Here is a 72089-nt window from a genome sequence, read left to right as displayed (position 1 = left end):
AACAAAGTGACAAACAGGGAAAAGACAAAATGGGGAAAAAGGACGAAAAGTGAATAGTGTCGAAAGACGAAAAATGTGAAAATGACTTAGTCCTTAAAGGAAGTTGTCAATCCAGGGGAAAGCATCTCAGAAATCATTTCTGAGCACTCAAGACGACACTAAGTGACGAGAAACCAAACATATAATAGAAAAGATAACGGAAAAAATTTATCCGTAAAATTTTAGGAAAAAAGAAAGGAAGAAAATGACCGGGTCATTGCAGTGCAGATTTTCTATGATGGTCTTTCTGATTCACATAGGAATATGGTTGATGCATCTAGTAATGGAGCCATTCTTCATAAGAGTACAGCTGACGCTTGGGAACTGTTTAAGGCCATAAGTGAAAATTCAATGCAGTACGCTTCTTCCTCTAAGTTTAGGTCTACTCCTGGAATCCATAAGGTTGAAAAACTTTTTGAAGTTGAAAAGTCTAGTGATTTAGCCGCTCAAATAGAAGCATTGAATCATAGGTTTGACCAAGTCTTATCATTTGGCTATGTTCCTGTTGCTAATCCATCTGCTTCTTTGCCAAAGGAAGTATGTTTAATCTGTGCTAATCCATCTCATCTTGCTGATACTTGCCTTTTGATAGGACAATCATCTGAGATCCGTTAGGAGCAAGTAAATGTTGCATTCTCCAGACCAGCCTATAATCTATGTTCTTCTACTTATAATCTTGGCTGCAGAGATCATCCAAATCTATCATGGCGGATGATGCGACCGAGCGTATGCACAAAATAATACACAACACTTTAGGTTTAGAAATAATGTCAAGTGGGCATCATATTTTATAATTTATAAAACTACTAAACATTTATACTATGGAGTATGAAGCGAGTAGGGATCGTCCCAAGAGATCTAAAAAATATTGATTTTTGGAATTGAATTCTACTTTAGTCCTTATATGATTGCTAAGAAGATGTTTATTTTGTAATTAGAACTAATTTTAATCTAAATATTTGCAATAAAATATTAGAGTTTAAAAGATTGGGAAGAGACTTAGGGCTTAGGATTCACCACTAAGTACATTCCCTAACTCACTGACTTTCAACTAATTGGGGAAATAATACTGTGTAATTCAAATGTAGCTAACACTTGCAAAGAAAAGTATAAATCATCAATTTCAAGCTTGAATTGCCTACTTAATGACAATTAAACTAAGTGTAGTGCAATTCATCAATTCAAAGCATGACTCATCAATTCAAGTTACAATTTTAACATACATCAATCAAGAGGGTAATGCAATTGTGACAAAAAGTATGGAATCCAAACACAAGTATGGATGGTCTTCTTACCTAATAACTAAATTACAATTAAACTAATTAAACTTAAATTAAATTAATTAAACATGAACTTAAAACTAATTAGACAATGAATTAACCTAAACGTGTAGTGCTATCCATCAATGAGAAGTATTTTCCATCAAATTGAAACACAAATACAACTAATAAACACCATGCATAGCCATCACAAGATTCAATTCACAAAGAAATCAAGTGTAAAGGTTGATTATCAAGCAAACACACATAAGACAACATAATATTAATATTGATAATCAATTGGAAGAATTTATTCATAAACATTCAAGGCTATACACTAATTACACAAATTCATCCCCAAAAAGTGAAAAGAGATAGAGATTATGATACATGCTTAGGGTTAATCCAACCATAAGTTAAAGAATCAGCCATTCATGGTCGATAGATTCGAAGACAGAAAAATTTCCATCATCTGCTTCATCATCTTTGAGCTTTTTCTTCTTTCCTGTACTTTTTCTCAAAACCTTAGCTTTTTTTTCTCTTTTTCACTTTTCTAGAGAGAATGATATATATCGATTACTGAAAAAATAAAAAATTAATGTAAAATAATAAAAACTAACCCTAAACTAATGGGTCTTTGTTCCCTTAAGTAATAAACCCCTATTAAAGCCCATAAGTTACAAAAATAAGCCCAAAAGACAAAATCCTGCAGCCATCAAAATAGGTCAAACCCGTAACTTAAATTATTGCTAGCAATATGGCATCCAGACGCAGCTTTTGGCATCCTGATGCAGTGTATGGGAAGCTTGCGTCCGGACGCAAGGAATGGCATCCAGACGCAATGCACTCTACTGCATTTTTCTGCTTCTTTCTGAATCTTGTCCCGATGCTCTAGCTTGACTCCAAAAGCCCGTAATAGATTGTTCTTAGCTCATTTTAACTTTATTGCCCTGAAATACACATAAACATAAATTAAGACTAAAATATGAAAGTAAGATAAATGCAATGACTGAAATACCCTAGCTTAGGTGCTGAATTGTGCAACATTTAAGCACTTATCAGCGGAACGAAAGCCAAGGTACCACTGTTCCACAATCACAGGGACAGTACCAAAATTCATTTAATCCTTCACCCCAAAATAATTATTTTAATCAATCTTCCATATATCGTCCACCTCAGTTTAGGAATCAAACCACTCAAGCTCCTAATTTTCCATCTCCTCCTAGAAATTTTGCTTTTAAAGATTAAGAACTCAATGCTCTCACTGATCTTAAAGTGAATACCTAACTTCTTCATTCACATTTATAAGCCATAACAATGCGAGAGGCACAAGTTGGGCAAATAACGAGTACTCTATCTCAAAAAGAGGATGGAAAGCTGCTTAGTCAGCCAGTAGCCAACCCGAAAGGGTAATCTTATATGATTAATGAAACCGATTCTTCAGGTATTCATCATGAGCAAGTACAGGCTATTATTATATTGAGGAGTGGTAAAGTGGTTGATAATCAAGTTGAGAAAGGTCAGGAAGAAAAAGAAAGGCTTAGGATTCCCATTCATCCTATCATTAGTAATTCACATCCCAAAGATGTTCCCTCAAATTCCATTCCACAAAATATCAATGGAGTTGAAGGTGAAGTCACTTTTTCATCTGCTCCGAATCTTGAGACACTTTATGAGTCAAGAGCGCCTTATCCTGAATGTCTCAAGGAAACCTCCTACTTTGGCAAATAAAGGGAGAAAATTCATGATATGATGGAGGTCTTTAAATAGGTCAAAATCAATCTACCTCTTCTTGATGCTATAATGCAAATCCCTGCCTACTCCAAATTTCTAAAGGATTTGTGCACTCAGAAGAGAAAATCAAAAACCCAAGTTCCTAAGAAAATTTGTCTCACTGAGTAAGTCAGCGAATCCCTGCCTACTCCAAATTTCTAAAGGACTTGTGCACTCAAAAGAGAAAATCAAAAACCTAAGTTCCTAAGAAAATTTGTCTCACTGAGTAAGTCAGTGCTATTCTTCAGTACAACACTCCCCTAAGGTTAAAGATCTTGGTGCTCCTATAATTTCTTGCATCATTGGAAACAATGTGATAGAGCGAGCACTTCTTGATCTAGAAGTGAGTATGAATCTTATTCTTTGTTTGGTGTATAATAATCTAGGTTTGGGAGAGTTAAAACCTACGTCGGTTGTTCTACAGTTTGCTGACTATTCTGTCAGGCGATAGCGAGGTATTGTTGAAGATGTACTCATAAAAGTGGATAAGTTATATTTTCTGGTCGATTTCTTAGTTCTTGATACAGAACCGGTTCACGATTCCAAAAAGTATATTCCAGTTATTCTTGGGTGTCTTTTCCTTGCCACAGCAAATGCTTGCATTATCTGTAGGACTGGAGCCATGGATTTATGTTTTGGGAATATGAAAGTCAAACTAAACATCTTTAATACCATTCATCATCCCAACGATGATAGTGAATTCTTCTTCCTTGATGTTATCGATGAGTTTATTGAGGAATCACTCCCGACTATTTTGTCCAAGGATCCTTTAGAAGATTGTCTAAACCACTTCAATTATGAGGACTTCAATATTGAATCCTCAAATTTTGAAGCGAATTCATTACTCAACTCCACTCCTATCACAAATTTTCTCCCATGGAAATCTAGACTTGAGCATCTTCCTCCACTTTCTAATATTCCGCCTATTCCTTCCTCAGAGTCTCCACCTAAGCTTGAGCTTAAGTTACTTCTGGACAAGCTTAAGTATACTTTCTTGGGTTTAAAATGACACCTTCCCGGTGATCATTGCTTCCTTACAAGTTCCTGATAAGCGCTGAAAAGATTGCATTTAAATCCTTAATCTTTAGTATACTAGGACCTTATTCTATCTTATTTCCATGCTTTAGTCTAATTTCATATTTTTCTCTTTTTTAGTTCTTATCCCTAAAATAAGCCAAATCAGCTGAATTAGAGCATTGGAAGAAGCAATCCAAAGTCTAGTGGAAAGAAGAAGCAAAGTGGTGAAAATTTTCTCTTCGATCGATCGAACCATGCTATGATCAATCACACTATTATCGTTCCAACCCTACCTTGATGGATCGAGCCTTTGTGTTAATCCTCAGGAAAATTTCCTATTTGATCGATCTAACCTTTTCTTCGATAGATCGAACCTTTTGATATTATCCTCATAACCACTTTTATCTTTTTCCCTATAAATATCTCAGCCTTTGTCCTTTTCCAAATAATTACGCCGGCACGCTTCGAACGATCGAAGCAACAGTATGATCGATCGAACTGCCTAAAAAATTGTGCAAAACAGATTTCAAACCCAATTGAAGGTGTGCTCGTGGTGCAATCATTAGGAGGTCCTAGTGCACGAGGTTTAACCATTGGGTGTGATTTTTGAGCTACCTATATAAGGAAATTGGGTAATTTTAGTAAGGAGGTTGGTTAGCTAGAAATTCTTGGCTAGAGATTGGAGAGAGAATACACATTTTGGGGATGATTCTTCCAACTTCTAGGGTTCTACCAAGAACACCAAGGGGAGGAAGATGAATTCAACCATGAAGAGTATCCTTGAGAGTTGGATGACGACAACCATGAGTGGCTAGATTATTCTCTTGGGGCTAGAGATGGCCCTAGGCTTGCTTCCTAACCTTTAATATTTTGTAATTAGTGGGGATTTGTATTATAAATATTGTATTGACCTCATGTTTATATAAATCTTGTTTCTACATGATTGGTATGGTTTAAGGCTTCCATTTAATCTTTCAATTCTATTCATATGTCTATGTGTGATGGAATGGATGATTATGAGTTTACACTTGATTCTTTACATTTAATGCATGTCTATGTGTATTAAAATAATAAATCTGGTGTTGGTCAATGCATGGTGCTTAATTGATTACACTTGTATTTTATTTGATGGGTTATACTTATTTCTTAATGGATTGTGCTACCTCATTAGTTTAATTAGTTTAATTTCCTTGTCATTAGTGTAATTGTAGTGTAGTTGCTTTAATTTCCTAGATAAGTAGACAATCCATTCTTGTTGTTTGATGATCCATGCTTATGATTGCAACTAGTATATTTATCTAAATTTTTGTTTGTGAATTAATTGTGGGTTTATTGAATGGTTAATGGCTAAATTTGATAGGTTGTGCTACTCACTAGATTGATTAGACCATGTATGCTTATTTTGCCATCCATGCTTAGTATTTCAATTAATGGCACTCACACTTGATTTACAACATGGAATCCCCCTAAATTGACAAGTATTAGATGTTTAGTGAGGTAAAGCCTAGTGGTGAACTCTATGTCCCAAGACCCCTCACTCATTCTCTACACCTCATTTACTTTAGCTTGTTTTATATTGCATTGTTTTAAATTGAATCATAGCTTAATTCAACCAACAAACCCCTCTCTTTGATCATACGACCTACTAATCCAATTTTGATTCCGTATTATCTTGCAAATCCCTTGGGACGATCCCTTTTCACTCATACTACATAGTATAGTGTTAAATGGTTTTTATAAATTTTAAATGTGGTGGCCACTTCACACACTCACACTTTTTACATCATTTTGAACACAAGCCCATAGACACACCACGTTTTTGGCGCCGTTGCCGGGGATTAGCAATGCATTACTAGGAATTGAATAGGAATTAATACTCTTTTGATCTTTGTTTTGTTTTATTTTATTTTGTTCTTACTTTGTTACTTTTAATTGATAAGGTACTTGGAGCAAAGAGAAGCAAAGCAAATGAACCTCAAAGCAAAGCATAAAAGGCATAAATAAATAAAAATTAAATAAAATTGCAAAAGCAAAGCAAAAAGTTTAAAAAATTCTTGAAGTTGCTTAAGGACCTTTGTGAGCATTTCTAAATTCCTCTTACTTTGTTAAATAATCGGCCCGTGTGGAGGCAATTTTATTTCCTTGTTGGTCATCGGCCCGTGTGGAGGCAACTTAATTTCTTCCATTGCTGAAAAGCATGGGAGTATGGGATCAATGTATGTGGAGGAGTATTGTTGATTGATTTGTGTTGTGAAGGAGAAGTTTATTTGCTATTTGTTGTATTTGTTGTTTGTGTTGATTTGTATTGTGCGTGCATGGTCGTAGGTTTTTAAACCACCCTCTTGGTCCTTTGAATCTTAATCTTGAGTCAATTGTGCGCAATCTATGGGGTATGGGTAATTCAAGTGAATCCATTGCATTAATGGATGATCATATTGAAGACCTTGGTCATGTAGACCAACAAATCATACTTTATCCCAATGTGCAACAACATGATAATGTGCATGTTCCTTTAGGTATGCCTAGATTTCTTGCTCCTCAACCACAAGGCCAAGTTCCACTTGGAATGCCAAGGCCATACTTTGCCCCACCACCTCCACCACCCATTGTCCAAGCTAATAATGGAGTTTATGTAGAGTGATAAGTGCTCAAATGTGATATATTTTAGCACCTAAGATAGGGTATTTTAGTCCAATCATCTATCTTACTTTCATGTTTTAGTACTTATTTGTGTTTTTGTCTATTTCAGGACAATAAGGTTCAAATAGGCTAAAAAGAGCCTTTTAGATCAACGTTGGAGCTAAGGAGAAGATCCAGGAAAAAGTTAAAAAAAATTATACTGAAGTAATTTCGATCGATCGAGATCAAGGCGGTGCCAGCTCAATGGATAAGGTTGCCAGGTGTCAAAAATATCTTGCCACATACCTTCGATCAATCGAAGCAAGTGTTGGATTGATAGAAGACCTGTTCGATCGATCGAAGTGACTACTGGCAGTGTGCTGTCTAATTCTCGAGCGCGCCAGGGCTCTACAAACTTTTGTAGCTGCGAGTTTCCACCAATCAAAAGCCTTATTTCTGACTTGTTGCATACTCAAAGAGCATTGTATTTAAATTAAATGAACCAATTTGTAAAAGGTTCCTTCCTCTAGTTGTTCAATTAGATTTGACCAATTATAGAAATAGTTTTTCTCTCTAGAACTAGGTTTTGGAAGAAAGCAAAGAGGAAGAAGATGGTGCTAACCTTGAAGACAACCCTTGAGGATTCCATGTCCACTACAATGAGTGGCTAAATCCTTCTTTTGGGGCTAGAGATGCCCCTAAGCTTGCTTCCTAAACTTAGCATTTTGTGATTTTTGGGGATTTTAGTTGTAATTGATGTTTTGACCACGAATAAATATAGATCTTGTGTTTTTAAATGATTTGTATGAATTAATGCTTTCAATTGATCATTTAATTCTATCCATATGTCTATGTATGCTAAAATGAATGTTCATGTGCTTATCTCTAGATTTTATGAGTTTGATGCATGTTTATGTGTGTTGGAATTATAAATCTAGTGATCGTCAAGGTATGGTGCTTAATTGATTACTTTTCTGGTTTGTTTGATGGATCATGCTTATTTCTTGATGCATTGTGCTACTTCCTTAGTTTAATTAGTTTAATTTCCTTGTCATTAGTATAATTGAAGTGTAGTTGCTTTAAATTCTTAGATAGGTAGACAATCCATTCTTGTTGTTTGATGATCCATGCTTATGAGTGCAAGTAGTACATTTCTCTAGATTTTTGTGTGTGCATTAATTGTGGTTTCATTGAATGGTTAGTGGCCTTATTTGATAGGTTGTGCTTCTCACTTGATTGATTAGACAATCTATGTTCATTTGCCATCCATACTTAATTTTCAATTAATACACACACACACACACATTTTACAATATAAATTTCCTCTTTAATTTACAATTGCTAGTGTTTGGTGAAGTGAAGCTTAGTGGTGAACTCAACTCTTTTTCTTAATCTCTAGATTGTCATTTAATTTGCATTGTTTTAATTGAATTAGTGTAAATTCAACCAACCAAACCCTATTTGATCATTCGACCTACTAATCCAACATTGATTCTAGAATACCTTGCAAATCCCTTGGGACGATCCCTACTCACTATTGCTACACTAGTAGTTAGTAGTGGTACTGGCTTTTATAAATTCAAACTTGACCTTGGCCACTATAGCATAATCTGAGAGTTCTTCTCAGGATGAGATTCTTAAGTTATGTGCCGAGGTAGCACAGCTTCGGGCTGGGTAAATAGAGCTGTGAGATATACTGACTAAGCAGTGGAGCATTCTTGATGAGCTTCTTCGCCGCACTCCTTCTATTGTTTCTACTTCTGTCGACCTTCCACCATCTTTAACAGATTAGCTGCCTAGGGCTATTTTCTGTTTTATTTTACTGTTGACTTGGGTAGATGATTTTTGGTTGTATTTTATTTTATCTGTTGTACTCCTACCCAAAGTAATTTATTGAAGCATTGTACTGATATTCATCATCTATATACATGATTTTTCTTATTTTACCCTTGTGTTGATGTTATTATCATATATGTTTGTGCTTGCTTGATATACGTCTATTTACTCCATATACTTGATACCTGATGTGTGCTGTGGAGTGTCATTATTTTGCTAGGTACTAAGGACTAAGTTTAGGGGTGAGATGCCTATTTTGCCCTTCTGCGCTATAATTCCTGATCTTTGCTGGTTCTATGTATTTGGTAATATCTTTCTAACTCTAAAATTGTTTTCACACATTGAGAACAATGTGCACACTAAGTTTGGGGGTAAGGCAGTGCTTTTAAAATTTTGATGTTGATATGATATGCACAAGAGGATGCATTTTAACTGTTTTAAGCATGAGTTTAAGTCTGTTGATTGTTATGATGTTCATATGTAGTTTGATATTGGTTAAAAATGGCTTATATGCCGAATTCATGCTAGATAGGGATTTTTGTAATTTTTTGATATCAGTTGGTGGCTGTGGTCCACTTTGTCAGAATAGTTACAATTTGATGATTCTGATTTCTAGAATACTTCACTTTGCACATGTTCACACTTACATGCATTCTATTGTGTAGAAACTTGAAATCTTATTCTGATTTGTAATAAACTGAGAAAAGCAGATGAATTTGATGATTTTGAAAACTAAGGTATAAAAAAAGAGAAAAATGGTATGTTGTAATAAAGATAAAAAAAGCTGTGTCACCAATGTGAAAGGAACAAATATTTGAAAAGAGTTTCTCACCATGAAAAAAAAAGGAAAAAAAAAGAAGAAGAGAGAAACAAAGGGTCTGTACCTAGATTGCTTGAGTAATTAAGTCCTTAGGGATGTTTCAACACCTAATGCCCTAAAACCATCTGGTTTGTGAGTCATTGACTGAAAGTTGGTTACATAAGTGGTTTAAGTTGCCTAGATTACTTGAGCAATTAAGTCCGTAAGGGTTTTTTGATACCTAATGCCCTAAAACCGTCTAGTTTGGGAGTCATTGACTGAAAACTCGTTATATGAGTGATTTATAAAGCTAAATAGACCTAAGCATTGCATAGTACCCTTTTGAAGAAAAAAAAAGTTCAAAAATGAGTTATGAATGAAATAAATGCATATGTAATGACTCGGTCATTTTCCTTCCTTTCCTTTGTCTCAGATTTTTACGGATATTTTTTTCTGTTGTTCTTTTCCTTTCTGAGTTCAGTTTCTTGTCACTTAGTGTCGTATCGAGTGCTCTGTGATCGACGGATCGATTACCAATTATAAATCAACCCGTTTTATAATAGCACAAATCACTGTAAAATAGGGCTATTGGTCGGGTAAGTCGAACCACTGGGACTACTAGTTTATGACAACTTAGGTATTTAGGATCATCTTTTAGAATGATAAGGGAGTTTATAAAGGATTTGTTGGATTGTCACTAAAACTAAAATGTGAGGTTCATAAAATAAAGCTTGCGAGAATTAAAGCGAGATAAAATACGAGTAAAGACAACTAGGGAAGTGAATCTGCCTCCATCCCTTTACACATGCTAGATATAGAACTAATTTAGGGGATAAACAATATATAATGGTCAAGAATTATATAGCGACACATAGTTGCCATATAATTAACAAGAAGTACATTAAGCCTTAAACAAGCATAATCCATCAAAGGTGAATGTATTTAAACTACTTAAACTAGGATGCAACTTAAACACACTTACTTGGATGAAAGATTATCAAGTTCTTGACAAAAATGATGAAGCACGTGAAGGTAGAGATTAAGCATACACCATCAAAGGAATTTCCTAAGCAATGATCTATCAAAGTCACCCATCAACATGCCATTAAAACATTTCATAACCTTATTTCCATTGTCACCATGAAAACATAAGCAATATGATTAATGTAAGACATTACCTAGAGCAAGATAATCAACTTAGAAAAATCATTCATATAAATATCAACATCCATTACAACCAATGAAGTGCTCTTGGTCATGAAAAGACCATAGAAAATACATTGTAATCCCCAAAATAGAATTATACTAGAACATGCTTACAAGAGGGAGGGGCTTCATCACCTCCCTAGAGGAAGAATTAGTTACACATGGATACCCTAGAGGAAGGAAGAAGCTTTCCTTCAACCTCCATTTTCGAGCTTCCTCTTTGTAGCCACAAAAACTCTATCTTCTCCCTCCTTTCTCTCTCCACAAATCTTGCAAAATGAAATATGATGATGATCCAAGCTCCACCTTTCTTTTTGTAGACACGAAGCCTACCAAACCACCTCAAAACAAGGCTCTACTCCCTCCAAAAGACATCTCCAACCAACTCATAAAAGAGGCAAATCCGAAGTTGGAGGATTCAAGACACAAGTGGGCCAAAAATGTTTCTTTGAGCGCTCGAAGAAGAGTCTTCGAGCCTCGAAGGTCCTTCTTCGAGCGCTCGAAGATGTAACAGATTGTATTCTTCTACTTGTTCTACTCTGAGCTACTTTGGTAAAAAGGCCATAACTCCCCATTCCGAACTCCAAATGACAAACCATTTGATGATTTGGAAAGCTAACTCAAAGCTCTAAGTATGTCATGTTTTGATGGAAGTCCAGTTCTTAAGTTTGGTGGGTCAAAACTGACGAGCAAACCGAACTCCACTGCTGCCAGGCTGTAAACTTCAGCATTGCACACTTTGATATTCAAGAACTCATCAAAACATCATTTTTATTCCTTTTTGGGAAACAAACCTGAAAATATATAAAAATATGCAAATGAAAATAATCTTCATAAAATAATCAAATAATGGACTTAACTAATGTAACTAAGGGTGCTTGAATATGCAATATTCGGCACTTATCACACCCCCAAACTTACATTTTGCTAGTCCCTTAGCAAAACTAGAATGAAAACACTTAATGAAATGACAACAAATCTCTTCTTTCATAAGAGCGACGGTTGCATTTAGCATATGCAACAAGCCTTTTAAACCCCTAGACGTTCGTAGAGGACGAGTGAAGTCTCGTGAGGGTTTAATAGGAATGTCACCCATAAACATCAAACATGGTGCATGAAGATGCACAAAGCTCATTTTCAAACTTGGAACATAGAGAACATTGGAGATGGAATCATTATGAAGACTACCTTGTGTATATGAAGCATTGATAGAACAAAATGGCTAATCATCTTTCAATTCTCAAGTATCAACATCATAGTCTATATAAATACTTCAGTTGTCATATCTATAATAGAAATCATCTCAAGCTTCATTGAAAGTGAATCGGATTCCCAATATGTGGCTTTTATCTTATTTTTTCAATTTCAAAAAATAAGTCTTCAAATCATTGACTTTCCCTTTTAAATAAGGTCTCTAAGGCATGATTTATTCAAAATACACATTTTTTTTTTACATACATATTATGGTTGTGCAATGCCGAAGTCCCTTAAGCTTTTTAACCGACCCATGTAACAAGTGTTAGGCCAACAACTCCCAAACCAGATGGTTTTAGGGTGCTAAGTGTAAGGACACTCCATGGGCTTAATAACTCGAGTTGGCAAGGCTACGAACTCTAACGAACCATATTTATATATATTTTTTATTTCGTGAATGACCGTGCAATGCCTAAGTCCATTAAGTTTTCTAACTAACCTATGTAGCAAGTGTTAGGCTAGCAACTCCTAAACCAGATGGCTTTAGGGTGCTAAGTGTAAAAACACTCAAAGGGCTTAATAACTCAAGTCAGCAAGGCTACAAACTTAAACTGGTCATTATCATTATTTATTTCAACTTTTTTTTTTTTTTTTTTAAAGTTCATGCCAAAGATATCCATTCATTAGGGTCATCAATTCAAATCAACTAGGTCATGGTCAAGGTCATTCAGGTTGCATGCCTCACAATTGAGTTTTTGGTATGCATTTGTGTAGTGTGAAGTATAGAAGAGTATGATACTCGAAGATAATCTAATTGAAGCATTTATACAAACCTTTTTGAATCCATATGTTCAATAGATTTTTCTCAATTCAAAACTATCATTTACATCTATACACAAAGTATTCAACACATACTTCAATCTCCAACAAATTCCAAAATTCCAAAATCGTTGTTTCCATTTTTTTAAAATTTTCAGTTTTATACAAATCTATTTGAACAAAATAGCAAATGCAAACACTCTACAATACAAAATACCATACACTATACCCCCAAACTTGAATGGCACATTGTCCTCAATATGTGAGACAAAGATGTATAAATAAAGAGCAAAGGGGATAAAAGGAACAATAATACCAAGTGATTGAGGCAACCCCGGCATTGTGACCGCATGCAATCCCGTGAAGAGATGCCAAGATGTTCTTCCCCCAAACTTGGACATAAGAACCTATCAAAACAACACTAAAGCACACAAGTATAAAAGCATAGGCACACAAAAACAAACTGAAATTGGGCAAAGGAAACTAAACTATGCATATCCACAAGTTCATGAAATCAAATAAAAAATTATCTAGTAAAATCAAAACATCTAAAAATTAAAATGAAATAAGATAAAATCTAAAATAAAATAAAATAAAATCTAACTACGAATCTCAAAGTAGGTTTTACCCTACACCAAGTCTCTCTAGAGAGTTATCCTTCCCCAAATAAGAAAGTTCTTTTAAAAGTGGAGGAAAAAGAGCTTGAAGATAAGATTTGAAAAGAGGTAACGGAAAGACCTTAACCCACTCTTCATCCTCAATGAAGAACTTTGGACTATGGGGCTACTTTGGATTATAAGAAGGTAGATCAAGTGAGGGCACATTAAGTAAAAAGTTGTGAAGGGTCATATTTAGCGCGGGAATTTCCGAAAAAATATCCTTCACACTTTCAACATCCTCCTTACACTTATCCGGTGGTTCGGGCTCAACAGTTTGTGATAACTCAAGAGAGGGAATGGGAGGAGATGTAAGCTCCTAAGAAAGAGATACATTTGATATTGCCCAAGGAAGAAAGTGAATGGGGGAAGGAATATCAAGCAAAGAATTTACCTCCCAAATAGAATTGTCAACATCAAAATCCTCACAATTGAAATGAGCCAAGCAAGTTTTTAGAGGATCTTCCGTTAAAGGAGGTGTATCACGCGAAGGATTCTTTAGGGGCTGTTTTGGATTTTTAAAGGAGACAATATCTTCATCATTATTTTCCTCATTTTGAACCACAAATTCTTCAATTTTTTGTGCGGCAACAATTTGATTTTCAACCACAATTTCTTCATTTTCACATGTGGTAACCATTTGATCATTCTCATGATGAAAGTTACTAGGAGTAATCTCATCATTCATAGAATTTTCTTTTGGATTGGTCACAAGTTCAATGGGAAATTCTTCTTCCTTTTCATGATTTAGAGCATTAACCATTTGTTGAATTTGAGCAATTTGGTCATCTAACTCAACTCTAGATTGGGAATGAGAATAGATGGTGGATTGCATGCTAACAGTGTCATCCAACATTTGCTTGTTGGAATCCATCATTTGCTTATCGATAGACTCTATCATTTGTTTGTTGGCAGCAATGAACTCATCTAATTAAGATGGTGGAAAAAGAGAAGAGGGCTGCAAATAATGATCATTGGGTTGAAAATTGGTGTGAAAATGTTGCCCATGAGATTGTGGGGTTGAATTTCCCATGTCATGCCACAAGAAATTTTGATGATCTCCCCAACCCGAGTCATAACCATTGAAATATGGATCATTATCCGGTTCAAAGAAATTTACATTTGGTTACTCTAGATTAAAATCTAAAAATTATCCCGGTGGAGGACAATCTCTTGTATGATGGGTATGACTAGAACAAACTGCACAAAACTCATGTGGTGTGTAAAATTGAGTTGAAGGAAAATTACCCTCCATTTAGGACTAATTCAACCTCTTGTTGAGATACATAAAAAAAAAAAATTCACACAACATATATACAACACAAACAAGATACACAACAACCCTTCACCAAAACATCCACATACAATGATCCCTTTCTCCTCAATTATCAACAAGATAGAAAATAAATGGCAACGACAAGGACTGATGCTTTGCAAAATAGTAAAACAGGAATAGCCTCGATAAGGGCTACACAACTTAACTATTGCTAAATTTAACACATGCACGATATTAACAATTTCGAAACTAGAAGGTCGAGAGACTTACCAGCGAGCATCAAGTCCCTAGTATCTTACAAACAACATATACACAAAGATGGTCAAAACCACACAAGAAATATTCACAAATCACAATATTAACAATCAACCCAAAGTTAACCCTAGAACTTCGGTTGCTAAACCGTTTGCAGTCCCCGGCAACGGCACCAAAAATTGATCGACGGATCGATTATCAATTATAAATCAACCCGTTTTGCAATAGCATAAATCACTGTAAAATAGGGCTATTGGTCGGGTAAGTCGAACCACTGGGACTGCTAGTTTATGACAACTTAGGTATCTAGGATCATCTTTTAGAATGATAAGGGAGTTTATAAAGGATTTGTTGGATTGTCACTAAAACTAAAATGTGAGGTTCATAAAATAAAGCTTGCAAGAATTAAAGCGAGATAAAATACGAGTAAAGATAACTAAGGAAGTGAATCTGCCTCCATCCCTCTACACACGCTAGATATAGAACTAATTTAGGGGATAAACAATATATAATGGTCAAGAATTATATAGCGACACATTGTTGCCTTATAATTAACAAGAAGTACATTAAGCCTTAAACAAGCATAATCCATCAAAGGTGAATGTATTTAAACTACTTAAACTAGGATGCAACTTAAACACACTTACTTGGATGAAAGATTATCAAGTTCTTGACAAAAATGATGAAGCACGTGAAGGTAGAGATTAAGCATACACCATTAAAGGATTTTCCTAAGCAATGATCTATCAAAGTCACCTATCAACATGCCATTAAACCATTTCATAACCTTATTTCCATTGTCACCATGAAAACATAAGCAATATGATTAATGTAAGACATTACCTAGAGCAGGATAATCAACTTAGAAAAATCATTCATATAAATATCAACATCCATTACAACCAATGAAGTGCTCTTGGTCATGAAAAGACCATAGAAAATACATTGTAATCCCCAAAATAGAACTATACTAGAACATGCTTACAAGGGGGATGGGCTTCATCACCTCCCTAGAGGAAGAATTAGTTACACATGGATACCCTAGAGGAAGGAAGAAGCTTTCCTTCAACCTTCATTTTCGAGCTTCCTCTTTGTAGCCATAAAAACTCTATCTTCTCCCTCCTTTCTCTCTCCACAAATCTTGCAAAATGAAATATGATGATGATCCAAGCTCCACCTTTCTTTTTTTAGACAAGAAGCCTACCAAACTGCCTCAAAACAAGGCTCTACTCCCTCTAAAAGACATCTCCAACCAACTCATAAAAGAGGCAAATCCGAAGTTGGAGGATTCAAGACACAAGTGGGCCAAACATGTTCCTTCGAGCGCTCGAAGATGCAACAGATTGTATTCTTCTACTTGTTCTACTCTGAGTTACTTTGGTAAAAAGGCCATAACTCCCCGCTCTGAACTCCAAATGACGAACCATTTGATGATTTGGAAAGCTAACTCAAATCTCTAAGTACATCATTTTTTGATAGAAGTTTAGTTCTCAAGTTTGGTGGGTCGAAACTGACGAGCAAACTGAACTCCACTGCTGCCAGGCTGTAAACTTCAGCATTGCACACTTTGATATTCAAGAACTCATCAAAACATCATTTTTATTCCTTTTTGGGAAACAAACCTGAAAATATATAAAAACATGCAAATGAAGATAATCTACATAAAATAATCAAATAATGGACTTAACTAATGTAACTAAGGGCACTTGCATATGCAATATTTGGCGCTTATCACTCTGGAATGATTTCTGAGACTCTTTTACTTGAATTGACAACTTCCTTTGAGGACCGCGTCATTTCCACATTTTCATTTTTTGGACACTATTCAATTTTTGTCCTTTTCCCTATTTTGTCTTTTCCCTATTTGTCACTTTGTTGGCATAACCACACTTTTTGTGTTTGGAGTTGGTTTTTGACTTCACGGATCTTCATTCTAAGTGGTTTCCACGAAATACGTATCATTACTTTGGCAGAAAAGTACTCTAGTTGCTCCCGGTGTCCATAGGGGCATAGATGCACAGTTCTTCAGAAACTTTTTCTTTTCTTGGGGTGTTTTTCATAAATATATTTTATTTCAGGGGTTTCTAAGAAAATATTTTTGGAAGATATTTTCATTCGGGTCATTAATGCAATTAATGAAAGTTACTGCTAAATGCCTTGTTTTGAGCCTGGATCTTCGTACGGGATTCATTTTCACTTTTCGTCAGGTCGCGTACTCTTAGAATTTCCTTCTGGTTGTTTTTCTCCAGCTTCAAGGTTTTTGGCCCCGGTTGCCGCCGAACTTGTTCAGGCCATATCTCTCTGCTCGGGACTCAGTTTTTGATGTCGTTTCTTCTAGTGTTCATATTTTCTCATTACGGTTCTTTTTCATTCATGGAGTTTTGCTGTTGGAGTGCGTCTACTTGAATTCCACTTTTCTAGACCCGGTAGGGCCCGTTCGGGGCACTTTTTGAGTTTTTCTATAAATAGGGGGTTTTTAAGTGAAAAATCATATTTATCTCTCTCTCTCCCCTCTCTTGGCCGGATTCCATGGCAGCCATGGCTGCCACATTCTCTCTCCTCTTTTGAGCTTCTTCTCCTTAGTGAAACACTGTAATGCCTTAGTGTTTTATGTTCGTCTTGGCGAGGCCTTCAATTCCGCCGATTGGAATCTCGTTTTGACCATTTCTTGAGTTCGGGTTGGAAGTAAAGTTGTGATTTTGATGGGGCTTCTTTGGAATTATTGTTCACCGTGTTGTCCCCGACAAAACCTAAGAGTTTCATTGGATTCAGAGCGGTTTCATTTTGGTGGCTTTTGAGATTTTCATTTCAAATCGAGGTAGGGGATGTTTTAGGATTTTGTATGTGTTGTATTGTGTGTTTTTCATGATTATACAACTTGTTTGCATGCCTTGTATCAAATCTAGAATATTAGTAATATTTATTTCTTTGCATGAGATTTAATTTACAAGGATGTATATATCTTAGAATTGAATTGTGGCATGATGATAAATTATGCTTTGATATGTTAGTTAACATATATTAAATTGGAATTATTTGAATAAGAATTGTACTTTTTATTTAATAATTATCTTTTGTGAAAATTTAATTCTCATGGATATACCTTGCATGAAATTAACTTGTGATATGCCTTTAAATTAAGTCTTGGTATGTTCTTTAACATACTTTAATTTGAGAGCATTTGGATAAGTATGAAAATTTAGAGATTTTAATTAAAATGATTAATTAAAATCTTTTTAAAGGTTCATTTGGCCTAATTAAGTTTTTAACTTGATATTTGTGATGACTAGGACTTGTATACAAGCATATATTAATTTGGGACCATTTGATGTTGTTTTAGAAATTAGGAATTTGATTATCATGATTTAGTTAAATTCCATTGTATTGTTCAAATGGCTTAATTAAGTTTTTGAATTGGTATATGCAACGATCATGCTATGTTGTTTAACATGTGTTAATTAGAGATCATTTGATTGAGATTTGAAACTTAGAAAAATTAATTAGTTTACATGATTAAATTCCGTTTCTATTGCATTATTAATTTAATCATGTGGTTGACATTGGTATTAGGTTTGAAGCATGATTTTAGACTTGTAATGGATTTATGAGTTTATGTTTTCAATATTGGATTATATTGTTATAGCGTGTAACGAATCACACACTGAAGATTCTACATGTGATGTTATTATAGCGTGTAACGAATTACACTCTAAAGATTCGACATTGTCATCCTATAGTAGTTGTGGATTTAGAGCATGTATTGTGTGGTTTCAACCTACTTGTGCATGAAGGTAGTTTCGTATACTATTTAATACGTATATAAGTTGTTAACTTATTTATTTTGGAGTCACTTGGGACATTGTTACTGTGATATGGCTAGAGTTTGACTCTAGTGCGGGAGGTATGAGTTCTCCTCGTTGAGATAGTGCGCACTAGGGTGGTCTTCCCAGCGGGTTAATGCCCGGAATAACCGTTGAGGTCTTAGCAGAATTCCGAGCGTAATGTCTAAGTCTCCCACTTTTTGATTTCACACTTTTAGATTTCAAGTTGATAACTTAGAGAATCTATGTCTTGATGTGTCGTGTTAGAAATTCTAATTATACTAAATTGCAATATTTAGGTTTTTACGCACTTTTAGATTTCAAGTTGATAACTGTGAGAATCTATGTCTTGATGCGATGTATTAGAAATTCTAATTATACTAAATTGCAATATTTAGTTGTTTTCGCACTTTTAGATTTCAAGTTGATAACTGTGAGAATCTATGTCTTGATGCGATGTATTTAGAAATTCTAATTATGCTAAATTGCTATATTTAGTTGTTTTCATACTTTAGATTTCAAGTTGATAACTTTGAGAATCTATATCTTGTTGCTTTGTATAGCATGCTTCTATATTGGTTAAATTGCATAGATATTGTGATTCGTGTTTTGTTGTTTAAATGTAGCTTAGGAATGATCTTATAGATTCATTTAGAGCATAGACGTTAGGTGGCCTGACCCACTTTTGTCTTTTTTGTATATTAGATTTCAAGTTGATGACTTTGAGAACCTATGTCTTGTTGCTTTGTATAGCATGCTTCTGTGTTGTCTGAATTGTATGGATGATGTGATTTATGCTAGAAATGATCTAGGGTAGCTTAGGATGCTCCCTGAGTCTCATATCGACATAGACGTTAGGTGGCATAAGCCCCTTTAACATGTTTCACTTTAAGGTGATAAAATTATAAAATGCTAGGTCGATGCATGCTCATTTCCTACAAGTAGCTTTATGTTACTCACCCACGTAGTGGGAACATTTTTCAGGTACAGGAATTTAGGTTAGCGATTTTCATCATGCTTGGATGATTTGGGGACTTGAAGGGTTCAATTCTTGTGTAGGTTGGCTTGAAATGCCGCTTGTAACCTTATTTGTCAAATGTGTATAGTTGATTCTAAACTTGTAGTGTGTGCCTAAGTGCACTTTTTGATTCTCATTTTATGTATATGACATGAGGCCAAGGGCCAAACTTCTTTTGGAATTGCACATATGTCATGGATGTTAAATCTTGTCTTTAATGAGAATATATGAAAAATCATACGTTTTAGTATGCTATTTTGCACCGGAGCGTGCATTGTGTATGAAATTTATCCATTAGCATTCATTAACCATGTATGAGGTGTCGCCAAGGGCCAAACGGTGTTTTGAAACCATTTCATAATTTTGAGTTCTAAGTTTCCATTCCAAACTTTATTTTTGTCATTTTGGCCGTCGAGGAGTCGTATTTTGCATCGACGATATTTTAAAGCCGTGGACCATTGTAGCATGTCCTATTTGGTAAGTTACGTTTGCGTGCCTAATCGTTTTCATGCACAACTTCTTTTTTGGTGAAATGAGCCTCCTATGGACTCATTTTGTATTTTCATTGCATAATTTATTCTGGGGACATTTTGGGGTTTTTCTTCCAGAATTAAATTCCAGTTTCAACATGGTCACCTAGAAAACATGATTTTAGGGGGGGTTTCTTCTTCGTGTTTTTCCAGAAAATGTCATCTTAGTACTGGAAATCCATCGCAAAGTTCAGCTTTCAATTTTGCATTTTAGCAGCTTTTTGACCTTCATGACCTGATTTCATGGAGGGGCATTTTGGGCATTTCACAGCAAGTTTTTTTCAGTTTCTTCCACATTCTCACATAGAAAACTCGATTTTGATGAGGGGTTTTTTTCTTTGTGTTTTTCCAAAAAATGTCATCTTAGCCCTTAAAAACCCATTTTTTACCGAAAAACCCCTGCTGCCAAGAGCTACTCGTAACCGGTTAGATGAGTGGGTGCAGAATTCGAACCTTCTGTTTTTGCCTCCTAACCGGTTAGGAAGGTCTCCTAACCGGTAAGATGTTATTGGGTTGGCTCTTTTTGACCGTTTTGCTTTTTTTTTTTTCGTTAGCCATATCTTCTTCGTCTGGACTCCGAATCAAGTAATTATTGAGTCTAAGTTCATTATTTTTCGTTGTCTTTCCAATGGTGTGCTCGGTAGCACCCACTGTCATGATAGAAATGACCGTTTTGCCCCTAGGTCCATTCTTGTCCTTTTTTGAAACGCCGCTTCCCTATTTGTTTCCTTTGGGTTTTATGACCTCATTGAGGGTCACATTAGTGTCTTAGAGATATGTTGTATCTCTAGAGACCATTGTTTCATCTTTTGCTTCTGCATTCTGGATCCGTATCGGGTCATCACAGGACACACTAGGTTGAAAAATTCAGGGTCGTCACAGGTGGTATCAGAGCTCCTAGGTTTGAAAACCTTGGACGACGGGCTTTGGGTGCATATCATGCTTTTGTTGTTGTACTTTGATGCATTCACATACCTTTGGTTACATGTTTTGGTGCTATAACATGTTTATGTGTTCCTTGATAACACTTTTGGTATTATAACATGTCTCTATGCTTATATGCTTATGTGTTTAAAAACATCCCTGTATGTCATATATGCTTATTTATTTAAGTGCTTAACTGTTTAAACAACTTTCGTTGATTGCTTTAGCATGACTGTATGTTGCATACATTGACGTGTTATTTATTTGATGCATTCATAGTGTGAGTTGCATTTGATCATAATAACTCATGTTATTATTGATCTTGTTTCCTTTTTACGCATATAGTGTCACAGTCTTGACTCACAGAGAGTCTTCTCGTTAGGGCTCAGGTGAGCATAGGGTTGTAGTCTATGTCTGGCGAGATGAAACATTGACCACAGAGGCACCGTTTCGTCTCATTTTCTTTCGTCTCTTCGTAATGTAGTCATAGTGGTGTCTTTTGAGAGACATTCCATTCATTTCTGTTGATTTTACGAACTTGCCATTTGTATGATCACTTTTACATGTTTATGAACCCTATTGTTTTCGGGTATGCATTAGATTCATGTTTAGGATGTGACTCTGTGGTAGTTGTATGAGGATGTAGATGATACGTTTTCATATACTGTATCTGCTTATCATGTTTATGCCATTGGTGGTGTATAGCGTTTCGCTATTTGATTAACCCCTATGTGATAGGTGGTCTATTTGGTTTACCTTATATGTACTGTGCTTAGTACTATGATATTATTTGATTTATGTCATTTAATTTTACGAGCTTGTACTATGTAAGTATTTGGTTTATACTGTTTCATCTTTCTTGCACTTATGTTAGGATTTTGTGACCTTGGTTGCCTAGATTGTTATGTGTGAGCTACATAGTAGACTTGTGTTTTGAGGATTTTAGTTGTCCATTATAGGGATTTTGACCCAGCGTTTTGTCTTCTGTATGTAGCCTTACAGTAGGTCTACTTCAGATCTATGCTTAGGTTTTCAATTTTGTGGGTCCAATCCATTGGCTTGAGGGCACAGACTTGTCAGGTTGTGGATTTGGGACTCGTGTTGTTGTCGTGGCATTTTCTGATGTGGGGTTCCTTAGTACGTCAATGTTAGTGATTTAAGGCCTTAAGCGTAATGGTGCCAATGACATTATTGTTAAAGTTTTAGGATTAGCTACCCCAACTCTCGCTGATGCCTGGTTCCCGTAGTGTTTTTGGTAATGATCATTTTTGACATTAATGTCATCTGTATCGAAAAGTTTCCTTCTGGGTTGATCTGATAAGGGTATGTTATGAACTAGTGTTGTATACCGTCATTCTACCTTACTGACGAGTAAGTGTGGGCAAGTTCTGGTCATTGTTCGTACTGCCATATCATTCTTAGCCATCTGTTTCGATTCGACTTGTTATTGTTTTGGGATTCTCTCGGTGATTGTGACGACCCTGGATTTTTCAACCCCAGTGTGCCATCCAGTGGTGGTGCGTTGTGGAACTAATTATCCTTCGAAATTCTCAACTACTATAATACCTGTCTTTTTTAGGTACTACCTGAGTAGGACTCATTGATATGTTATTTGAGATGGGGTAGATTAGTCCCGTATCTAGCAACTTCACAACTTCTTTCAACACCGCCTCCTTCATATTAGGATTCAATTTTCCTTGGAGTTCCTGAGATCTTTGGGAATCCTCCTCCAAATGAATTTGATGCATGCAAATTGTGGGGCTAATTCCTTTTAAATCAGCCACACTCCACCCAATTGCCTCTTTATTTTGCTCAAGAACTTTTAAGAGACCACTTTCTTGGGAACTTGTAAGATTGGAAGCAATAATCACTGGGAGGGTGTCATTTAAATCCAAGAAAGCATACTTGGGCCTCAATGTAGTAATAGACTGAACTTGCTCATGATGAATACCTGAGGAATTGGTTTCATCAATTATGTAAGTCTGCCCTTTCGGGTTGGCTACTGGCTGACTAGGCAGCTTTCCATCCTCTCTTCGAGATAGAGTACTCGCTATTTGCCCAACTTGTGCCTCTAGCTTTGCTATGGCTTGTGAATGAGAATTAAGAAGTTGGGTATTGGATTTAAGATCAATAAGAGCATTGAGTACTTGATCCTCAAAAGCAAAATTTCTTGGAGGAGATGGAAGATTAGGAGTTTGAGTGGGTTGATTCCTAAACTGAGGTGAACGGTATATACCAGATTGATTAAAAGAGTTATTCTGTGGCATAGGATTGGATGAATTTTGATACTATTCCTGTGATTGTGGAACAGTGGTTCCTTGGCTTTAATTACGTCATGATAGATTTGGATGATCTCTCTAGCCAGAGTTATATGTAGAAGCATATGGATTGTAAGCTGGTTTAGAGAATGCAACATTCACTTGCTCTTGTGGGATGTCAGATGATTGTCCTATCATAGGGCAAGTGTCAACAAAATGGGAAGGATTAGCACAGATGTAACAAACTTTCTTTAGCAAGGGAGTTTATGGATTAGCAACAGGAGCAAAGCCAGATGATAGAATTTGATCAAACCTATGGTTCAAGGCTTCTATTTGAGTGGCTAGCTCACTAGATTTGTCTACCTCATAGAGTTTTTCAACGTTTTGCATTTAGGTGAAGACTTAGACCTAGAGCAAGATGCATGTTGCGTTGAATTTTTTCACTTGGGGCCTCAAACAGTTCCCAAGCATCAACCGGACTCTTACATAGAAAAGCTCTATTACTAGATGCATCAACCATGTTTTTATAAGACTTAGAGAAACTATCACGTAAAATATGTATTAAGTGCCATTGAGCAATATCATGGTGTGGACACTTTCTTAGAAGATCATTATATCTGTCCCATGCATCATGGAACTATTCTCCCGGGATTTACAAAAATGCCATGATTTTTCTTTTCATTTGACAGGTTTTACCCACTGTATAGTACTTTTTCAAGAACTCTTATTGCAACATCTCCCATGTAGATATGGAATTTGGTGGAAGGGAATGCAACCAAGTTCTTATATTGTCCTTGAGAGATAATTGGAAATGTTGCATCCTGAATGAATCATTTGTAAGAGTGGTCAACTTGGTAGTTGAACACAATTCCAAAAATACATCCAAGTGCGTATAAGGATCCTCTGTTGCATACATATGGAAGGTAGGAAGTATTTGGATCATAGCAGGCTTGATCTCAAAATGGGTTGCATCAGCATCTAGCACGAAGGAGAAGTGTATGTGGTAGGAATGAAATGGTCCCTCAATTGTGGTTGTGGAGGAATAGGGGAAACCCGTCCTCCATTACCATTGCTATTACCCGATGCATCATGATTATCAGCTATGTTATAAGAGGAACTTCCTATTGTATTCAAATGTTTTTTTTAAGTTTTCTTAATTGACTAAGAGTTCTCTTTATTTCAAGATCATGCACTAAAGGTTTTGACCAAGTTTGACTAGTTAACATGCATTAATTCCACTAATCCTAAAAGTGACAAAAATAAAAATTTTAAGTAAAAGAAAACAGCAAAAACTCACAGAAGGTTTAATAAACCAAAGCTTTTTATCCCTTAGGCGTTTTTGTTCTCACTGTTAATTTCCTGTACCTGAAAAGAAAAAGAATTAAGGTGAGATATCAAAAATTCCGAAGACTAGTAAACCAAAAATAACTAATTAAAAACTAAAAATTGTTGTTGATAATTTTACCACTCGTAATAGAACGAATCCTTATAGGATAGCACTTTAGAGAGGGTGTCGAACCCACAAAGAGATGAGTATTTATGTTCGGCTTTTAATTAAGTCTTATTAGTTCATAAGTAACTGGTGGAATTGTTTGATTGGTTGTCACAATTAAAAGTAAACTAAAATTGAATTGAAATTAAACTAAGTGGTCAGAGAGAGAGAGATCTTAGGGCTTTGACTTCACCTCAATCATTATACTATGGTTAATTGTTTCAACTTTAGGGATTTAGCAAATTATATTTTAAATGAATTGAACTCAATAACATTTATTCAATTCGGGTTTTAAAGAAAGATGTTTTATAAAATTCAATTAACTATAACCTATCTGCGGTTAGCATGGACTATCCACCTACCTATTTTAACTACTTTAACTACTTTAACTACTTTGTAAATAATCAATCTTTCCTAAGCATAGACTATGATTTTTTTTTATTTATAAAAATGTTGGAACACCATTATATGACCTCTATTCTTATATCCGGCAGGGCTCCGCCAGATGCCGTCCAGTAAGAATAGGTTGAGAACCGAGAACAAATAGTTATATCTAAGACAAGGTAATAACAATTTGTAATCTATTTAAAGCATTAAATCCAATTGAGTTGTCTCAATTGCTCATAGTCATATAATAAAAATCATAATATACATTAAATAATCCCAAAGTTAAGAAAAATTAAACCATAATACTAGATTGGGTTACATCAGTGCCCTAAGAGAGGAATTAGCTACTTATGACGATGTCGGATATCATCTGTGTTGGAGTAGTCTCCATCATCATGGATGGCTAGCCAATCGCTCTAGAATCTGATCAATTAATGGTAATGGAAAACGATCTTTTTTAGTAGCGGAGTTGAGTTTCTGGTAATCAATACACACTCTCCATCCAGTGGTGGTGCGTTGTGGAACTAATTGTCCTTCGAAATTCTCAACTACTGTAATACCTATCTTTTTAGGTGCTACCTAAGTAGGACTCACCCACATGTTATTTGAGATGGGGTAGATTATTTCCGCATCTAGCAACTTCAAAACTTCTTTCAACACCACCTCCTTCATATTAATCTTCTTTCTTCTTTGGAGTTCCCCAGATGTTTGGGAATCCTCCTCCAAATGAATTTGATGCATGCAAATTATAGGGCTAGTTCATTTTAAATCAGCCACACTCCACCCAATTGCTTCTTTATTTTGCTCAAGAACTTTTAAGAGACCATTTTCTTGGGAACTTGTAAGATCGAAAGCAATAATCATTGGGAGGGTGTCATTTAAACCCAAGAAAGTATACTTGAGCTTGTCCAGTAGTGGCTTAAACTTAAGCTTAGGTGGAAACTCTAAAGAAGAAATAGGCGGAGTACTAGAGAGTGGAGGAAGAGGCTCAAGTCTAGATTTCCATGGAGAAAAATCTACGATAGGAGTGAAATTGAGCAAGGAATTTACTTCAGCTATTGAAGATTCGATATCAAAATCTTCATAGTTGAAGTGACTCAGACAGGCTTCTAAAGGTTCCTTGGATAAAATAGTTGGGAGTGATTCCTCAACCAACTCATCAATAACATCAAGGAAGAAGCATTCACTATCATCTGGGGATGATGAATAGTATTGACAATGTTTAGCTTGACTTTCATATTTCCAAAAGATAAATCCAAAGCTCCAGTCCTATAGTTAATACAAGCATTTGCTGTAGCTAGAAAAGGATGCCCAAGAATAACTGGAATATACTTTTTGGAATCGTGGATCGGTTCTATATCAAGAACTAAGAAATCGTCCAGAAAGAAGAACTTGTCCGCTTTTATGAGTACATCTTTAACAACACCTCGTGGTTGTTTGACAGAACGGTCAGCAAGCTGTAGAACAACCGATATAGGTTTTTACTCTCCCAGACCTAACTTCTCATACACTAAGTAAAGAATAAGATTAACACTTGCTTCAAGATCAAGAAGTGTTCATTCTATCACATTGTTTCCAATGATGCAAGAAATTGTAGAAGATCCAGGATCTTTAACCTTTAGAGGAGTGTTGTACTTTAAAATAGCACTGACTTGCTCGGTGAGACAAATTTTCTTTGGAACTTAACTTTTGGATTTCCTCTTGAGAGTACACAAGTCCTTTAAAAATTTAAAGTAGGCTAGAATTTGCTTTATAGCATCAAGTAGAGGAAGACTGATTTTGACCTGTTTAAAGACCTCCATTATATCTTGAATTTTCTCCCCTTGTTTACTAAAGTGGGAGGGTTTCTTGAGATGTTCAGGATAAGGCACTCTTAGCTCATAAGCTATCTCAGGATTAGAAGTAGATGAAGAAGTGACTCTACCTTCAACTCTTGTGGTGGATTGTGGAATAGATATTGAGGAAACATCCTTAAGATGTGGATTATGGATGATAGGAACAATGGGAACCCTAAGCCTCTCTTTTTTTCCTGTCCTTTTTCAACTTGATTGTCAACCACTCTACCATTCCTCAATGTAGTAATAGCCTGAACTTTCTCATGATGAATACCTGAGGAATTGGTTTGATCAATTATGTAAGTCTGCCCTCTCGGGTTGGCTACTGGCTGACTAGGCTGCTTTCCATCCTCTATTCGAGATAGAGTACTTGCTATTTGCCCAACTTGTGCCTCTCGCTTTGCTATGGCTTGTGAATGAGAATTAAGAAGTTGGGTATTGGATTTAAGATCAACAAGAGCATTGAGTACTTGATCCTCAAAAGCAGAATTTCTTAAAGGAGGTGGAAGATTAGGAGTTTGAGTGGGTTGATTCCTAAACTGAGGTGGACGGTATATACCAGATTGATTCAAAGAGTTATTTTATAGCATAGGATTAGATGAATTTTGATATTGTCCCTGTGATTGAGGAACAGTGGTTCCTTGGCTTTGATTACGCCATGAGAGATTTAGATGATTTCTCTAGCCAGAGTTATATGTAGAAACATATGGATTATAAGCTGGTTTAGAGAATGCAGCATTCACTTGCTCCTGTGGGATCTCAGATGATTGTCCCATCAAAGGGCAAGTGTCAGCAAAATGGGAAGGATTAGCACAGATAGAACAAACTTCCTTTGGCAAGGGAGTTTGTGGATTAGCAACAGGAGTGAAGCCAGATGATAGAATTTGATCAAACCTATGGTTCAATGCTTCTATTTGAGTGGCTAACTCACTAGATTTGTCTACCTCATAGAGTTTTTCAACGTTATGCATTCAAGGTGAAGACCTAGACCTAGAGGAGGCGTTGAATTTTCACTTAAGGGCCTCAAACAGTTCCTAAGCGTCAGTCGGACTCTTACGTAGAAAAGCTCTATTACTAGATGCATCAACCATGTTTCTATAAGAATCCGAGAGACTATCATAGAAAATCTATATTAAGTGCCATTAAGCAATATCATGGTGTGGACACTTTCTTAGAAGATCATTATATCTGTCCCATGCATTATGGAATTGTTCTCCCGGGATTTGCGAAAATGCCACGATTTCTTTTCTCATTTAACCGGTTTTAGCCAGTGTATAGTACTTTTTCAAGAACTCTTGTTGCAACATCTCCCATGTAGATATGGAATTTTGTGGAAGGGAATGCAACCAAGTTCTTATTTTGTCCTTGAGAGAGAATTAGAAAAGTCGCATCCTGAATGAATCATTGGTAAGAGTGGTCAACTTGGTAGTTGAACACAATTCCAAAAATACATCCAAGTGCGTATAAGGATCCTCTGTTGCATACCCATGGAAGGTAGGAAGCATTTGGATTATAGCAGGCTTGATCTCAAAATGGGTTGCATCAACATCCGGAAATACAAAGCACAAAGGAGAAGTGTATGTGGTAGGAATGAAATGGTCCCTCAATTGTGATTGTGGAGGAATAGGTGGAACCCGTCCTCCATTACCATTTCCATTACCCGGTGTATCACGATTATCAGCTATGTTACCAGAGGAACTTCCTATTGTATTCAAATGTTTTTTAAGTTTTCTTAATTGACTAAAAGTTCTCTCTATGTCAGGATCATGCATGAAATGTTTTGACCAAGTTTGACTAGTTAACATGCATTAATTCCACTAATCCTAAAAGTGACAAAAATAAAATTTTCAAGTAAAAGAAAATAACAAAAACTCACAGAAGGTTTAATAAACCGAAGCTTTTTGTCCCTTACGCATCTTTGTTCCCATTGTTAATTTCCTGTACCTTAAAAGAAAAAGAATTAAGGTGAGATATCAAAAAGTCCAAAGACTGGTAAGCCAAATATAACTAATTAAAAACTAAACTAAATAACAAAATCTCCTCGGCAACGGCCCCAAAAATTGTTGTTGATAATTTTACCACTCGCAATAGTACGAATCCTTGTAGGATAGCACTATAGAGAGGGTGTCGAACCCACAGGGAAATGAGTATTTATGTTCGGATTTTAATTAAGTCCTACTGGTTCATAAGTAACTGGTTGAATTTTTTGATTGGTTGTCATGATTAAAAGCAAACTAAAATTGAATTGAAATTAAACTAAGTGGTCAGAGAGAGAGATCTTAGGGCTTGGACTTCACCACAATCATCATACTATGGTTAATTGTTTCAACTCTGGGGATTTAATAAATTATATTTTAAATGAATTGAACTCAATAACATTCATTCAATTCAGGTTTTAAAGAAAGATGTTTTATAAAATTCAATTAACTATAACCTATCTGCAGTTAACATGGACTATTCACCTACCTACTCTAACTACTTTAACTACTTTGTAAATAATTCATCTTTCCTAAGCATAGACTGTGAAAATATTCTTTTATAAAAACGTTAGAACACCATTATATGACCTCTATTCTTATGTCTGGCATGGCTCCACCAGATACCTTCCAGTAAGAATAAGTTGAGAATAAAGAACAAGCAGTTATATCTAAGATAAGGTAATAACAATTTGTAATCTATTTAAAACATTAAATTCAATTGAGTTAACTTAATTGCTCATAGTCATATAATAAAAAACATAATATACATTAAATAATCCCATAGTTAAGAATAATCAAACTATAATACTTGATTGGGTTACATCAGTGCCCTAAGAGAGGAATTAGCTACTCATAACGATGCTGGATATCATCTGTGCTGGAGTTGTCTCCATCATCACGGATGACACTTCTCTTGTATAGATCCTCACCTTCTAAGGTTGTGGAAACCTTAAAAGCTGCCACCACAGTATCAGCCTAAATAATAAGTGAAAAAGGGACTTCTTCTATCAAGGTCTGTGCCTTCTTTTATAGAAAAAAATAAAGGCTTGGTGGGCTTTTAGGTCTTATTGAGATACGACTTGTAAAGAGAGCAATCCTGTAACTTAAATCTGACATGTCATGAAAGGCTCGAGCTTTAAGGTTCGGGCTCTAGCTTTGGGAACAAAGCTCGAGCTTTTTTGGATTGGTGCTCGAGCTTCAATGAATGGTGCTTGATCTTCACTTTGACACTTAGCCAAATTTCTTTAACTATTTTTCGTAGCGTCTTTTTCTTCAACACTTAGAATATTCTCGGGCTTCATCTCTTTTAACATTGCTCGATTCCAACTTCATGGGCTCGAGCACTAGGTACCAGGCTTGAGCTTTAGGTACTCAAGGCTCGAGTTTTGGGTAATGGTGCTGTAGGTGCAAATTTTTACACCCAAACGCTTAAGGAAATTAGTAAGCTAAAAATCAAGTACTTGGAGACGAATCTGACAACAGAAAAGGTATTTTCAGTGGAATTCGATGCCTCCTCATTCTCATTCAGGCTCTATATATAAGCTTTTCTCAGATATTTACACGGAGCCATTTCTTGGCTTTTATTCCCAAACGTGGGTGATTATGTCTACTGATCATATGTGCATTATTATGGCAAATGTTATGGAATTTTTGGCTTTGTTGAGACTAGGCCTTATATTTAGCTTTTATGTTAAGTGAAGCTTTCTCCACTTAATTGGGCCGAACTGGTGCCTGCTCATGGCTTCTTCTGTTGGGCTTCTAAATGACTGTGGGCTTTTAGTTGTCTTAACTTGGTTGTTGGCTGCTTTTTTGCTGCCACATGGTATGTTGTGATTGGTGGAGTTTTTTCCCTCCACACTTTGCTTCTGATTTCTTTTATGAATTTGATTCATATAAGGAATTATAACTATTTTCGGGAAGTGGAGAAGTTTTCGCGGCTATTACTGCTCATCATTACCATTCGTGCTGCTGATTTTGGGGTCTCGTGTTCGTCCTTTCGCTTCCTGTTTCCTTTTACTTATATATTGGATTTCTGTCATTTGGGCATCTGCATTTGTGGTTTTATTTCTGAGTTTTGACGAGAGTCTGATTGCTGCTTCGACATCTCCTTCCATCTGCTGAGGTTAGTTTTTCTTCTCATTCCATCTTTCTTACATTATGAGTCAGGAGCGTAGTGAATGAACTCATAGTGTTCATATGTCTGATTCTGAATCGGGAACTGCGGCGGCGAGTTTGAGTGATTATACTGAGGGTCCTATAGTCCTCCTCACAGATATTGTAGAAAGGAAGTCTTTTTCGATTTCTCAGTTGAGAAAGAAGAATCGCCTTCCTTCTGACGTTACCCTTAAAGAGTATGATCATGATTTGAATTTTAGTATAGGTGAGGGTTTGGAAGAAGTCGAGATGCTCTTTTTAGCCTTACATTTTCCTGCCTTTTGATTCCCCTTTAATCCCTTTTACCTTAGAGTCTTATCGGTGTTGAATCTGGCTCCTCTTTAGGTTAACCCTAATTTCTTTCGTATTCTCTCCTGCCTTCTTGCTTTGAATAGGGTTCGAGATTTGACCTTGAATCTTGCTGATCTTTTGTTTTGTTACTCTCTTGATAGATTGAAAGGCGGAGAGGGTAGATTCCACTTTCATTCTAGGCCAGGTAAGACTCTTTTCTCTCACCTCAATACTTCTAAAAAGGAGTGGAAAGATAAAATTGTTAAGGTCGGAGGGGCGTGGCGATCTTCGTTCGCTCGGGATTTATTCATTCGATCGAGCTTTCATGCTCCATCCATTCCCACATTCGATGATTCGGGCGAGTCTTCTTGCTTCGTCTGTATTGTAAAGCATTTTTGTTTCATTTATGACTTCCTGGGTCACGACACTGACTTTTTCTCTTTGAAATTTGCAGATAGTCACCTTGCTTACTTGCAGGAAAGAGTTTGGAGCAACATTCCTTCTACTAAGGTCCTTCTTTCTTCTTCTCTTCTTGGGACAATTTTGAAGGATTCTCCTATGATTGTTCAAAATCCTGAGGAGCCCATTAACCTCGACGCTTCTAATTTTAAAGCTATCCTTTTATCGTCTACCCTTTTTTCCCTTTCTCAATAAGCGATGGAACTTCCTCTTCCAAAGCCTCGTACAATTAAGAAGGAGAGGGAGGCAGCTACTAAATTGCTACAGGAAAGAAAGAACCTCCTTCTTGAGGTGAGGAAGCTTTCCTCTTCTTAAAAGCAAAAAGGGGTTCAGTCAGGGATTAAGTGTCCCTTAGCGAAGGATGATTCTCTTTCAAAGAGCCCCAAACTTATGGCTAGAGCGTTTGGGGGTAAAAGTGCACTAATTCCTGGCGCTGCTGATGTTGCTGGGGGTGATTTTACAGGGTCTACTGAGAAGTGGTTCCCTAAAATGATGAAGGCTGATGGGCCCCTATCACCATTGGTAACTCTGGTGCTGAAGACCCGGAGACGTTGATGGGTTTAGCCAAAGGGATGTGGCCTCCCAGAGACGAAATTTTATAACAACAAATGAGTGTTGATGACTTGCTGTCTCTTGCTCCCAAGTCCATAATGGAGGTAATTCTTCATAATTCCTCTTCTTCTTTTTTACTTTAGGTTTGTTTTTTGATAGTTCTTTGTTGTTTGTGCACAAAGCTTTTTCTTGATGTTTGCTTTTATGAAGAAGCTGTCAACTGACTCCTTTCAGGCGAACCAGTCTGCTACCCTTCAAAAAAGGGTAAGTGTTTTGGAGGCTTCCCTCGCTGAGGAAAAGAGAGAGAAAGCCCAGTAACTTAAGTCAATTGAGTACTTTGACAAGAGAGCTAAGGAACTTGAGCAAAAGGCAGCTGAGCTAGACTTACAGCTTAGGAAGGCAAACTCTCTTATTCAAACCTGCAAGGATGGGGGTTTGGAGTTGTTCAACCATTTTTTCCAGATTACTAATCTTCACTATGCTAAAGGCTTTAGGCTTGGCTTTGTTCAGGGGCAGCTTCCTTTTGAGGAGAAAGATTATGGTGATGCTGATGAGCATGATGCCGAACAGGGGCTCTTGGTTGCTGGTGAATATGCTGAGCCTTCAACTGGCCCTAAAGAGATTGAATTTGCTGCTTTGCTGAAAGGCGAGGTGGCCGCTGAAGTTCTGCCTTCTCTTAAATATCCTTCGGGCTTTGAGGGGTTACCTGCTCTATAGCTTGACGCTCCTTCTTCTACTCCAGCCAGGGTAGAGTTGGTTGATGCTTTTACGCAGAGATTTAATGCGGAAGGTGGAGCTATGCCTGAGAGTGACCTTGCGTAGCTCCTCATTTTTATTTTTATTTTTTATTTTTTATTTTTTATTTTTTTGTTTCGAGGTGTTGGGTATGCCCTGTCACTTTTCTAGAAACCCTTTATTGGAGAACATAGAAGTTTCTTTCTACAATCCTTGGGATCACCTTTGCTTGTGTTTCTTGTTTGTGATTTAATGCATTTGTATATTTTGTGATCGGCTCTTATGACCGCTTGGCTTTTTGCACTTGATTATTTTTTTGACTAATTCTGATCGGGTATTAGGCTATTAGGGCTTTCGCCTATTTCGCGATCGGCTCTTGGGGCCATTCGGCTTTTTAGGACTTGAGCCGTTTTGCTGATCAAGCCTGTTCGGGCGTGTTAGGCTCTTGGGGCCTTCGCCTATTTTGGGATTAGCTCTTAGGGCCATTCAGTTCTTTAGGACTTAAGCAGTTTCACTGGTCAACCTCGTTCGGGCGTTAGGCTCTTGGGGCCTTCGCTTGTTTTGCGATCGGTTCTTGGGGCCGTTCGGCTCTTTAGGACTTGAGCGGTTTCACTGGTCAAGCCTATTCAGGCGTTAGCTTCTTGGGGCCTTCGCCTGTTTTACGATCTGCTCTTGCGGCCGTTTGGCTATTTTGCGATCGGCTCTTGGGGCCGTTTGGCTTTTTTGGATTTGAGCAATCTCACTGGTCAAACCCATTTAGGCGTTAGGCTCTTGGGGCCTTCGCTTGTTTTACGATCGGCTCTTGGGGCCATTCGGCTTTTTAGGACTTAAGCAGTTCACTGGTCAAGCCCGTTCGGGCGTTAGGCTCTTGGGGCCTTCGCCTGTTTTGCGATTGGCTCTTGGGGCCGTTCAGCCTTTTAGGACTTGAGCAATTCACTGGTCAAGCCCGTTTGGGCATTAGGTTCTTAGGTCCTTCGCCTCTTTTGCGATCAGCTCACGGGGCCATTCGTCTATTTTGTGATTGGCTCTTGGGATTGTTTAGCTTTTTAGGACTTGAGCAGTGTCATTGGTTAAGCCCATTCTGGCGTTAGGCTATTGGGGCCTTCGCCTATTTTGCGATCTACTCTTGGGACCGTTCGACTATTTTGCGATCGGCTTTTCGGGCCGTTTGACTTTTTAGGACTTGAGCAGTTTAACTGGTCACGCCCGTTCAGGCGTTAGGCTCTTGGGGCCTTTGCCTATTTTGCAATCGGCTCTTAGGGCCATTCGGCTTTATAGGACTTGAGCAGTACACTGGTTAAGCCCGTTCAGGCGATAGGCTCTTGGGCCTTCGCCTGTTTTGCCATCAGCTCTTGGGGCCGTTCGGCTTTTTTAGGACTTGAGCAGTTCACTGGTCTGTCGTTAGGCTTTTGGGGCCTTCGCCTGTTTTGTGATCGGCTCTTGGGGCCGTTCGGCTTTTTAAGACTTAAGCAGTTCACTGGTCAAGCCTGTTCGGGCGTTAGGCTCTTGGGGCCTTCGCCTATTTTGCGATCGGCTCTTGGGGCCATTCGGCTGTTTTGCAATCGGCTCTTGGGGCTGTTCAGATTTTTAGGACTTGAGCAGTTTCACTGGTCAAGCCCGTTCTGTCGTTAGGCTCTTGGGGCCTTCGCTTGTTTTACGATTGGCTCTTGGGGTCGTTCGGCTTTTTAGGACATAAGCAGTTCACTGGTCATGCCCGTTCGGGCGTTAAGCTCTTGGGGCTTTCGCCTGTTTTGTGATTGGTTCTCGGGGCCGTTCGGCTTTTTAGGACTTGAGCAGTTCACTGGTCAAGCCTATTCAGGCGTTAGGCTTTTGGGGCCTTCGCTTGTTTGTAGGTCCGTGTTGAGTGTTTTAACGCGGGTCGACCCTTTTTTATTGGGCCTTTTTGGTCAAAATGGGTGTTGGACCTTCTCCATATGGGCGCTCTTTTGTTGATGTTAAAATTAAACAATTTTGTTTTATAGAAAACCTATTTTCTGTTTAAAGTGAGATAGCAATTTGAAAAAAAACGATCTATCCTAAAAGAAAACGGGGAAGGCTCTAAATTATGGACCCTTTGACAATGGGCTGTGACTATCCATGGGTCTCATAATTCAGGGCCCTCGCCCACTGATTGTATACCTAGCAGGTTATATTTTAATAATAAAGGATTTTTTTTCCTTTTTTATCGATGTGGGACCTCGATTCCTGGAAACAGGAAAACACCTTTGCATTTGAAAAAAATATGGGGAGTGTATGGAGACCTCGACAATAGGGCACTTCAATGTCGTAAATGGGATCCCATTGTCAATGGGTACTACACACTGATAAGGAGGTGAGTGAGGATTCTTATAAGAAAAGGATTAGATTTTACTTTTTGAACGATGTGGGGCATCGTCTCCTGCAGGTGAGGAGGTTTTACTTTTTCATGAAAGAGAATTTTTTTTTTTTTTTTTTTTTCTAAAAGTAAAAGTGTGAAGTGGAGACCCCTGATGGTGGGTCCCTTTACGGGTCGCCTACCAGAAGGCCTATTCCACTGTTTTGATTTGGTGTTTATTTTATTTTAAATAGCAACTAAAAGTTTTGTTCATATCCGATGTGGGACTTTCGAAAAGGATAAGCGATAGCTTTATTGGTTTTGAAGAAAAGTACTAGAAAGCATTGTACAATTGCTTTATTGAAAGTACCTTTTCAAATTCATTGCATTCCTTAATTTGGTTATTTCTGTGCCATCCAGGTACTGGTGTCTGTAAGCTCCTTTTCCAATCATGTCTGAAATTCGGTATGGGCCTTCCCAGTTAGGTTCCAGTTTGCCGACATACTTTTCTGATTTCAGGAGTACCAAATCTCCTGGATGGAAGCTTCGTCTTCTGACTTTTTTATTGTAGCTACTTGCTATCCTTTGCTGGTAGACTGCTAGTCGAACGGCAGCCGCTTCTCTTTTCTCTTCTAAGAGATTCAGATTGTGTTCCAGAAGTTGATTTTTTGATCTTTATTCCCAAGTCAAGCTTCGGATAGTGGGCACCATTACTTCGGTGGGTATCATGGCTTCGGTTCCGTAAGTTAAAGAGAATAGAGTATCGCCGGTGGGGCGTCTTGGAGTGGTTCTATATGCCGATAGGACAATTGACAATTCGTATAACCATTTTCCTTTCTTATCTTTGAGCTTCTTTTTGATGCAGGCGAAGATTATTCTGTTAGTTATTTCTGCCTGTCTATTGCCTTGTGGATGATACACGATCGAGACTTTTTGATTGATCCTGTATTTGTTGAAGAACTGCTGAGTGCTTCGATTATCCAGGTTTGGTTCGTTGTCCATGATGATGGACCTTGGGACTCCGAATCTGCATATCAGATTGTTCCAAATGAATTTTTTCAATTGGACGTTAGTTACGCTCGCGTATGCTTTTGCTTCCACCCATTCAGTGAAGTAGTCAGTAGCCAATAAGACATACTTCTTTTGTGAGGTGGCCATTGGTAGGGGTCCTACTACGACCATCCCCCATTGAGCGAATGACCATGGGTTGCTCATGGTGTGTATCTCTTCTGGGGGCCGACGGATAATGGGGGCATACCTTTGGCATTTGTCACATCTTTGGGAATATTCCTCTGCTTCCCTCGCTATGTAGGGCCAGAAGTAGCCTTGAGTTAAGGCTTTGTGAGCTAACGACCTTCCTCCGGAGTGGTTCCTATATTCGCCTTCGTGTAGCTGCTTTAAGACTTCCCTACACTTCGTAGGGGTTAGGCATTTGAGGTAAGGTCCAGAATGCGACCTTCTGAAGAGTTATCCTCCTATTAATGAATATTTGGCGGCTTTCAGTCTTAGCTGTCGGGCCACTTCCTTATACTCAGAGAGTTCTCCTCTTGCAAGGTATGCCCATATGGGATCCACCCAACTTGGTTCCCGTGGTATAACAAACACTTGTTCCTCTCTTGTAATACTTGGTGTATCTAGGACATCAATGGGGATGACTCGAGTTAATAATTCGTTCGGCATGGATGCTACACCGGCCAGTCGATTGGCTATCGGGTTTTCTTACCTCGGGATTGTTTGGCTATTTTTTTTAAGGGTGTGCTAGAGTCTTTTGACCCAAGAGGTTGGATAGCCAAACTATCCTTGGTGCTGACCGAATATGAAATCGGCCCTTAGTGAATCAGGCGACTACCGGAAGGCAAGGATGACCTCTTCCTTCAGGTTCTTCAACGCCTTAATAAAGAGGACTTTCAACACTATATGTAGAATGGATGAAGGGAGTAAAACAAATTACACGAGCATTCATCTATTCTAAGAGACTTAGAAAATAAAAGTAGAGGGGATTGAAGCCAAGCGTCGACTTTTATTTCATAAGTAAAATTCCCATACAAAGTACAAGAATTATAAATCTAACACTAGAGGCTACTCCTATGTATAGAAGTAAAATACAACTTAAAGGCTGAATGAAATTGTAGAGAATGAAAAACATTAATAAAGAAAATGCGTTGCGTTGGTCAGGGACCTTTTGCATAGACTCCTCCTGTCTCTATTTATAGAGAAACCTTATAGCAGCAGTTTTCTTTTTAAATTCAAATATCATTTGAATTATAAAAACTACCCTTGTCTTAATCTTATCCACCATCATTTGAATTATAAAAACTACACTTGTCTTAATCTTATCCACCTTTTGCCTTTTGTCTTAAATTTATCCAAATAAATCGTATTTGTGGAATTAAATTGATGTAGGTAATTTATTGACTTTAGACTCCAATTTTATATAGGAGTCCTATTTAACAACACGGTAAATATCTTCTCCTGCAATCAAACAACACCATGCGTCTAAATTAAAAAATTTATTTTTATGGTGCAAACAATGCACCCCTCCCCCCCCCCCCCCCCCCCACCCCCAGCTCTTTGAAATAAGGGCAGACCGAAATTTGAAAGAGTTGAATTGATAGATCACAATTTAAATCAACCATTCTTATTCGGCCCTTTGCATAACTAACTAGTCCCTATATCTTCTGGCAATTCTTCGATTGGTTTTCCAATCAGCACCTTATTGCCATCAGCCCCTTTTTTATTTTGCTTATAAGCAATCTTTCAACCACATCCTAACTACGGTACATTCACCATACAATCGTTTTGAGCACTTAATCGATTGAGGTGCTGATCAAACCTTACCACCATCATGACAAGTAAGTGGTCTAGGTGCAGGATTGAATTATGTAGAGGCTGATTGTGTTTAGTCCCCGGGTAATTTCCAATCTCAGCACTAAATTATTGACATTTGCAACCAAAATGCACATATTTGGCTATCAATCAATAATTCATAATTTAAATCAGTCACAATAACCGATTCTTCTTTGGTACCCCAAGTGGTTGAACAACCTAATGGGTCCTCCCGGATCGAACAGAAATTCTTTCGGACTCTTGGGATTTCTTAGGGCCAAACGAGTTGCCCCCCAAGGCCAAGTAAGCCTTAGTTCAAAATTATATTATTTTTCAGCCTCTTTTGGTGTCCTTATGGTTATTGAATTCAACACCTGAACACCATTAACCCTTTTCAAAGGCTTTTTCAACGCTTGATTTTTATCATTTCTGCAGCGTTAACTTTAATGCCACTTTTAGCCTTTGTCAAATGATTCTCATAAGTAGGATCTTTGACATAATTATTATTCGATGCCTTTGTCACATGAATTTCATAGTTTGGGTCCCTATAATAGGTACCTTTAGAGGCATTCCTTTTATCTTGTTATTCTTTTGGGACCTTTTCATATCTTGTAGCACTAGAGGCTAGTTGGAACAAATCCCGAACTTGCATTCCCTCAAATTTCCTTCATAATTCAAAGTCTAAACCATTCAAGGCTAGACTCATATATTCTGTTTCTGAAAGGGCTACTTGGCATTTATTTCTTGCACTTTTTAACCTACCAATAAAGGCTTCAACCGTCTCTCCAAGCATTTAGGATAGCCTAAATAAGTCAGTCATCGATACCTTTGGTTCAGTCTTATAAAATTGGGTATGAAACATTTCTTCCAATTGTTGCCAAGTATACATCGAATTTACTGGTAAACTTAAATACCAAGAATATGCGGTCCCTGTAAGGGAATTAGCAAATAGCCTTAATTTTAAGAATTCATTTGCTCCAGCCTCACCACATTGAATGGTAAATTGACCAATATGTTCTATGGTAGAAATGGAGTCTTCTCCAGAAAAGGTAACAAAATTAGGAACTTTATAGCCTCTTGGAAACACATATCAGTCTATATAGTCCGGATATGGCTTCTTATATGTAAGGCGACCAACTTTTCTTAGGGCTGGTCCATAAGTTTCTTGAATTAAATTAGCCAATTGATCTCTATCAACCATAAGGGCTTGATGGTTTGGCTGTTGTGCTTGAGGCTGATACATATAAGGTGCTAGAGGATGAGGCACATATAACACCTGAGGCTGAGGTACATTCGGCGCCTGAGGCTGAGGCACATGCGACACCTAAGGCTGAGGCACATTCGACGCCTGAGGCTAAGGCACATATGACACCTGAGGTTAAGGCACATTCGACACCTGAGGCTGAGGCGCTGGAAAATTAAAACTAGTATTAAAATTATCTCGCCCCTCTTGAGGCTGACATACTTGCGGTTGGTATTGATAAATCGGATTAAGTGGTTTGATTGGCCCCTCCGATTAGTTGGTACTCCGCTAGTGTCTGATGTTGCGGCTGATTAGCCTGTGGTTGATTAGCCTAGGGTTGATACTGTCCATGCAACGGCTGCAAAAGGGGTTGAAACCCTTGCTGCTGTTGTTGGTAATAATTTTGTTGAACCCTGCTGTACATGTAACAAAGTATTTGTAGTATTCGACCGTGCCATAAGGTGTTGATCAAACCTTATTGATAGGACGGTTAAAGAGTTATTCAAATTAGCCAATGTGTTATGGATTGGTTTTAGTGCTCCATGAAAGGTACGGCTGGAAATGTCCATCCGTTGCACTAAATTATTAATATTCTCAGTCAACATCTGATCACTTGGCTAATGATTTACTTTGATTTTAGCCATTTATTCCTAATGCTGAGGCTGTTTCTCATGCAAATTTTGCAACTGAGATCGAGTAAATGGCATAGATTTAGACACTTTCGGGCTCCTACCGAGTGTGCCAAATTGTTTGGCTGTTTTTTTTTAGGGGCGTGCCAGAGTCTTTCGACCCAAGGGGTTGGATAACCAAACTATCCTTGGTGCTGACCGAATATGAAATAAGCCCTTAGTGAATCAGGCGACTGCCGGAAGCCAAGGATGACCCCTTCCTTCAGGTTCTTCAATGCCTTAATAAAGTGGACTTTCAGCACTATATATAGAATGGATGAAGGGAGTAAAACAAATTACACGAGCATTCATCTATTCTAAGAGACTTAGAAAATAAAAGTAGAGGGGACTGAAGCCAAGAGTCGACTTTTATTTCAAAAGTAAAATTCCCATACAGAGTACAAGAATTATAAATCTAACACTAGAGGCTACTCATATGAACAGAAGTAAAATACAACTTAAAGGCTGAATGAAATTGTAGAGAATGAAAAACATTGATAAAGAAAATGCGTTGTGTTGGTCAGGGACGTTTTGCACAGACTCCTCTTGTCTTTATTTATAGAGAAACCTTGTAGTAGCAGTTTTCCTTTTAAATTCAAATATCATTTGAATTATAAAAGCTACCCTTGTCTTAATCTTATCCACTATCATTTGAATTATAAAAACTACCATTGTCTTAATCTTATCCACCTTTTGCCTTTTGTCTTAAATTTATCCAAATAAATCGTATTTGTGGAATAAAGTTGACGTAGGCAAGTTATTAACTTTAGACTCCAATTTTATATAGGAGTCCTATTTAATAACACGGTACATATCTTCTCCTCCAATCAAACAACAGCATGTGTCTAAATTAAAAAAATTGTTTTTATGGTGCAAACAACTATAAGCCCTGAGGTGTCTTACTTGGAGTTCCTTGGCTAGTCTAAACCCTACCAGCAGTGCCTCATACTCTGTTTCATTGTTCGTGGCTGGGAACTCTAGTCGGATTGACTGCTGGAGCTTAGTCTCCTCAGGAGTTCTTACCTCCAGACCTGTCCCCGCCCCGTTCTGGCTGGAGGAACCATCAACATATAATTCCCAGTACGGGTTTTCTACGATCTGCTGCTCCTCTTCTGGATCAGTATCTAAGAAGAAATCTACAACTACTTGCCTCTTCTTTGCAGTGCGTGGTTTGTACCGAATGTTGAAGGAACTTACCTCGATTGCCCATTTGGTGATTCGTCCCGACAGATCTGGCTTACTGAGGATTGCTCTGATTGGATGTGTCGTTGGGACTATTATCTGATGAGCCTCGAAGTAATGCCGAAACTTTATTTTGGCTTGGACTAAGGCAAGGATAATTTTTTTTGCCGTCGAGTACCTTCTTTCTGTGTCAGTTATGACCATACTCGAGTAAAAGACTAGGTGCTATTTTTTTCCCATTTCTCTTATTAGAGCCGAACTGGTCGCTGACTGAGATACCGCCAGATAGAGATACAATGGTTCTTTAGGATCTGGGGTGGATAAAATTAGAGGGTTTGTTATGTATTCTTTAAGCCTTGTGAGAGCATCTCGTTGCTTCGTCCCCCAAATTTCTCCTTTTCTTGCTTTTATTGCATCAAAGAATGGCTTACATTTGTCTGATAATCTAGATATGAAACGGCTGAGGGCTGCTACCCTACTCGTGAGGACTTGAACTTCTTTCACGGTTCAAGGATCCTTACTCTGTAGTAGCTTTGCCAGCTGGGTAGGACTTGCCTCTATTCCCTTCTTGTTCACTAGGTGACCGAGGAACTGGCTCGAGATACCTCGAATGAGCATTTTGTTGGATTTAACATCATTTTATTGCTTCTAAGGGTATCAAACACATCTTGCAAATGTTTCCAATGATCTTTCTTATTCTTACTTTTGATAACCATATCGTCTATGTAAGCTTCGACCGTTTGGCCAATTTATTTTTCGAACACCTTGTTGATTAATCGGTGATAAGTGGCTCCCGCGTTTTTCAACCCAAAGGGCATGACCTTATAGCAGTAGGTCCCTCGTTCGGTAATGAAAGAAGTCTTCTCTTCATGTGGAGGGTTCATTGGGATCTAGTTGTAACCTAAATAAGCATAAAGAAAAGTTAATTTTTCATACCTGGTTGTAGCGTCCACCATTTGATTGATTTTGGGAAGTGGGAAGCTATCCTTCGGGCAAGCTTTGTTTAAGTTGGTGAAGTCGATGCTTACCCTCTATTTGCCATTCTTCTTTTGGACGACCACTACATTAGATAGCCATTGGGGATACTGGACTTCTCTGATAAACCCCACTTCTAAAAGCCGGTTAACCTCCTCAATAATGATTTTGTTTCTCTCAGGGGTGAATCTTCTCTGTTTCTGCTTCACTGGGTGATGGTTCGGGTCCATGTTTAGGCTATGACAGGCTATCAGAGGGTCAATCCTTGGCATATCCCAGTGATTCCAAGCAAAGATGTCGACATTTTGCCTTAAAATCTCTGTCAGCTCCTCATTTTCCTGGGCTGACTAGAGTGTCCCTATGTAGGTTAACTTGTGCTCATCCCCTGAGATTATCTGTACGACCTCTAGGGGTTCTTTAGTCGGGCATTCCTCTTCTGGCTCCTCCCTTCCCTTAGGAGGGGAAGAGCCCTGTAGTTGTTATTTTAGTGTTTGCTTGCCCTTATTGTTTGGGCAAACCGTTGCGTGATAGCATTCCTTTGCTGTTACTTGATCCCCCCAAATATCAATAACTTCTTTACCGTTCGGACCAACGCACCTCATGACTTGATGTAGAGTTGATGGGATTCCTTCCATGCGGTGGTTCCACCTTTGGCCCATTAACAAATTTTAGGTTGGATGAATATCCGCCACCACAAAATTCTCCTTCAAGGATCTTTTGGCCGCAGTGACTGATAGTGTGATTACACCTACGGGCTCTATTCTTCTGCCGTAGAAACCTTACTAGGGGGTTCCTGGTGGGATGAATTTGATATGTGGCTAGTTTCAATTGGTCGAAAGTCCACCTTGTTATAATGTTTGCACTACTGCCTGGGTCGATCAGTACTCGTCTGACCAAGTAATTGGCTACTAGCAAGCTGGTCACTAATGGGTCTTCGTGTGGGTGCTGTACCCTTCTGAGATCTTCCTCTTGAAAAGAAATCTATGTTGGGCTTGGTCTGCACCCTACAACATTGATCTCACCAATCTTTCACAACTCATGGGCTTGTTTGAGTTGGATCCTGTAAAAATTCTCTGGTTGCTCGTCCTCCTCTGGATGACTATGAATCGTATTGATTACTCGGATAAGTTGATTTTCTATTGCAGCCTTTGGAGTTGCCCGGGTTCACTCATGCTGCCTCTGTTGTCCCGGGTTAATCAAATAGTCTGCCAATTCACCTTTGGCTATTAATGCCTCCACTTGCCTTCTCATGCTCCTGCAATCATTTGTTAAATGACCAAAATCACTATAAAACACACAGTGTTTACTTTGGTCTCTCTGCTTTATTGGTTATCGGATTGGAGGTGGGATTTGGAAGATATTTCTTGCCTTAGTCTCTTGATACAGTCTGGCTAGCGTTACTCTGAGTGGTGTCCTTTCGGCCATTCGAGATTTTTTCTCGAGGGTTCTTCCTTCGATGCTCGGAGGTTCACAATGGACTCTTATTGTGCTCGGTCGTTGTTTGGGTCTACTCTCCATAGTGATCAGAGTTGCCTTTTGTTGCCGGGTTAACTCATTTTCTTCGAGCCTGATATAGTTTTGTGCTAACGAGTTTAGCTCGGACATGTTAGTCAGAGTTTTCTTTACCAGAGAGGAATAAAAACGTGAGCCTTGCACCATGGCTATCTTGAACGCTTCTATGGCCGTATCTTGGTTGCAATCTGGGATACCAGAGGACTCTATATTGAACTGAGTAAGGAAGGCTTGCAAGCTCTCCCCCTTCATCTGTCAAATTGTGAAAAAACTGGTGATGGTTTTTTTTTTTTTTTGTTTCTTGTTTCTGCAGTATTGGGTTAGAAATGCCACGCACAATGATTCGAAGTTTGGAATTGACTTACATGGGTGATTTTTGAACCATTCCAGGGCCACCCCTGTCAGACTGGATGGGAATATTTTGCACATGAATAGATCATTGTGTGCCTGCAGTGTCATTTCCTGAGTGTAATGGTTTAGATGTTGGAGAGGATCTCCCGTTCCATTGAATGAACTTTGGCATCACAAATTTCCTGGACCTCACGACTCGTTTTATCTCATCGATAAAGGGAGTCTTCACTATTGATGCAGTGAATTCCCTTGCCATGTCCTCAAGTGTTTGGGCTTTCAGCCCTTTGATTCGCTCGTCCATTTCCTTTCGAAGCCTTACGATAAAATCACTTCCTAAGGAGGGTTGATTAATTGTTGGGATCTGAACTTCCTTTCTACCTGAATCAGCATCATCTGATGGGTGTACGCTAGTAGTTTGGGGTCCTCCCATGCTTGAATTTCCAATGATACAGGATTGACTCGCTGTATCATTGGCGTCATCTAATGTTTCGTTGAGCTGTTGTTGCGGAACCCTTTATTGGAAAGGAAGGTTATTGAGGATTATGGGGCCTGGTTCTAGAAGAGGATTCTCGTTCAGTCATCCAGGCGGTCAATCAATCGAACGCAGTTCGGGTGGTAGGTCGATCGGACCCCGTTCGGGTGGTAGGTCGATCGGACGATCATACCGTCGAGCGTCTCCCCAGAGTCTTTCGTTTTCCTCCCGCAAGGTATTGATTTGCGCTACGTTGGCTTCTTGAGCTCGTCTTAGTGCGTTGATCTGATATGCACTGGCTTTGTTGGCTTGTCGAAGGGCGTCAAGTTATACTTGCATCTCTTTGCGTATTTTCTGCATGGTCTCTAGTTGTTGCAACTGTGCGATGTCTGATCTTGTTGACATTTTGGATTTGAGCCGCTTGTAAGTAGTAGTAAAATGGATTTTTGTATCGAATTCCCACAGACGGCACCAAAGTGTAAGTGCAAATTTTTACACCCGAACACTTAAGGAAATTAGTAAGATAATAATCAAGTACTTGGAGATGAATCAGACAACAGAAGAGGTATTTTCAGTGGAATTCGATGCCTCCTCATTCTCATTCAGGCTCTATATGTAAGCTTTTCTCAGATATTTATACGGAGCCATTTCTTGGCTTTTATTCCCAAACGTGGGTGATTATGTCTACTGATCGTGTGTGCATCATTATGGCAAATGTTATGGAATTTTGGGCTTTGTTGAGACTGGGCCTTATATTCAACTTTTATGTTAAGTGGAGCTTTCTCCACTTAACTGGGCCAAACTGGTGCCTGCTCGTGGCTTTTTCTGTTGGGCTTCCAAATGACTGTGGGCTTCTAGTTGTTTTAACTTGGTTGTGGGCTGTTTTTTTGCTGCCACGTGGTGTGTTGTGACTGCTGGGGTTTTTTTCCCTCCACAGGTGCTCGATCCTTGAGGTCTGGCACGAGGCCCTGGGAGCTTGGTTCTTCAATGGAAATCAACTCTTTAAATTCCGACGCCTTGTGCTTGAGCTTGAGGGTCTAGGCTCGAGCACCTTGTTGGTAAGGCTCGAGCTCTAAGTTACAAGGCTTGAGTTTCAATGCCTTGCTGATTTTTCTTCTTTAACTTGTAGGCTCGAGGCTCGAGCCTCAAGCCTTGGGCTTGAGCTTTGGATCTTGAATTCTTTCAAACTTCACCATTTAAGCTCTCGGCATGCTCTAGATGATCGGCAACAACTCTGTGAGCTTTGATGTTGGTCTTTTCATTATAAAATCCCAGTTTTAACCGTTTCTTTGTGAAAGTACCTATAAACACACATTAACCATAAATCAGTCTAATAATGGATAAAAATATCACTTTAGGCCTTAACATACGTATATTTAGGGGCTCAAATATGTATATTCAGTATTCATCACACCCCCAAACTGATATATTGCTAGTCCCTTTGCAATATAGAACTAAAAAACCAATTTCGTGGGGATCACGTTTCCTTTTAGCCTATGCAATAAGTCTTTAAACACTTAGGTTACCCCTAGTGGACGAGCTATAGTCTCGTGAGGGTTTCAGTGAAGATGCCCATAAACTTCTCAAATCAGTGCCTTAATTGCACGATAAGCTCATTCAAACCTATTTTCAAATCACATTATCCCCGTAGTTCATTAATCAGTCAGATATAGCAAATACAACCAATCATGTGATCAGAAAAACCTTTAACTTCTAATTTCAGTTTAGTAGCCATGGTCCCCGCATGTCAGTTTAATCATTCATTCAACAATCTTAATCTCCAAAACACTTTTTAGAAGTGAACTTAAAATTAAATGTGTGGCTTGCTGTCTATACTTGCATTCATTCCTTATTATTTCTCAATTCACAAGCAAACTTTTCAAATTCTAACTCCCAAGGCATTTGTTATTTTTTATTTTTTATTTTCAAGGTATGTATGTTTTTTTCAAAAAGGATACTATGCAATGTTCAGGTCTATTAAGCTTTCTAAATCACCCATGTAACGAGCATTCAGCCAATAACTCCAAGACCAGATGGTCTTAGGGCATTATGTGTCAGAACACACCCCTAAGGACTTAATTGCTCAAGCAATCTAGGTACAGACCTAAACTTGATCATTTTCTACTTCTTTTCTTCACTTCTTTTTTTTGTATTTTCTTTCATTCACATCGGTGAAGAATTTTTTCTTTTATTGCATTACATACATACATACCAATCTTTTCTATTTTTTATTTTTATTTTTTATTTTTTTTTATGCCTTGGTTATCAAAATTATCAAATCCACCTGCTAATCTCAATTTAACTCAAAACAAAACAAGACTTCTAGTATTTACCCCACAGAATTCATGTAAGTGTGAATATGTGCAAAGTGTAGCATCTCAGAGATTAAGTTCATTAAACAAGGATCATTCTAACAAAGTGGACCACAGGCCACCAACTGATTTCAAAAATTTTCAAGAATCCCTTTTCACAATATTTCAGTATACAAATCATATCTAACTAACATCAGACTGCAAACTGAGTGTATGACAATCAACAGACTCAAACTTATGCTAATACCATTAAATATCATATCTTGTCCTTATGTGTATCAAAATTTTTCTCCCAATTTTACCTTACCCCCAAACTTATTATACACATTGTCCTCTATGGGAGAACAAGAGAAAGTTAGAAAGATATTACCATACAAGTAGACCAGCAAAGATAAACCAACATGAAGCACAGAAGGGTAAATGGAGAAATCACCCCCAAACTTAATCTGTAGTATCTGGCAAAATCAACAAACTCCAACACATATCAGAGTATCAATGATAATTGTCAAATATTGCATATTTAAGCACCCTTAATAGCATTAGTTAAGTCCATTTTTTGATCTGTGTATATAGATTAACTACATTTTTATGTTTTTATGTTTTTGCAGGTCTTATTGCTAAAAAGGAATAAGAATAAGGTTTTAAGGGTTTTTGGAGCACAAGTCATAGTGGGCTTACATATCAAGTGATTTTCAAGGAGAAATGACCTGAATAGGCAATGGATTCAATCAAAGCTAAAGAAAAAAGAACAAGCCAAAAAAGCATGCCTCGCGTCCGGACGCCAACTTTCAGCACCTCATGTCAAGACGCAAGATTTGGCGTTCGGACACCAAACCATCAGGACCTTGCGTCCGGACGCCATTCTTCGCGTCCGGATGCAAGGCTATGGGCCCCCATTTTAATTAAGTCCGATTTTATTCTATCTTGAGCAGAAATTCAAATTTTGAATGAATTCTTTTATTTAGAAACTCATGTAAGGATAAAAAGGGGTAGAATGCTTGTATCAAGTAGTTAGTTTTGGTTTTTGAAAAAGAGATTGTGAGGGAGAGGATTTTTTGAGAGTTCTTGGCTAATTTTTGCAACAATGGTGAGAAGAAGGATTTCCTTCTCTTCTTCAATACTGGAGGTTGGTGCCATATCCATGAGAGGCTAAATCCTTTTTCTAGGGAGTTGATGTAACCTAAACCAAGTAAACATGTGTTGATTTGTATTTCAATTTGGGGATTTTTATTGTATATATTTAGTTTCATAAATTAGAAGTATTTACATTGAATTGATGTAGTTTACATTGAATAGATGTATGTGATTATCATTTGAATATATATTTGTGTTGATTTGTTATTTTGTCTTATAAATCACATTGACACAATTATATACTTGATTTCCTATAGTGACAATGGGAAAGAATTTATGGAATGGTTATATTGGCATGTAATTTAGTATTTATATAGGTTATGCTTAAGGAAGATGGACCATGCTACACCTTTAGATTAATGTAGTTAGGTAGATGGTCCATACCAACTGAAGATAATCTATAATATTTAATTGATTTCATGCGTTGCAACATACCATTGAAGGACCTTGATAGGCCATGCCTAGGGAAGATAGTTCATACTAAAACCTAGTTTAGGTGGATGAACCATGCTAACCAAAGATGGGTTGTGATTAGTCTTGAAATGTATGATTTTCTTGACGATGTAGTGGTAGTTTTAAGCTTTTACACATCATTTTATATGTATAATTGTCTATCCCCAAGTTGAGTGCAATTTACCATATTTATGAGGTTGAGGTGAAGTCAATTCCCTAGCCTTCTCTTTATAAGTTCAATCCATTCTAATCACATTATTTACTATTTTATGAAATTTAAGTTTGTTAGTTAAGTGACAAACCAATCGAATTATCATCTCTGTTATCAAATTGGGAAATAATTTTACAATTCTGTTTGCCATAAACTAGCAATCCTTGTGGTTCGATAACCCCCTACTATAGCATTAATCTACAATGATGAATGTACTATTTTTATAAGTGGTATTTTTAAGTGGTACACATTTGTGCGCATCAACTTTTTGGCCCCGTTGCCGGGGATTGCATACGGTTTTGTAATCAGAATTTAAAATTGCTTTATTGTTTGATTGTATATATATTTTCATGTTTTTGATGTTTTTGTGTTGCTAGGGACTAAAGACTATTCAAGAGGTTCAATTGAAAAATTTGAAGTCTTAAGGACTTTGGGTAAGTTTTTGAAGTTCGTAGTTTATTCTTTGTTTGGCCCTTGTTGAGGCTATTGCAATTTCTTGTTTTATTTAGAGCATAGGTCCTTGTCGTGGCCAATTTAATCTATTTTCATTATTGTTGAATTAAGGAGAAAGGGATCAATGTATGTGGATGTATTGGTGAAGGGTTGTTGTGAGTGTTGTGTTTGATAGTTGATGGTAGGTCGTTAATCATCGTCTTTACCACATTTTGAGGAACCAATTGATATTGCTTTACTTGAAAGAACTCTTAGGCAACAAAGAAGAAACCTTAGGGAGCCCGAAACTATAAGAGAACTTAAAATTAAAGTAGACAAAATGGCTAATGAACATGATTATCTCGGAAATGTTAATGCTAAAAATGAAAATTTAGCACCATTGACTCTTAGGGATCATTTTGTACCCTCTACATATACATCTCCATCATGTATTGTCATGCCAAATATTAAGGCTCATCATTATGAGATCAAATCTACCACAATTTAAATGCTTCCAATATATCATGGGTTTGATAATGAGGATCCTTATAAACATTTTGATGAGTTTCTTAAAATTTGCTCCACCATCAAGATGAGGGACTTTCCCCAAGATGCACTTCATATGATTCTCTTCCCATTCTCTTTGAAATATAGAGTAAAATATTGGTTGAACTCTCTTGTTGCAAATTCCATCACTTTATGGGTCTAACTGTAACAAGAATTTCTTAAAAAGTACTATCCTGTGAGTAAGACCAATCAAATGCGTCGATCCATTCTTAACTTCTCCCAGATTGATGGGGAACTATTTTATGAGACATGGGAGAGACTTCAAGATTTTCTGAGGAAGTGTTCGCACCACCAAATTCTAAAATGGCAATTGGTGCAAGCCTTCTATGATGGTTTAACAGAACCACGTAGACAATTAATCGATTCTTTGTGTGGGTGTATGTTCATGTCAAAAAATCAAGTTGATGCATAGACTCCACTTGAGAACATAAGCAAAAATTCTATGTAACATAGTTCTTGTAGAGCCTCTACATCTAATGTGGTTAAACCCTCAAATCCGTGTCAACCACGGACTCTTAGGGAAGAATCTTCTTAAGTGGATGCCATAGCCCACAAAGTTTTTTAGCTTGTAGCACCACATCTCTCATCTTCTCAGAATTCTTCATCAAGTGCTATGTGTGCACATTGCATAAATATTTTTCATAATGCAGAAGATTGCCCCACACCGGAGCAATTTTCTGAAGGTATGCCAGAACAGCCCAATGCCATGTTCTCTCACCCAGGAAATAATCCTTATTCCAATACATACAATCCAGGTTGGAGAGATCATCCAAATTTCTCGTGGAGGCAACAAGCCCCATAAAATTCATCATTCCAAGGTCCAGGGCAATCAAATCAATCTAATTCTTAGTCCATGAATCGACCATTTCAAGCTTCTTTAAGCTATCATCCTCCTTTATATAATGCGAATTTTTCTAATCAAAATCCTGTTCTTTCTCAACAGTCTCAATTGTATGAGCTGGTAGTCTCCAATAAGTAGATAATGGCTACTCTTAGTGGTTTACAATCAACTGTGCAATTGGTTAATACTCATTCCCAATCAATAGCCAATATTGAAACCCAACTGGGATAAATGGCTAATTCAATAAATCAGCTTCATAAGAATGATACAAGAAAACTTCCAGCTAAAACTGTGATGAACCCAAAAGGGCAATATATAATTGATGAGATCACTCTTCCGAGTGGATCAAATCTTGAGCAAGTTCAAACAATCACCACACTTCGGAGTGGAAGAATTATAGACAATAAAGTTGATGAAAAAATTAAAACTCTTGCTCCCAAGGATTCAACTTCTTCATCCAAGAATCTGAAAGATAGTCTAGAAATTCCAAATCTGCTAATCCAAAATGTTGAGACATCTTATAAGCCTAAGGCTCCTTTTCCTCAATGCCTCATAGAGTCCACACATTTTGGGAGCGATGAAATTCAGGAAATGTTTGAAGTCTTTAAGCAAGTAAAGATCAACATTCCTCTCCTTGATGCCATTAAGCAAATTCCACCTTATGCAAAATTTCTTAAAGATTTGTGTACTCAAAAATGCACTTCTAAGAGCCATATTCCTAAAAAGGTGAGGCTAACTGAGCAAGCAAGTGCTATCATTTAACATAATACACCTTCGAAGTTTAAGGATCCGGGTGCCTTAACAATCTCATGTGTTATTGGAGACAATGAGATAGAAAAGGCCCTCCTTGACTTAGGATCAAGTGTAAATCTGATTCTTTACTTAGTATACTTATAACTTGGCTTAGGAGAACTCAAATCCACTTCGGTTGTCTTGTAACTTGCGGATAGATCTATAAAATAACCTCGTGGTATCGTTAAAGATGTACTCATCAAGGTGGATAATTTCTACTTCCCGGTAGACTTTGTGGTTCTAGATACTAAACCAGTCCATAATCCAATAAAACATATTCCTGTGATCCTTGGTCGGCCTTTCTTAGCTACGACTAATGCTTACATTAATTGCCGAACCGGGGAGATGGATATTTCTTTTGGAAATATGAAGGTGAAGCTTAACATCTTTAGTGTTTCTCAACATCCTCAGGGGGAATATGAGTGTTTCTCTCTTGATATCATTGATGAAATGGTTGAAGAATCTCTCCCATTTATTTTAAGTTAAGATCCTCTTGAAACTTGCTTGGCTCATTTTGACTTTGAAAATTTTGATATTGATCAATCCATTCGTGAAGTCAACTCTTTGTTTATCTCAGACTTTCTGTCTTGGAAAGTGCCAAATGAACCTCTTCCATTAATTTCCAGCACTCCTCATATCCCTTCACTAAAATCTCCACCTCAACTTGAGTTAAAGCCGCTCTCGGTTAATCTCAAGTATATATTTCTTGGTGTAAACAAAACTCTTCCAGTTATTATTGCATCAGATCTTTCTCAAGTCCAAGAAAACAACCTTTTAGCAGTGCTACAAGAGCACAAAGAAGCTATTGGTTGGTCGCTAGTTGATTTAAAAGGAATTGACCCTTCCATTTGTATGCACCGCATTCTTTTGGAGGAAGAAGCTAAACCTTCTCGAGAGGTGTAGCGTCGGTTGAATCCTAACATGAAAGAGGTTATCATGAAAGAGGTAATTAAGCTATTAGATGCGGGAACCATTTACCCCATCTCGGATAGTAAGTGGGTAAGTCCCACTCAAGTTGTTCCAAAGAAGTTTGGCTTCACCGTTGTTGAAAATTCAACAGGAGAACTTGTGCCACAACGCACCACCACTGGTTGGCGTGTGTGAATAGATTACTGAAAATTAAACTCTGTAACTAGCAAAGACCATTTTCCACTCCTATTCATTGATCAAATCCTAGAAAGGTTAGCTGGCCAAAGTTACTATTGTTTTCTTGATGGTTATTCTGGCTATAACCAAGTGGCTATAGATCCTCAAGATCAAGAGAAGACCACCTTTACTTGTCCTTTTGGAACTTTCACTTATCGTCGTATGCCCTTTGGGTTGTGTAATGCACCAACCACTTTTCAAAGATGCATGATGTCCAGATTTTCTGATATGGTTGAAAATTTTCTTGAAGTATTCGTGGACGATTTTTCTGTCTTTGGATCTTCTTTTGACTCTTGTCTTTATAATTTATCACTTATGCTTCAAAGATGTAAAGATACCAATCTGATCTTAAGATGGGAAAAGAGTCACTTCATGGTACAAGAAGGGATTGTCTTGGGACACATTATTTATAAAAGAGGGATTGAGATCGATAAGGCAAAAGTTGAATTAATTCATAGTCTTCCTCCTCCCTCTTCGGTGAGACAAAGTCGATATTTTCTTGGCCATGCTGGCTTTTATCGCCGCTTCATCAAGGATTTTAGCAAGATATCTCGGCCTTTATGCCATCTTCTTGAAAAGAACACTAATTTCAACTTTAATGAAACATGTTTGGAAGCTTTTAAAAAGTTCCATTCACTACTCTCTTCTGCCCCAATCATGAAACCACCTAATTAGTTTCTTCCCTTTGAGAACATGTGTGATGCATTCGATTATGCATTAGGTGCTGTTTTAGGCCAACGTGTAGATAAAACTCCTCATGTTATTTACTACACTAGCAAGACTCTCTCAGATGCTCAAATGAATTATACAACAACTGAGAAAGAGTTGCTAGCAGTTGTCTATGCCTTGGATAAATTTCGTTCATATCTTCTTGGATCCAAAGTTATTGTCTTCACGGATCATGCCACGTTAAGACATCTACTTGTAAAGAAATAGACCAAACCTCGAATCATTTGTTGGACACTCTTACTCCAAGAGTTCAACATTGAGATTAAGGACAAGAAAGGAACTGATAATGTAGTTGCAGATCATCTCTCTAGGCTTCTTATTGAGAATACTTCTAATTTTTCTCTTGTTCATGATTCCTGTCTAGATGAGCAACTATTCTAGATTTCTCATGTGTCACCTCCTTGGTTTGCTGACATTGTCAACTATCTTGCGGTTCGAAAAATTCCATTAAAATGGTCTAAGCAAGAGAAAAACTGATTCTTTGCTCAAATCCAAAATTTCTTTTAGGAAGACCCGAAATTGTTCAAGTATTGCTTGGATCAAATAATCCGGAGATGCATTCCTGAATCCAAAGTCCAAAATATCTTAGAATTCTGCCACACTCTTGAATGTGGAGGACACTTTAATGCCCAAAAGACTTCATCTAAAGTCCATCAAAGTGGATTTTATTGGCCTTCTTATTCAAAGATGCTTACAACTTTTGCAAGTCTTGTACGCGATGTCAAAAGCTAGGGGCCATGTCTAAAAGAGACATGATGCCATTGAACTCCATTCTAATTATCGAAATCTTTGATGTCTGGGGAATAGATTTTATGGGACCATTTCCATCTTCATATGGCAATTTTTATATTTTCCTAGCGGTGTATTATGTATCTAAATGGATAGAGGCTGAAGTAACTATAACCAATGACCACACCGCAGTGGTCCAGTTTATTCAAAAGAACATATTCAGTAGGTTTAGTACACCTCGAGCAGTCTTAAGTGATGGAGGATCTCATTTTTGCAATCGTTATCTTCGATCTGTTCTCCTTAAGTACTCTGTCAATTATAAGGTTGCCACGCCTTACCATCCTTAATTGAGTTTTCAAGTGGAAGTCTCAAATCGTGAAATCAAGCATATTCTTGAAAAGACGGTTCGACCAGACTGTAAAGATTGGTCATTATGATTGAATGATGCGCTTTGGGCTTATCGAACTGTGTTTAAGACGCTAATTGGCATGTCACCATACTGGATTGTTTACGGTAAGGCATGTCACCTTCCAGTTGAATTAGAGCATCGTGCCTTTTAGGCCATAAAGTTGTTTAATTTTAATCTTGATCAGGTCGGCTCTAACAAAAAATTGTAGCTCAATGAGCTAGAAGAAATCCGGAATGAGGCTTATGAAAATGCTAAAATTTATAAAGCAAAGACTAAAGATTTCCATGATAGACATATCATTAATAAGTCTTTTGCTTTAGGTAAAAAAGTTTGGCTTTTCAATTCCCGATTGCATCTTTTCCTAGGGAAGCTTTGTTCACGTTGGGAAGGTCCTTTTCTAATCACTTCTGTATTCTCTTATGGTGCAGTTGAGCTGCAAGACCCGAAGAATGGGAATCTTTTTAAAGTCAATGGTCAGCGGTTTAAGCCTTACATTGATAACCTAGCCCCAGTCGGATATGTGGATTCCATCATCTTGACGGATCTAATTTATGAGAACTTTAGGCGAGTAACAAGCCTGGGAAAATGTATGTGGTGGGTAGGAGGGCGTCAGGCCTTTCCTATCTTGTTGTAAAGCCGGTGCAGCTGCACGAACACTAACTGGGGAATGAACACCCAGTAGCCAGTGTGGAATACATAGTGTGCATCCACCATCTCTTTGCATCGCCCTATCTTATGTCTGATAGGGCGAGCGTTGGCCACTAGGACCGTATCTAGAAACTAGAAACGACTTAGAAGCTATGGCTTTTGGATCGTCTCCCAGGTGGTGGAATGCTTCCCCTGACCGAGTGCGCGGACCATCGCCTCCCTAGAAAGGCCAGGGGGAAACTATAGAAACTGGTCCTGTAAAGCAGCTAGGAATCTATGGTGGCAACCCATAGCCTAGGCAATGGCCTCACAATCCACTGTCAGCTATACTCCATCGACAGTAGCTGTGAAGTAGTCCTCTCTATTTTGGGCATCATCGTCCGCATGAAGCTGTAAAGAGCGGTAGAATGCTCACACCATCCGAGGATAGACAATCTGTGCTGGATGTCGCAAGAATTGTAATGACCCGGTCATTTTCATTCCTTTCCCTTTCTCAGATTTTCAATGATATTTTTTTTTTTCGTTGATCTTTTCCTTTCTGAGTTCAGTTCCTTGTCACTTAGTGTCATCTCGAGTGCTCTGAAGTGATTTTCGAGACTCTTTTCTGTGGATTGACAACTTCCTTTGAGGATCGAGTCATTTCCACATTTTTCATTTTTCGACACTATTCACTTTTTGTCATTTTCCCTATTTCGTCCTTTTCCCTATTTTGTCTTTTCTCCGTTTGCCATTTTGTTGGCATAACCACACTTCCTATGCTTGGAGTTGGATTTTGACTTCACGTATCTTCATCTTGAGTGGTTTCCATGAAATACGTATCTTTACTTTTGCAAGAAAGTACTCTGGTTGCTCTCGGTATCCATAGGGGTGTGGATGCAAAGTTCTTTAAGAACTTTCTCTTTGCTTCAGGTGTTTTTTGTAAATACCTTTTGAAGATATTTTATTTCAGGGGTTTCTAAGAAAATATCTTTTGGAAGATATTTTTATTCTGGGGCAGTTTCGTAGTTTTTACTTTTTGAAGGGGCCATTGTGCAATTAATGAAAGTTATTGCTAAATGTCTTGTTTTGAGCCTAGATCCTCGTATGGGATTCATTTTCACTTTTCGTCAAGTCGTGTACTCTTGGAATTTCCTTCTGGTTGTTTTCTCCAGTTTCAGGATTTTTGGGCCTAGTTAGTGCCAAACTTGTTTGGGACATAACTTTCTGCTCGGGACTCAGTTTTTGACGCTGTTTTTTCCGTTGCTTTTATTTTCTCATTTTGAATCTTTTTCGTTCATAGAGTTTTGCCGTTTGAGCACGTCTACTCAAATTCCACTTTTTCGGACCCGGCGGGACCCGTTCAGGGCACTTTTAGGGTTTTTCTATAAATAGGGTGTGAGACAAGAGAAATCATATATTTTCTCTCTCTCTCCTCTCTCTTGGCCGGATCTCATGGCAGCCATGGCTGCCGGTCTTCTTTTTCTTTTTCCGGCCACTTCCCTTGGTTGAAAAGGTGTAGTACCTTTATGTTTATTGTTCCCCTCTACGTGCTCTTCCATTCTCCCTTATTAGAATTCAGTTTTGGCCATTTCTTGAGTTTGAGTTTGAAGTCAAGATGTGAATTTGATGGGGCTTCCTTGGGGGTTATGTTCACGGTGCTGTCCCCGACAAAACGTAGAAGTTTCATCGGATTCGGAGCACATTCATTTTGGTGGGGATTTGAGATTTCATCTCAAATGGAGGTAGGGAATGTTTTAGGATTATTTGTGTGTTGTATTGAGTGTTTTCCATGATTTTACAACTTATATGTATGCCTTGTATCAAATCTAGAAAGTTAGTAATAATTAATTCTTTGTATAATATTTAATTTTCATGAGGATGTATAACTTGGATTTGAATTGTGGTATGCTAGAAAACTTAGTTTTAATATGTTTGTTAACATATATTAAATTGGGCTTTATTGAATAAGAATTGCACACTTTATTTAATATTTATCTTTTGTGAAAGATTAATTTCCATGGTCGTACCTTGCATGAAATTGACATGTAATATGCTTTTAAATTAAGTCTTGGCATGTTTTTTAACATACTTTAATTTGAAAGCATTTGGATAAATATGAAAATCTAGAGATTTTAATTAAAAGAATTAATTAAAATCTATTTAGTGGTTCCATTGGCTTAATTAAGTTTTTGACTTGATAATTGTGATGACTAGGACTTGTGTACTAGCATATGTTAGTTTGGGACCCTTTAGAGTTGATTTGGAAATTAGAGATTTAATTATCATGATTTAATTAAATTTTATCTCATTGTTCCATGGATTTTAAATGTGTTGTAGAAGTTGTTTCTATATTTAAATCATGGATTTGAACTTGTCATGAAGTCATTTAGTTATGTTTTAAGTATTGAGTACATTGTTGTTAAATTTATATTCTTGAGGACTTGTTTCCAATATTGAATATATGATTGACTTGTGTAATGAATTGTACACTTTGTGTTGACATTATGTATGCCATTTTAGAATTTGAATCCTAAGACATGGATTGTGTGGTTTCAACCTACTTGTGCATGGAAGGTGATTTCGTGCATTATATAAATTAAGTATAAGTTGTGAACATATTTGGTATATCTTGGATTCTCTTGGGACATGGTTACTAGTAACATGGCTAGAGTTTGGCTCTAGTGCAGGAGGTATAAGTTCTCCCCAATTGAGATAGTGCGCACTTAGGGTGGTCTTCCCTGCGGGTTAGTGCCCGGAATAACCATTGAGGTCTCGGCAGAATTCTGAGCGTGATGTCCAAGTCTTCCACTATTTATTTTCTCATTCAATTCCAAGTTGACAATCATGTTTAATTGTGACTTGCGGTTTTGGCTATTGGCGATTTGATGTTGTTAAGTACATCCATACTAAATTGTTATATTTAGTTGTTTTCACACTTTTAGATTTCAAGTTGATAACTTTGAGAATCTATATCTAGTTGCTTTATATAGCATGCTTCTATGTTGGTTAAATTGCATAGATGTTGTGATTTGTGATTTATTGTTCAAATGTGACTTAAGAATGATCCTATAGATTCATTTGGAACATAGACGTTAGGTGGCATGACCCACTTTGGTTATTCTAGCCTTTTAAATTTCAAGTTGATAACCTTGAGAATCTACTATTTGTTGCTTTGTGTAAGCTTGCTCTTATGTTGTTGGAATTGCATGAATGACATGATTTATACTAGAAATGATCTAGGGTAGCTTAGGATGCTCCCGGAGTCTCATCTTGACATAGACGTTAGGTGGCATGAGCCCCTTTAACATGTTTCACCTTAAGGTGATGAAATTGTAAAACGTAGGTCGATGCATGCTCATTTCCTACGAGTAGCTTTATATTGCTCACCCCAAAGTTACTGGGGCATATTTCAGGTACATGATTCAAGATATGGAGATTGGCATTTATCTTTGATGGTTTGGAGATTTGAAGTTTCTTTCAAAGCATTCTTGGTCACATGCAAGTGTTAGCATGTTTAAGTCTTATTTTTGATGTTTTAACACTTAGTTAGGTTCAACATGCTCCTTTTGTATTTTTATGTGTAAAGTGTACTTAGATACACTAATTGGGATCTATTTGATATGTACGACATGAGGCCAAGGGCCATAGACTTTAAATTTCAAGTGTATGTACTTAAATTCCAAGTTTTGCCTTTGAATGTAAACTTTTCCAACTTTGAGGTTTGGCATGTGAATTTGAGTAAATGAAATGTAATGAGGCCATAGGCCATTGTAATACATTTCAATATGTAAAGTACACTTGCGAGCATGCTTATATAGCTTAAAATCTTATTTTTGATCCATATTCATGTTGGGGTTCGAGGCTTGGGTGAAGTTTCAACATTTCTTGTGCATAACAAGTGTTTTTGTGCCTTCTCAAGTCATTTTGGTCATTTGAAGCTTCATTTCGGTCGACCGATAGCTTTTGGTAATTGTTTGGACTTCAAACACCCATTTCCAGTAGCGATTTCTACTGTTCAGGGCCATTTCGGTTGACCGATGGCTTATTTCGGTCGACCGATGGTTCATTTCGGTCTACCGAAGTAACCACGCCTCAAAAACATGTTTTTAGCATAAATTTTGTTCATTTTAGTCATCCGATGGCTCATTTAGGTCGACCGAAATAGGTAGATCCCGAACACAGCTTCAGTTCAGTTTCAGCACTGTTCTTCCGACTTCAAATGGTCATAACTTCTTCGTTTTAAATCCAAATGGGGTGATTCTTGGGCCTAAATTCATGGATTTTGAGTCATATTTCAAATGGTACCAATTCCATTCTCAGATTCCAAACACAATGAGAGATATTTATGTTTTAGTGAGAGGGTGTCAGTTTTTGCTTAAACCGGGAAAAGGGCATTTTGTGGGATTCTTGTCCAATGTTCTTAGAACCTCTTGGAATGTTGTAAAATGATTAGATTAAGTTGTATTCACCTTGTTTGACTTGTTTAGAGTCAAATTTCTCTTTTTATTTATGAATTGACCATTTTGCCCTTGGTTCACGGATTTGCCCGTTTTGACCTTTTGTTTCCGCTTTTGTTCTCTTTGAGTTTCATGACTTTATGGAAGGTTACATTGATGTCTTAGAGAGGGTTTATATCTCTAAAGACTTTGGTTTCATCATTTGCTTCCGTATTTCGGACTCGTTACTGGGTCAACTTTCGGTTCATCACTGACGCACCGGGTTGAAAAACTTGGGCCGTCACAAGAATCCTGACAGCTGCTAAGCCTGTAGGGCCTCTACCACCTAAAATGTATCTCTGTGGTGCTGGAAGTCCTCCAGCACAAAATCTATCTCATGACGGATAGTGTTGTACCTCCATGCATCATCCAGTGCCATCGCCGGGGTCTGAACAACTCTTTGCCGTGGACATCGAGGCATCGCTAATATCCAATGCCCCGGCACACCTCCTCAACACTGTCCAAACAACCTCCCAAAGATATGCTCCAAGGCTTGAGCCTAGAGTCCAATGGCTCAAGCTTCACTCTGGTTGAGGCTCGAGCTTGAGGTCCTGATGCTCGAGGTTCCTGCAATTCGAGGCTCAAGCCTGAGTATAAGGGCTCGAGCTTCCTACGTTGGAAACAGATTCAAATCTTCTCCAATCTTCCACAAATCTTCAAATCAACCCCAAACTCTTTCTTAATCACTCAACAACCCCCAAATACTTTAACAAATTCACCTCAACACCCTCAAAACACTCCAAACCCGTGTTCTTCAAACTAGATTAGATCCAAAATTTCTATAAATTAGGTGATGGATTATGATTAGAGATTGGTATTAGATGATCAAATTAAGCATTCTATGTATTTTGATATGAAAATGGGGCAAAATATCGAATATACATAGAAAATATATACGTGTATATACATATATATATATAACTATATAAAACGATGAAGAATGGAGTGAAATTCTTACCTTTTGATACAAATCGAAGCTTGAGATGATATAGATGATTAATATGTAGAGATTGTAGGGATTTGGGACAAAAAGGAGGCAAAAATTAGAGAAGGCATGAGGGTTTCAAGTGCAGCTCGAGGCTTTCTTTATAAATTAAAGTACAGAGGCTCAAGCCCTGAAATGAAGGCTCAAGCATGGCCGCTGAAACCCTAAATTTAACGATGATAGAGGGCTCAAGCTTAGTGTGTGTAGGCTCAAGCCTTTAGTAGCTGATGCTCAACTTCAAAGTTCAGGCTCGAGCATTGAGATAAATTATTGGATTTTTTCTATTTTTCAATTTTTATTTTCCTTTTCTATTTTATCTAAACCTAAACTATCCTAAATATAAAATAAACATAAAAATTAACAAAAACCTAGAAAAATAATTAAATCACAGACTAAAAAAAAAAAAATAATAAATAAATAAAACTACGGTACAACATACAAATGCTAAGTTTAACGTTGATAGCTCGACAATATGGTAAGTTTAACGTCGATAGCGCAACGAAAACTGACCCTTCTAGTCCAAGTAAATAGGATCATGAAGTTCTACTGCCTCCCTTATGTCTCTCTGCACACTACCCTTTATGTAGGGCTTAAGTCTCTGTCCATTGACTTTGGCCAGTTGTCAAGTCCTGCAATTTTGTATCTCAATCGCACCATAAGGTGTAATAGAAATAACCATATATGGACCTTCCCAACGTGACTTCAGCTTGCCAGGAAAAAGTTTCTGTCGCGTATTAAACAACCAAACCTTCTTTCCAGGCTCAAAAGCCTTACGCAAGATATGCTTGTCATGAAATACCTTAGTCTTTGATTTATAAACCTTAGCACTCTCATTAGTATCATTGTGTAATTCTTTGAGCTCTGTTAGTTGAAGCTTCCTGTTAGATCCAGCAGAGTTCATATCAAAGTTGAGCTTTTTATGACCTAGAAAGCTCTGTGTTCTAATTCTATAGGAAGGTGACACCCTTTACCATAGATGAGATGGTATGGTGACATACCAATCGGAGTCTTAAAAGCAGTTCGGTAAGCCCACAAAGCATCATTCAGTTTTAAAGACCAATCTTTACGATCTGGCTAAACTGTTTCTTCAAGAATTCTCTTAATTTCAAGATTGGATAATTCAGCTTGGCCATTAGTTTGGGGATGATAGGGAGTAAAAACTTTATGAGTGATGAAGTATCTTTCTACCAAGGTACGAAAATACCTATTACAAAAGTGAGCACCTCAATCACTAATAATAGCTTATGGCATACCAACTCGACTAAAAATGTCCATTTAAATGAACTTAACCACGACTGCGTGATCGGCGGTTTTAGTAGCCACTGCTTCAACCCATTTAGATACATAATCAACAGCCACAAGAATATATTCATTATGATTTCACTAAACAAAAGGACCCATGGAATCAGTACCCTATACATCAAAAACCTCAATGACTAAGATTAGAGTTAAGGGCATTATGTTTCTTCTGGAAATTGATCATAACTATTGACATCGAAGGCATGACATACATAACACGTATGCATCCTGAAAGAGTGAAGGCCAAAAGAAACCACATTGAAGAATTTTAGCAACAGTTTTTCTTTGCACAAAAATGACCTCTACATGTTAAACTGTGACAGAAGGTTAGAATACTATGAAATTCACTTTCAGGAACACATCTACGAATGATTTGATCAGCACAATATTTGAAGAGTTGAGGATTTTCCTAATAGTACATCTTAATCTGAGAGAAGAATCGATTTTTTTACTGCTTTGACTAAGACAAAGGATTTTTGCTTATTGCGAGGTAATTTACAATATCAACAAACCAAAACAAATCTGTATGATAAACCCTAAATAGCTGTTCATCTGAAAAGGAATCACAAACTGGAAGTAAAGTTGAGGTATTCTCAATATGAATTCTAGAAAGATAGTCAGCTACCACATTCTCTGACCCTTTCTTATCCCGGATCTCATAATCAAACTCTTGAAGCAAGAGGATCTATCGAATCAAACGGGGTTTGGTTTCCTTTTTAGAGAGAAGATGTCTCAAAGCAGAATGATCAGAATAGACCACTACTTTAGAATCCAACAGATAAGATCTGAATTTGTCTAAAGCAAAGATAACTACAAGTAACTTTTTTTCAGTAGTGGTATAATTCAATTCTGCTTCTGAAAGAGTTTTACTTACATAGTAGATAATATGAGGAAACTTATCTACTCGTTGTCCTAAGATAGTACCCATAGCATAATCAGATTCGTCAAACATGATCTCAAATGGAAAAGCCCAATTTGGAGGATTCATGATAGGAGCTGAAGAAAGAAGAGAGCGAATCTTGTGGAAAGCTTCTAGGCATGATTGATCAAAGACAAAAGGAATGTCCTTTGCAAGTAGATTACACAAAGGATGAGAAATTTTGTGAAATCTTTAATGAAACGTCGATAGAACTTAGCGTGCCCAAGAAATGATTGCACTCCCCTTACAGAGGTAGGAGGAGGCAATTTGGAGATCAAATCTACTTTGGCTCTATCAACTTCAATACCTCTCTCTGAAATGATATGTCCTAAAACAATCCCCTCTTGAACCATAAAATGGCTCTTATTCCAACTAAGAATAAGATTGGTTTCCGTACAACGCTGAAGTACTAAGGACAAATTTTAGAGATAGTTTTCGAATGTGGATCCAAAAACAAAAAAGTCATCCATAAAGACCTCGAGAAACTTTTCCACCATATCTGAAAAGATAGACATCATACACCTCTGGAATGTTGCTGGCACATTACACAATCCGAAAAACAACCGCCTATATGCAAATGTACCGAATGGATAAGTGAAAGTAGTTTTCTCTTGATCCTTAGGATCAATGGCCACTTGATTATAGCCAGAATATCCGTCTAAAAAGCAATAATAGCTCTGGCCAGCCAATCGCTCTAGAATCTGATCAATGAATGGTAATGGAACATGATCTTTTCTAGTAGCAGAGTTGAGTTTCTGGTAATCAATACACACATACCATCCAGTGGTGGTGTGTTGTGGAACTAATTCTCCTTCGGAATTCTCAACTACTGTAATACTTGTCTTTTTAGGTACTACCAAAGTAGCACTCACCCACTTGCTATTTGAGATAGGGAAGATTATTACCGCATCTAGCATCTTCACAACTTCCTTCAACACCACCTCCTTCATATTAGGATTTAATTTTCTTTGGAGTCCCGGAGATGTTCAGGAATGTTCCTCCAAATGAATCTGATTCATGCAAATTGTGGGGCTAATTCCTTTTAAATCAGCCATACTCCACCCAATAGCCCCTTTATTTTGCTCAAGAACTTTTAAGAGACCACTTTCTTGGGAACATGTAAGTTTGGAAGCAATGATCAGTGGGAGGGTGTCCTTTAAACCCAAGAAAGCATACTTGAGCTTGTCCAATAGTGGCTTAAGCTCAAGCTTAGGTGGAGACTCTAAAGAAGGAATATGCGGAGTACTAGAGAGTGGAGGAAGAGGCTCAAGTCTAGATTTCCATGGAGGAAAATTTATGATAGGAGTGGAATTGAGCAAGGAATTTACTTCAGCTATTGAAGATTCGATATCGAAATCTTCATAGTTGAAGTGATTCAGACAGGCTTCTAAAGGATCTTTGGATAAAATAGTTGGGAGTGATTCCTTAACCAACTCATCAATAACATCAAGGAAGAAGCATTCACTATCATTGTGGGATGATGAATAGCATTGAAGATGTTTAGTTTGACTTTCATATTTCCAAAAGATAAATCCATGGCTCCAGTCTTATAGTTAATGCAAGCATTTGTTGTGGCTAGAAAAGGATGCCCAAGAATAACTGGAATATACTTTTTGGAATCGTGGACCGGTTCTGTATCACGAACTAAGAAATCGACCCAAAAGAAGAACTTGTCCACTTTTATGAGTACATCTTCAAAACACCTCGTAGTTGTCTGACAGAACGGTCAGCAAGCTATAAAACAACCGACGTAGGTTTTAACTCTTCCAGACCTAACTTCTCATACACCGAGTAAGGAATAAGATTAACACTTGCTTCAAGATCAAGAAGTGCTCTCTCTATCACATTGTTTCCAATGATGCAAAAAATTATAGGAGCTCCAGGATCTTTAACCTTTAAAGGAGTGTTGTATTTTAGAATAACACTAACTTGCTTGGTGAGACAAATTTTCTTAAGAACTTGAGTTTTGGATTTCTTCTTGAGAGTACACAAGTCCTTTAAAAATTTGGAGTAGGCTGGAATTTACTTTATAGCATCAAGCAGAGGAAGATTGATTTTGACCTGTTTAAAGACCTCCATCATATCTTGAATTTTTTCCCTTTATTTACCAAAGTGGGAGGGTTCCTTGAGATGTTCAGGATAAGGTGCTCTTGGCTCATAAGTTGTCTCAAGATTTGGAGAAGATGAAGAAGTGACTCTACCTTCAACTCCTATAGTGGATTGTGGAATCGATCTTGAGGAAACATCCTTAGGATGTGAATTATGGATGATAGGAATAATGGGAACCCTAAGCCTCTCTTTTTCTTCCTGTCCTTTTTGAAGTTGATTGTCAACCACTTTACCACTCCTCAATATAGTAATAGCCTGAACTTACTCATGATGAATACTTGAGGAATTGGTTTCATTAATCATGTAAGTCTGCCTTTTTGGGTTGGCTACTGGCTAACAAGGCAGCTTTCTATCCTCTCTTCAAGATAGAGTACTCGCTATTTGCCTAACTTGTGCCTCTAGCTTTGCGATGGCTTGTGAATGAGAATTAAGAAGTTGGGTATTGGCTTTAAGATCAACAAGAGCATTGAGTACTTGATCCTTGAAAGCATAATTCTTGGAGGAGGTGGAAGATTATGAGTTTGAGTGGGTTGATTCCTAAACTGAGGTGGACAATAGATACCAGATTGATTAAAAGAGTTATTTTGTGGCAAAAAATTGGATGAATTTTGATATGGTCCTTGTGATTGAGGAACAGTGGTTCTTTGCCTTTGATTACATGGTGATAGATTTGGATGATCTCTCCAGCCAAAGTTATATGTAGAAGCATATGGATTATAAGCTGGTCTAGAGAATGCAACATTCACTTACTCCTATGGGATCTTAGATGATTGCCCCATCATAGGGCAAGTGTCAGCAAAATGGGAAGGATTAGCACAGATGGAACAAACTTCCTTTGGCAAGGGAGTTTGTGGATTAGTGATAAGCGCCGAATATTGTATATTCAAGCACCCTTAATTGCATTAGTTAAGTCCATTATTTGATCATTTTATATAGATTATCTTCAGTTTCGTGTTTTTGTGTATTTTCAGGTTTGTTTCACAAAAAGAAATAAAATGGAAGTCTTAAAGGCTTTTTCAAGATCAAGTCATTCCAGGCTTTAGCATCATATGTCATCCAAAGCCATGCAGAACGCTCGTCCCTTCACTGAACAAGCGCTGATCGAGACAATGCAGAATGCTCGTCCCTTCATTGAATAAGCGCTCATCTAGACAATACAAAATGCTCGTCGCTTTACTAAACGGGTGCTTATTTGGATAATGCAGAACACTTGTCCCTTCATCAGCCAAGCGCTTGTCGAAAGGCCATCCGAATGCTCGTTTGGCAACTAAAAGAATCGAGTGCTTGTCTATCAGCTGAATGCTTGTCCAAAGGCCATCCAAACGCTCATTCGGCAACCAAAAGAGAGTTGAGTGCTTGTTCATCAGCCGAGCGCTTATCCAAAGGCCATCCGAACGCTCGTTTGGCATCCAAAAGAACCGAGCGCTTGGCCAAAGGCCATCTGAATACTCGTTCAGCAACCAAAAGAGAGTCGAGTGCTTGTTCATCAGCCGAGTGCTTGTCCAAAGAACCGAGCGCTTGTCTAAAAAGAGCCGAGCACTTGTCCAAAGAACAACCGAACGCTCGTTCGACAATCAAAAAACCGAGCACTTGTCCAAAGGCAGCCGAACGCTTGTCCAAAGGCAGCCGAACTCTTGTCCAATAATCATCAACCGAGCACTTGTTCATCAGCTGAGTACTTGTCCAAAGGCAGCCAAACGCTTGTCTGGTAATCATCAACCGAGTGCTTATCCAAAGCACTAAGCGCTTATCCAAAGTACCGAACGTTTGTCTAAAGAAAGCTGAGCGCTTGTCCAAAGCACCGAATGCTCGTTCGACAATCCAAAGCACCAAGCACTCATCCAAAGCCAATTGAACGCTTGTCCAAAAATCATTAGAACTGAGCGCTCGTCCAGATAATGTAAACCCAGTTGGCATTTTGAACCTTATAATTTGATTCCCTCCTTAATTGAGGTTGTTGGTAAATTGCTTTTAGGGGACATTGATCTCGAAATTAAGGAGGTTTGGCAGACACTTTGCCTATTTTACGATAGGGTGATGATTGTAAAACATTATTGAGTTCTTGGGGGATAATTCTAGAGAAAGAATTATTGAGTTTTGGAGAGCTTTTTGGTTGTATTTTTCTAAAAATGGCGGGAATGGGAGGGCTGAGTTCTTCAACCTCTTCCTCCCTTGCTACTATGGGTAACTAACTCTCTTCCTAGGGAGGTGATGAAGCCTTTCCTTTCAATCATGCTCTAGTTGTATTTTAATTTGGGGAATGAAATATGTATCTGATAGTTTCATAGTCTAGAGATTTACACAAGTTGTAATGGCTCTTCATTTCAATAAATGATTGAGTTAAACTTATTATCTCCATTTTCATAGTGAGAATGGAGATAAGATTATGAAATGGTTTTTAATGGCATGTTGTATGGAAGTTTTGATAGTCCATAGCTTAGGAACACCTTTGATGGATTATGCTTAGTTTTTGACTTCATGTGCTATCATCATACTTATTGAGGAATTTGATAGTCCATAGCTTAGTGAGCATGCCTTATGCTACACCCTAGTCTAGGTAGTGAAATCATGTAAAATTTTGATGGATTATACTTAATTCTTGATTTTATGAAATTCTTGAAGGTAATGTAGTAATCATGTATTTCTACATATCATGGTCACATATATAGGTTGTTCCCAAAGTTAATTGCAAGCAAGCATGTTTATATGGTTTGTGGTGGATTCATTTCCCTAGCTCTCTCTACATAAGTTTAATTCATCTTAAATTCATTTCATTTACTGTTTTATGCAAGTTTTAATTCCTAGTTCTAAGTGACAAATAAATCAAACCTTATACACCTTTTTCATCAAACAAAGTGATTTTACAACCTCGGTTGCATAAACTAGTAATCCCTGTGGTTCGACTTACCCTTACGATAACCCTATTTTACAATGATTTGTGCTATTGCAAGTGTTGATTATTATTGGTAAACATATTCCAACCCACCAATTTTTGGCGTCATTGCTGGGGGATTGCAAATGGTTTTGTAACCGAGTTTTAAAGATCACGTTTGGTTTGATTGTGAATATTGTGTTTTGTGGATATTTTTCAGTTTAGTTTTGGTGATTTTGTGTTTAAGTTTTATTTGTGAGATTTTAGGAACTCAAGGCTTGCCAAGGAAAAACTGAAAATTGTAAGTCTAAAGGACTCCGGGTAAGTTTTTCAAAGTATCGGTCCTTGTCGTGGTCATTTATTTTCTGTTTTATTGATAATTGAGGAGAAAGGGAACATTATATGTGGATGTTATGGTGAAAGGGTGTTGTGCTTGTTGTGTGAATTTTGTTGTTGAGTTGGGCCGTAGATCATTCTCTTTGCCAACTCTTCAAGAACCAATTCACATAAATTCACTTGAAAGGACTCTTAGAAGAAACCTTAGGGAATCTGAAAATATAAGAGGAATCGAACTTGAATTTAATTCCATTATAGGAAATGATGAAAATTTGCGAGATAAGGAAATAAATCTTGAAAGGGCTGAAATTCCAAATGTGGTACCTATGACTCTTAGGGACCATTTCATCCATACAACTTATGCCTCTCCTTCTTGCATAGTGATGTCAAACATTGATGCTATTAAATCTAGCACAGTTCAAATGCTTCCATCCTTTCATGGCTTTGAAAATGAAGATCCCTATAAACATCTTGATGAGTTCCTTGAAATCTGCTCTACCATCAAGATGAGGGACTTCCCTGAAAATGCACTCTATTTGCGTCTCTTCCCATTCGCCTTAAAGGATAGGGCAAAGTATTGGTTGAACTGCCTTGTTGCAAATTCCATCACTACATGGGCACAATTGCAACAAGAATTCCCAAAAAAATACTATCCGGTGAGTAAGACCAATCAAATGAAACGTTCCATTCTTAGTTTTTGACAAATCGATGGGGAATAACTCTATAAGACTTGGGAAAGACTTCAAAACCTTCTTAGGAAGTGTCCACACCACCAAATTCTAAAATGGCAATTGGTACAAGCTTTCTATGATGGTTTAACTGAACCACATAGACTTATGGTTGACTCATCATGTGGAGGAATGTTCATGTCTAAAAATGCGGATGATGCTTGGACTTTACTCGAGAATTTGAGTGAAAACTCTTTACAACATAATTCTCGTAGGACTCCAACATCAAACAATGCAAAGAACACCAATCCATGTCAACCAAAGACAATGAGGGAAGAATCTTCTTAAGTAGATGCCATAGCTCACAAATTCTACCAGTTAGTGGCACCACATCTCTCTCCTTCTTTGTCTTAAAATTCAGCAAGTGTATGCATCATGCACTAGCCCATTTCATCTCTTAAAAGATTGCCCCACACCAGCGCAATTTTCCAGCAACAATCAAGAGCAGGCAAATGCCATGTTCTCCAGGCTCGAAAATAATCCTTACTCCAATACCTACAATCAGGGGTGGAGAGATCATCCGAATTTTTCGTGGAGGTAACCAGCCCTATAAAATTCGACATTTCAAAATCAAGGGTAGCAAAATCAGCCCTCTTCTCAATTTCCAAATCGGCAATTTTAGGCCTCTTCAAGCTATCGTCCACCTTATAATCCAAATGTTTCTACTCCACCTCCTGTGTTTCCAACTGATGAGATTCTTGCTGCAAATAAGTAAATGATGGAATCCTTTAACAAACAGATGTAAGAATCCAACAAGCAACTCTTGACATAATTACAGCCCACTCTCCAAATGGTTCATTCACACACTCAGTCAATAGCTAAACTTGAGAATCAAGTGGGACAAATAACTACTTCAATGAACCAACTTCTTCAAAAGGGTACGAGAAAACTTCCCGCTCAACCATTTATGAATCCTAGAGGGATCCATATGATTGATTAAGTCCCTCCTACGCGTGGACCTACTCATGAACATGTTTAAGCAATCACCACACTTTAGAGTGGTCGAATTATGGATAATAAGGTTGATGGAGGAAAAGATGAAAAATTTCTTCCTCTCAACAATCTAAATCTCAGCCCATCTAATCCAAATTTCACTCTTGAAAATTTAAAGTCTAGCACTGAAAATTCCAAGCTTGTGACCCCAAATATAGAGACCTCTTATGAGCCTAAGGCTCCTTTTCCTCAACGTCTCCAAGAGTCGACACATTTTGGGAACAAAGGCTGCAAAATTTAGGGCATGTGGGAGGTCTTTAAGCAAGTAAAGATCAACCTGCCTCTCTTGGATTCTATCAAGCAAATTCCTCCATATACCAAATTTCTCAAGAATTTGTGTACTCAAAAATGCACTTCCAAAAGTCATTTACCAAAGAAGGTAAGACTAACTGAGCAAGTGAGTGCAATAATTCAGGACAACATTCCTCCAAAGTATAAGGAGCCGGGTTCCCCGACAATCTCGTGTGTTATTGGTGACAGTGAGATAGAAAGGGCCCTCCTTGACTTAGGAGCGAGTGTGAACTTGATTCCTTATTCAGTTTACTTACAACTTGGGTTGGGAGACCTTAAACCCACCAATGTGGTCTTGCAGCTTGCCGATAGATCGGTCAAGCACCCATGGGGCATTCTTGAAGATTTGATTATCAAAGTGGACAAATTCTACTTCCCAGTAGACTTTGTGGTTCTTGACACGGAATCGATCCATGATCCAAAGAAATATATTCCCGTAATCGTCGGTAGGCCTTTCTTAGCTACGGCTAATGCTTCAATAAATTACCAAATTGGGGTGATGGATATCGCCTTTGGGAATATGCAAATCAAACTCCACATCTTTCATACAACTCAACATCCTCCCGATGAGGATGATTGTTTTCTCATTGATGTGTTAGATGAAATGGTCGAAGAATCTCTCCCCTTCATTTTAAGCAAGGATCCTCTTAAAACTTGCATGTCTCATTTTGACTTCAGAAACTTTGATATCAATCTATCCAAGAAATCAATTATATGCTCGAAGTTGGTGCTATCATGGACTTTCCCTCTTGGAAAGTGCCAAGAGAACCACTTCCTCAACTTTCTAGCACTCCTCCGGTATCTTCATTGAAATCTCCACCACATCTTGAGTTAAAGCCGTTGGTCCACCTTAAGTATGTATTTCTTGGTATAAATAAAACTCTTTCGGTTATCATTGTATCGGACCTTTCAAAGGACCAAGAAAATAACCTTTTAGCGGTGCTATAAGAGCACAAAGAAGCTATTGGTTGGGCAGTGGCTGATTTAAAAGGAATCGACCCCTTTATTTGTATGCACCACATTCATATGGAGGATAACGCCAAACCTTCTAAAGAGGTACAGCGTCGGTTGAATCCAAACATGAAGGAGGTGGCCATGAAAGAAGTGATCAAGCTCCTAGATGCGGGAATCATCTACCCTATCTCAGATAACAAGTGGGTAAGCCCCACTCAAGTTTTTCCCAAGAAATCTGGCCTCACCATTGTTAAAAATTCAGCGAGAGAACTCGTGCCACAACGCACCACCACCGGGTGGGGTATGTGCATTTGATTACTGGAAACTCAACTTTACCACTAGGAAGGATCATTTTCCACTCCCATTCATTAATCAAATTCTAGAAAGGCTAGCCGGCCAAAGCTACTATTGTTTTCTTGATGATTATTTTGGCTATAACCAAGTTGCAATTAATCCTCAAGATTAAGAGAAGACCACACTCACATGTCCCTTTGGAACATTTGCCTACAGACGCATGCCCTTTGGGCAATGCAATGCACTGTGGTGTGTGCCATACCGATGCACCAAATTGTTTACAAAGATGTTGAACTAAGAGTGTGAGTGTGCAATGTGGCCAAGTTTTAAATTTATAAAAGCCACTACTACCTCTAACTAAAAATATAGCTAGGGTGAGTAGGGATCGTCTTAAGGGATTGTGGGTGCCTTTGAAATGGAAACAATATATAGGGTTAGTAGGTCGAGTGATCAAAGATTGGTTGAATTGATTGATTAAACTATTATGCAAATGAAATTAAAGTAAACAAAATTCAATGATTAATAAAGTAGAGAAAGATATAGAGGGGAGGACTTGGGGTACTAGAGCTCACCACTAAGCTTGACTTCACTAGACACTAACAATTGTACATTAATGGGGAAATTGACTTGTAACTTGTGTGTGTGTGTGTGTGACATTAATTAAAACTAGGCATGGATGACAAATAAGCATAGATTGTAAAGCCA

Source organism: Cornus florida, unplaced genomic scaffold, assembly GCF_030987335.1.
Source record: "Cornus florida cultivar Cherokee Brave unplaced genomic scaffold, ASM3098733v1 CherokeeBrave_3.0.0_Hap2_Chr05, whole genome shotgun sequence".
Classification (NCBI taxonomy): Eukaryota; Viridiplantae; Streptophyta; class Magnoliopsida; order Cornales; family Cornaceae; genus Cornus; species Cornus florida.
Note: the sequence above shows the minus strand (reverse complement) of the source record.